This window comes from Phalangium opilio, unplaced genomic scaffold (assembly GCF_054372755.1).
Source record: "Phalangium opilio isolate 3A_F unplaced genomic scaffold, DU_Popi_V2 ptg000043l_1, whole genome shotgun sequence".
Lineage (NCBI taxonomy): Eukaryota > Metazoa > Arthropoda > Arachnida > Opiliones > Phalangiidae > Phalangium > Phalangium opilio.
Window position 1 is genome coordinate 835349 of NW_028324167.1, and position 72089 is coordinate 907437.

The window sequence follows — 72089 nt, forward strand, 5'->3', positions numbered from 1 at the left end:
TTTTTAAGCCAGATTGGCGTGTACAGCTAATTAAGCCAGATTAGCGATTACAGCTAATTCAGCTAGATTAGCGATTACAGCTGATTAAGCTAGTTTAGCGATTACAGCTAATTAAGCTAGATTAGCGAATACAGCTAATTAAGCTAGATTAGCGAATACAGCTAACTAAGCTAGTTTAGCGATTACAGCTAATTAAGCTAGATTAGCGCTTGTAGCTAATTAAGCCAGATTAGTGATTACAGCTAATAAAGCTAGATTAGCTATTACAGCTGATTAAGCTAGATTAGCGATTACAGCTAATTAAGCTAGATTAGCGATTACAGCTAACTAAGCCAGATTAGCGATTACAGCTAATTAAGCCAGATTAGCGATTACAGCTAACTAAGCCAAATTAGCGATTACAGCTAACTAAGCCAGATTAGCGATTACTGCTAATTAAGCCAGATTAGCAATTACAGCTAATTAAGCCAGATTGACGTTTACAGCTAATTAAGCCAGATTGACGTTTACAGCTTTTTAAGCCAGATTGGCGTTTACAGCTAATTAAGCCAGATTAGCGATTACAGCTAATTAAGCCAGATTAGCGATTACAGCTAATTAAGCCAGATTAGCGATTACAGCTAATTAAGCCAGATTAGCGATTACAGCTAATTAAGCCAGATTAGCGATTACAGCTAATTAAGCCAGATTAGCGATTACAGCTAATTATGCCAGATTAGCGATTACAGCTAATTATGACAGATTAGCGATTACAGCTAATTAAGCCAGATTAGCGATTACAGCTAACTAAGCCAGATTAGCGATTACAGCTAACTAAGCCAGATTAGCGATTACAGCTAACTAAGCCAGATTAGCGATTACAGCTAATTAAGCCAGATTAGCGATTACAGCTAATTAAGCTAGATTAGCGAATACAGCTAATTAAGCTAGATTAGCGAATACAGCTAATTAAGCCAGATTAGCGATTACAGCTAATTAAGCCAGATTGACGTTTACAGCTAATTAAGCCATATTGACGTTTACAGCTTTTTAAGCCAGATTGGCGTGTACAGCTAATTAAGCCAGATTAGCGATTACAGCTAATTCAGCTAGATTAGCGATTACAGCTGATTAAGCTAGTTTAGCGATTACAGCTAATTAAGCTAGATTAGCGAATACAGCTAATTAAGCTAGATTAGCGAATACAGCTAATTAAGCTAGTTTAGCGATTACAGCTAATTAAGCTAGATTAGCGCTTGTAGCTAATTAAGCCAGATTAGTGATTACAGCTAATAAAGCTAGATTAGCTATTACAGCTGATTAAGCTAGATTAGCGATTACAGCTAATTAAGCTAGATTAGCGATTACAGCTAACTAAGCCAGATTAGCGATTACAGCTAACTAAGCCAGATTAGCGATTACAGCTAACTAAGCCAGATTAGCGATTACAGCTAATTAAGCCAGATTAGCGATTACAGATAATTAAGCTAGATTAGCGATTACAGCTAAGCCAGATTAGCGATTTCAGCTAATTAAGCCAGATTAGCGATTATATCTAATTAAGCCAGAATAGCGATTACAGCTAGTTAAGCTAGTTTAGCGATTACAGCTAATTAAGCTAGTTTAGCGATTACAGCTAATTAAGCTAGTTTAGCGTTTACAGTTAATTAAGCTAGTTTAGCGATTACAGCTAATTAAGCTATATTAGCGATCGATTACAGTGAATTAAACCAGATTGGCGATTACAGCTAATTGAGCTAGATTAGCAAATACAGCTGTTGTAAATTAGAGATAATACCGGTTGTGTTTTTTATCTATAACCAGATTGTATTTTCTTTACTTGTGTTTTTTATGCATCGCGGTCATTCTTGTAATCTTTATTTTTTATCGCGATGCACTTAACTATATAACCGGATAACATTCCGATAACGTTTGTCAGTTCAGTGTATTGTTCCCGGATATTAATATTAATGTTTTAATTAAATTAATAAAGAGTTTATCACCAGTTAAACCCAGAGTCGTTCTTGCGTCAAACAACAACAGGTTATGGGCCCAGCACTCTTCCACTGCGCAAAGGTTTAGAAGTCATAAGAAGTTCGGGAAGATTATCCTTTAAGGTGCGGAGTCAGAAGAAGAATGGCCGGAAATCACCTGGGACGAGTCGAGACGTTAACGAAAGATAATTATGATACCTGGAAAATGCAAGTGGAAGCCCTGCTTCAAAAGAACGGCCTCTGGGAGTACGTAGATGGAACTTCAACGAGGCCAACTCCGGTGCTGGGAACGGAAGGAAACGCCCAGGCGGTCGCTACCTGGGACAGTAATGATCGGAAGGCAAGAGCGGACCTAATCTTGTCGATCAGTCCGTCGGAGTTGAAGCAAGTAAAGAATTGCACCACCTCACGGGAACTGTGGCAGAAGCTCGAATCCATCTACCAGTCCAGTGGACCTGCCCGGAAAGCCACGCTGCTGAAGAAACTGACCCTCAAGGAAATGAAGGAGGGAGAAGATGTCCGGGATCACGTCCGAGAATTCTTCGACGCAGTAGACAAGTTGGCTGACATGGGAGTAGATATAAACGACGACCTACTGGCCATTATGTTGTTATATAGTCTAACAGAATCGTACGAGAACTTCCGGTGCGCAATAGAGTCCAGGGATACGTTACCTGATCCGGAAGCCTTGAAAATAAAGATCCTGGAGGAATCGGACGCCAAGCAATCTAGGGAAGACGAACCCGTGCAGAATGCGATGATGGGCAGTAACCACTTTTCCCGGAAAACTGCAGAAAGGGGTAGAGGAAGAAACTTACGTGGACGAGGAAGCACGACCTTTAAGTACAAGTGTCATGGATGCAGGAAACCCGGCCACAAGGTAGTCGATTGCCCCGACAGAGACAATGGTTCAGAAAGAAAAACCAGAAAGAAGGAAAACGCCCATCATGTACTGGCAGAAAATTTGGCCGAGGAAGAATTCGCATTGCACCTGAAGGCTGATCACGATTCCTGGTGCCTGGACAGCGGAGCCACCTCACATATGAGTTCCAACAGAGATCGCTTCAACGTTTACGAAGTGACCACGAAATCTTTAAACCTGGCCACTGCAGAGTCAACGAAGATACGAGGTGTTGGCGAAGTAAAAGTACACGCAACGAATGGCAGCGACAATCGAATTCTTCGCCTGGAACGAGCCCTTCATGTCCCGGATTTAAGAACAAATCTCCTATCCATTGCCAAGATGACAGAGAAAGGACGTGAGGTCACATTCAAGAAGTCGCAAGCCTGGATTAAAACGGCAACCGGGGAAGTGATTGCAGTTGCTGACAGAGTTGGAGACCTTTATTTCCTGAGAAAGGCTGAAGAAACGGTCCATGCAGTGCAAGCGGAAATAAAGCCTAGAAGCAACCTGGAAAACTGGCATTTCCTACTCGGTCACTTGATCGAGAGAAGTTTAAAGGAAATGGCCCGGAAGAATTTGGCTACGGGACTCAACATTGAAAAAGATGGGAGCCTGGGAATCTGCCAAATCTGTATCAAAGGAAAGCAATCGAAAGAGCCGTTCCCGAAAACCGAAGATAGCCGAACCTCACATGTCCTGGAAATAGTACACTCTGACGTATGCGGGCCGATGAGAGTAACGTCGATGAGTGGAGCCAAGTACATCGTCGTTTTCACTGATGATTATTCCCGGTGGAGTGAAGTTGCTTTTTAAAACACAAGAGCGAAGTGTTGAAAGCCTTCAAAGAATTCAAGCATCGAGCTGAAGTGGAAACCGGGAGAAAAATCAAGACATTGCAGCCCGACAACGGTACCGAATACTGCAACAATGAATTCGACAGATTCCTGAAAGACTCTGGGATAAAAAGAAGGCTCACCGTACCATACACCCCGGAACAGAATGGCATTGCCGAAAGAAAGAACAGAACACTCCTAGATATGGCCCGATGTATGATGATACAAGCGCAACTTCCACCATCATTCTGGGCAGAAGCGATGGCCACGGCTAGCTACATTCGAAACCGTTGTCCTTCCCGGAGCATAAATGGAGAAGTACCATTTACCAGATGGACCGGAAAGAAGCCATCCCTGCAACATTTGAAGATTTTCGGCGACAAAGCTTTGCTGTTGGACGAAAATAAAAGGAAGGGGAAGTTTGCAGCCAGAAGCAAAGAATGCGTTTTCATCGGCTATTCTCAAGTCTCGAAAGCCTATCGACTCTGGGTTCCGTCTGAGAAGCAAATTTACCGAAGTCGAAATGTCAAGTTCCTGGGAGAATTTAATAAACAAGGCGGATATGATGATTTCGTCACTCCAGAAGTCAACCTGAAATACGGAAGCAAAGCTAAAGGCGAAATCGAAGTCCCGGCCACTACACACGCTGCAAAACAGCCAGGCGGAGAAGAACTCAAAGAAGTCAAAGATGAAATCCCGGAAGAATCTAATGCCCAGGAAAACGACGACGTCTTTGAAGAACCCTCAGAAACCCTCGTTCTGAAGAAAGGTCCTGGAAGACCGAAGAAAATAAGAACTGGAGTACCCGGACGACCGAAGAAATCATTCAACATGATTCCGAGCGTCTCAGAAGAGTCCACTGAAGAGGCTACTGACGAGCAAGAAACCCTGTCCGATGAGTCAGCAAACCTAGCCATCTTATCAGATCCTTTGTCCATGAAGCAAGCCCTGGCTTCTCCGTACGCGAACGATTGGAGGAAAGCAGTAACGGAAGAGTTCGTTTCGCTTATCAAGTGCGAAACCTGGGACATCGTTGATTGTCCGGAAAACCAAAAGGTCCTTGGAAATCGTCTCGTCTTCCGAACGAAGTACTTACCCAGCGGAGAAGTAGAGAAAAGGAAAGCCAGGCTCGTAGCGAAAGGTTTTGCCCAGAGACCAGGGATCGACTACCAAGAGACGTTCGCACCCGTCATTAGATCCAGCTCTATAAGACTGCTCATGGCCCTTGCTGTGGAAATCGGTTTGGAAGTCCACCAAATGGATGTCGTCACGGCCTATCTTAATGGCGAACTCGAGGAGGAAATATATATGGTCGTCCCGGAAGGATTAACAGAATCCCTCGAAGAAATCGTCAAGTCAACCCGGTTCGACAAGTCAATCGTTGCCAGAGCAAAGAAATGGACCAGCGACCTGGAAGAAGAGGGACATAAAGTCTGTCGTATCAAGAAATCCCTCTACGGCTTAAAACAATCGGGCCGCCAATGGTACAAGAAGTTACATCAAAGACTTTTGGAAATTGGACTGACACCATTGAAGAGCGACCCCTGCTTATACGTTTTAAGAGTCGCGGAAGATGTTATGATCATTGGAGTCTACGTCGACGACCTGATCCTTGCAAGCAACAACCCGGAATGGATGACTGATGTAAAGCTTGAACTTGGGAGAAAATTCGATATGAAGGACCTGGGGCCAATCCATCATTGTCTCGGAATGGAATTTCACCAAGATCTAAAACAAAATACCATCCGGATTTCCCAAGCGAAATATGCAGAAACGGTCCTGAAACGTTTCAACATGCAAGACTCCAAAGCAATAGCGACTCCAATGGATGCCAACAACAAGTTGCAAAGTCCAGAACACCCAGTAGCAGAAGAGATCAGTCGTATCCCGTATCAATCTCTGGTCGGCTCTCTCATGTACCTGGTAGTGTCATCACGACCGGATATGGCGTATTCAGTCAGCGCATTGAGCCAGTTCAACACAAGTTATGACGAAACTCATTGGATTGCCGGGAAAAGAGTTCTGAGATACCTGAAGGGAACTCTTCATCATGGGTTGCTTTATCGGAAGACCGGATTGCCAATCCAAGGTTTCGTTGATGCAGACTATGGAGGCTGTCCGAAAGATAGGAAGTCATATACTGGATATGTCTTCAAACTAGCCGGCGCTGCAGTATCCTGGGAAGCCCGGAAACAGCGAACTGTTGCCTTGTCCAGTACAGAAGCAGAATATATGGCAATGTCCGACGCAACCAAAGAAGCCATATATCTCAAGGGACTTCTCAACGAACTTGGAGTATCAGTTCAAGCGATCGAGCTGTACAACGACAACCAGGGTGCCCAGAAACTCGTTCAGAATCCTGTTTTCCATGCCAGAACGAAGCACATTGACATCCGGCACCACTTCATTCGAGACACCTACGACCAGGGACATATAGCCTTGCGGTATCTACCAACAGAGGAAATGCCAGCTGACATCTGTACAAAGAGCCTGTTCCGTCCGAAACATCTCCTCTGCGTCAAAGCCCTTGGACTGGAAATAATTGAATGACCACCCCCTGGATTGAAGATTGAAACCACCGATATTAAGAGGGACTGTTGTAAATTAGAGATAATACCGGTTGTGTTTTTTATCTATAACCAGATTGTATTTTCTATACTTGTGTTTTTTATGCATCGCGGTCATTCTTGTAATCTTTATTTTTTATCGCGATGCACTTAACTATATAACCGGATAACATTCCGATAACGTTTGTCAGTTCAGTGTATTGTTCCCGGATATTAATATGAATGTTTTAATTAAATTAATAAAGAGTTTATCACCAGTTAAACCCAGAGTCGTTCTTGCGTCAAACAACAACAACAGCGAATTAAGCTAGATTAGCGATTACAGCTAATTAAGACATATTAGCGATTACAGCTAATTAAGCCAGATGAGCGATTACAGCTAATTAAGCCAGATTAGCGATTACAGCTAATTAAGCCAGATTAGCGATTACAGCTAATTAAGCTATTTTAGCGATTACAGCTAATAACGCTAGTTTAGTGCTTATAGCTAATTAAGCTTGATTACCGAACACTGGTAATTAAGCTAGATTTCCGAACACTGGTAATTAAGCTAGATTACCGAACACTGGTAATTAAGCTTGATTACCGAACACTGGTAATTAAGCTTGATTACCGAACACTGGTAATTAAGCTTGATTACCGAACACTGGTAATTAAGCTTGATTACCGAACACAGGTAATTAAGCTAGATTATCGAACACAGGTAATTAAGCTAGATTATCGAACACAGGTAATTAAGCTAGATTACCGAACACAGGTAATTAAGCTAGATTACCGAACAGAGGTAATTAAGCTATATTACCCATCACAGATAATTAACCTAGGTAGGTATGACATGTGACGGTACACAACTATATGACATGTGTCGGTGCGCAACTATATGACATGTGTCGGTGCACAACTATATGACATGTGTCGGTGCACAACTATATGACATGTGTCGGTGCACAACTATATGACATGTGTCGGTGCACAACTATATGACATGTGTCGGTGCACAACTATATGACATGAGTTGGTGCATAACTCTATGACATGAGTTGGTGCATAACTCTATGACATGCGTTGGTGCACAACTCTATGACATGCGTTGGTGCACAACTCTATGACATGCGTTGGTGCACAACTCTATGACATGTGTTGGTGCACATGTCTTCGGTATATGTTAAGTTAAATGAGTCTGTAAACAGGTCTGCGGAATCTTTTTGTGCACAGGTCTAAAAAATATTTTTGTGCACAGGTCTAAAAATCGTTGTGTGTACAGGTCAACGGATTCTTTTTGAGCATAGGTCTACAGAATATTTTTGGGTACAGGTCCATTTTTTTGGTAAAACTACGGCTTCCTCTATGATTTATGTGTGAAAATGACGGTAAAGCAGTTTTATTTTCACTGGGCGTCGATTAGTCAAGCAGTCTCAATTGACAGTTATATAATTGATTTATTTTAGTTCAAACGCGTTAACTAATGCATGCGCATTATACAATTTTAATTAATATTAAGACTGAAGTAACAGATATTAATAAAAACTGTCATTGTAGACAAAGACGCGAAAAATAAAAGATAAGTGTAGAACATGAATTGTCTGAAGTACAGATATTCAAATTTTCTCTTTTGAAGACATGATTATAAAACATCAATTATTTTAAAAAATTCTTATCTTAGTTTTTTTCACCAAAATATCATTTGTCCAAAAATATTTTTCAACATTATTTACACAAGTATTTTGCTCTCAATATTAGATCTAGAAAAAAAAAGTAACAACAAGAATTTTTTAAGGGATAATAGGGTAATTTTCCACTAACATTTGTTTTTATGTGGTTCAAATACTCGATAATCTTAATAATCGAGCATTTAAATTTTTACATTTTAAAATCGGAAATATTGGGAGGCGGAAAATAACCTAGGCAGTTTGGCTGTGATGTAGTTATTAATTTCGAAAAGATCTGTAGATTTGTCGTGATCTGTGGAAGTTATACAAGTCAATTTTTAAGAATCGAAAATATTTAAATTAACTAATATGTTTTGTTAAATTTTCATACGGTTTTAATTTTATCAGCTATAAACGATTTTCTGTCTATTTATTCTCTTTGCAGGGCCTAATACTCAGCCTCACTCTAAATTTTTGAGAGAAAATAAAATGAAAACGCTTACGATTTTTAAAATAATGCTCATGAATCATGATAAAATATTTTTACTTAAGTAATTTTAGTGAAGAATTTTTAAAAATAATTGATGTTTTATAATCATGTCTTTAAAAGAGAAAATTTGAATATCTGTTACTTCAGACAATTCATGTTCTACACTTATCTTTTATTTTTCGCGTCTTTGTCTACAATGACAGTTTTTATTAATAGTCTTATGTTTTACTAGATCAATAGGCCTTTTCGAATAATACGAAAGAAACTCTGGGTAAAAGCAATGACGTGGAATATACCAACTAGACCGAGCGTTGCATGCTTCAAATTTACGAAAAGTCAAGCTCACTTTTGCTTTTATGAATATGACGTAATGTAGAACAATGACGTCACTGACGGTTGACAAGGAGCCGCAAAGTCTATTATTTCATTGCCGGCGCGCGCGCGGTTTTTTCAAATCAGTGACGTCATTGTTCTACATTACGACATATACATAAAAACGAAATTGAGCTTCACCTTGATCCTATTCAGCGCTCGCTCTAGGGGTATTATTTTCCAAAATCATTGGGTAAAAGGTCCGAAGGCAGCAGTTCCGCGAGTCAGTTCAGGGACCCTATTCTGTAACTTTCTCCAACCAAACCGTAACGTTTTCGGTTCCGGTAAAGTTTCCAGTTCTCGGTTTCCCCGTAGAGTTTTGGAAACGACTTGAAATTCCCTTGTAAAATCAACGACCCCGCAACACGGGCCTTATATTTTCTAAAAGTGAAGGTCACTTTTAATTTTATGGATATGACGTAATCCGGAACATTTTGATACGTGACCATACGAAGCCTCTTAAATTCCCTCGAGAGATCTTGAAATCGTCACGTCTGTATGTGTGTGTGTGTCCGTTTTTTGAGTTTCTAATATTGTATAATATATAGTATATAATACAATTAATATTAACATTAATAATTAACGAATGGTAACAAATGTTAACAAATGAGGACAAATGTAAACAAATGAGGACAAATGTGAACCAATGAGGACAAATGTGAACCAATGAGGACAAATGTGAACAAATGTGAACAAATGAGAACAAATGAGGACAAATGAGGACAAATGTGAACTAATGAGGACAAATATGAACAAATGAGGACAAATGTGAACAAATGAGGACAAATGTGAACAAATGAGGACAATTGTGAACAAATGAGGACAAATGTGAACAAATGAGGACAAATGAGAACAAATAAGGACAAATGTGAACAACTGTGAACAAATGAGGACAAATGTGAACAAATGAGGACAAATGGGAACAAATGAGAACAAATGTGAACATATGAGGATAAATGTGAACAATTGAGGACAAATGTGAACAAATGAGAACAAATGAGGACAAACGTGACCAAATGAGGACAAATGTGAACAAATGAGGACAAAAGTTGTAAATTTATAAACAATATTGTTCTATGTTAGCAACTTTCGTTGTAACGTATGCTAATAATATCAAATTATTTCAGCCCTTGAAATGAATGAGAGAGAACTTATTAATTCGAAATAAATCAAATCCAGCTTGAACAAAATTTATAATAACTTCACGGACTCGAACCAACCATCCTTCATTTATTTATAATTGGCGCGTTATACTCGACAATAGCATGATATATGAAAATCTTATTTGTAAACATGGAACATTCATTCACATCACATTAGGTTTGGCAGGTCATACAAATTACACAAACCATCGCGTGCAGCACTTGCCTACAAAAATTATTCATACAATTTTCTATTCGCATCTGTTTAGCCATAGACCAGGTAATAGCGAAGTAAAATTGAGTTTCGATAAAAATTTACGTTAAACTAATCCAAATGCTTGACGCAAGAAAATCCCAAGAACAACAGAAGTCAAAAGTCTACTGTCTATCACTAAGAAATGAATTGCGTTAAGCGTTGCCTATAAACGACAGTAAAGGCCCGTTCGCAAAGGTGCTTTTAGCTCAAGCTGATTGCTCAGAGAGCAGGCGGATTTCGCTCTCGGCGTCTTCCATGACTGTTCTCAAAAGAGCTTACGCGGGTTTCATACGGGCGTAGGCTGGTAGCAGAGGCTGATTTTCGAAGTCAGCCTCGATCTATCGCTGCTAGATATATAGGTGATCAGCGTTATTTTTGTCGCCTCCTAAAACGCAAAGAAGCGAACTTTTCGTGCCTGCGCGGGTAATATGTCTCTAAAATAAAAAAGAAGCGGAAAAGGATTTAAAAGCTGAACAGAGAACGAAATATATTGATAATTTTGGTTTAGCTTGTTTTTCCTTTTTAACAATAAAGGCAAAACTTAAGCTCGATTTTCATCTTCTCACAATTCCCATTTAAATCTTATATTTTTGAACATGTCCTGTAGTATCCTATAATTTCATAAAAGGTCCTAAAATATCCGATATTTTTGACTATGTCGACGTTTTCCTATGGTTTAGCCTCAAATTTATCAATAATTAGCTCTTTTATCTTGATCACATTTGACTAGTCACCGAAATTGCGGAGCTTTGTTTGCTTGGTCAATTTTTTTTTAAATTATATTTTAATAAAGTTCCTCTTTTCAAAGTATAGTATTTTTTCCTATGAGATTTTTCTACATAATTTATGCCAAAATAATTCTATATATAAGCATTTTTATTCCAATATTTGCCTATAAAAAGTTTTTAAAACACAGTTTTCTCCTATAAAATCCTATTTTTCATGTAAGGAATTTATAAGTTTATGGCTGCGCTCCCAGTGTTCGTCATCTATTTTCTTGACGCCAGTGATTAGATTCAAGAATCAGCGCAACCAAACCAGCGTTTATGTGAACGAGTTCGTGGAAGCTGAAGCTGACGGCGTAAAGCAGACGCTTATCAAGTAAATTGGAAGCGGGAACTGCATTCTGTTCTATCAGCAATCAGCTTGAGCAAAAAGTGCCTTTGCGAACGGGCCTTAACACACTCAAAAAACAAAGCATGTTTTTAGAAATTTTCCAGTTAAATTTTATGCCGATGAAAAAGACCTTCAAACGCTTCAACGTACAGATTGTTAATTGACCTAAAATTTTTAAACTTTTCAACGTTATTTTGCATTTGAAAGTTGATTTACCTACATAAATAGACCGTGTATAATAGTCCATGAGACAGAGGAAATTCGAGTATCAATCGGGGGACCAGAAATGTTTATGATTTTTAGTTAGGGGGTCACGTGCGGATGGTGAAAACGCGTGATAGCAATCTCGGTCGCCCAGCTATACAAGATGGCGGACGATCCAAGATGGCGTCGCGCGCCTTTCTTTAAACGGCTATTACGTTTGACCTATTGATCCGATTACAATGAACCTAATTTTATTCGATAAATTATACATATTGCTAAATATTTTTTCTTGCGTGTTATTTTTGTTAAACCAGCGGTTTGCCGTCAAATTTTAAAAACGACATATTACATAATTATTTTAATCGATTTCTGCAACGCGGCGTCCTTAATATTCACTATTAATTTTTTTCTGGAGTACGGTGTGTTAAAATGGTTTTCTAGCTTTCATATGATCTAAATTATGAACGGTTATTAAAGATCCGTAACAATTTATCAGCAATTTAATATAGAGGTAAATTGTTTTTTCCACAAATTCTTCAGAAATCAACAAAATAACCTATAATTCAACATGGGAGGTCTCAAACATACTTCAATTAGTAATCAGTTTTTGCATTGAAATGGAATTCTATTTCGTACTGAATAGGTCCTTAATCCTTATACGTGCAGATAAATTAGTTCAAGTATTAAAAGCTTTTAAGTCCCTTTATTCTCTATACACTGTAAAAAAGGGGTTCTTTGAGGGTTTTCAATAGCACTCTTACGTTCTAGTTGGAACGCTACAGGTTCCCAGACGTGGATGAAGGTTCACAGTAGAACAGGAAGGTTCTTAGCAGATCGTATCTAATTAAAAGGGTTCTTGTAATAACGTGTGGGGTTTTAATAGATCCTTGAAGGTTCTTGAAAGAACATTCGGGTTCTTGAAAGATCCTTGAACGTTCTTGAAAGAACATTTGGGTTCTTGCGAGAGCCTTCACGGTTCTTGAGAGAACATTCAGGTTCTCGATAGATCCTTGAGGGTTCGTGAAAGAACATTTCGGTTCTTGATAGATCCTTGGGGGTTCATGAAAAAATACGGGTTCTTGAAAGATCCTTAAAGGTTCGTGAAAGAACACTGTTTGAAAAAAAGGTGTTTCATGGGTGGTTTTTAGAGTGTTTTGTAACTGGGATGGTACTTTCTGCGTAAAAACGTGCTAGTTGACTCTTTTTAGGTATTTTTTAAAGGAAATGGCGATTCACTGGTACTTAGAAACACCTTTAGGTTTTATTAACTCTTCCAGGTGTGCTTTAATCTGCAGGGTGTTTTTGTTTCAGTTGGAAGGTGTTCTATCAATGGGTGCTTAGAAAAACGGCACGGTGTTAATTGACCCTTATTGAAATGTTTATAAACGGAAATATAAGCCGCGTTTACACGAGCTTGCACAACCGTTGCCAACGCATTGGACACGATTACACAACCGTTTTTAACCGAATCAATTCCGAATCGCATTGTTGTTTAACTTAAATCTGTTTGAATGGTGGGGATTAACACCTTTGGGCTTTACTTAACACTTTTTTCCTCATATGGTGTGTTTTTAAGTTAAAGGTTTTTCAATATGAACTTAGATCGTGAAGGGTGAAGAGAGAAATCATCTATTAATTCTACCTGCATAGTGAAGCATTCTAAAAATATAACAAAGATTTTAATAATCAAAATTAATTTATAATTCTTCGGACTACCTTATACTAAATATATGAAGGAACTCATATTTTTTTTTTCATTTTTAAGTCATTGAGAAATAATTCTCGGAGAGTTCAATATGCTGGAATGTCTTCAAATTAGAGGAATTCATAAAATTACTTGAATTTTCCCTTAACACAGGTTTTTACCTCTCCGAGTGACGATGACGTCACGAAGAGGTATAACACTGGACGTGTCTGTGTGTGTGTCTGTCTATCACCGCGTTCGCAGTTGGCAAATCAGAGCAACCGTGTTCGCAATTTCCGAACCGCGTTCGCAGTTAACAGAAATTGGGAAAATTCTACTTCATTACGGTATCTCCACACTTGTCTTCCGTATGGTATATACCACATACACGCAAATCTGTACTTATTGGCTTCTGACAACACCATTGGTCTTCTGTGTACACCACATACACGCCAATCTGGAACCTTAGCTTCTACTACATTATAATCGTTGGGGTTAAGATGTACGCGCGATCGGCTACGGTTACGAGAAACGTTTAGCCTCCCAATGGCAAGGCTTCCACCAAATGCTAACGCAATTGCTCTCATTTTTATCATTTGTGAATGAATCGCTTTATATACCCTTAATTTCCAAAAATTGTGAAAACGCTATACGCTAGAAGTCAAACGTCAACAATAGCTATGTTTAAATTCATTTTAAGAATAATGTTTCTTAAAACGGCTTAACTAGAATTAAGGTAAAATACTGACGATTAAAAAAATTAATATCAGTTAATATTTATTTAATTATTTAAGATAATCTTCTTTTCTTTGGAACGGCACAAGTGAAAGTTTATATAGAACGTGTAATGAAGATTGCATATGAATAGAAACACAAGGTTAATATAAAGCGAGTAGGATGAATAGATCTCTTGCAAAATCATAACATTTTCTTATTGCTGAATATTAAATGAAAATATGTTAAATATGTTTCAGCATTACGATTCCTTTAGTAGTTTTGTAGCTACAAAGCTCTGTTTCATTTCAATATTCCAAGAAATGATTTTATATTAATATATCAAATTTGGTGTTTACTCTTTAATTCAGCTTTACTACATTTATATATAGCGTAAACTTATACTTCATGGTGAAGTGTTTTTAAAGAGTCACCAAGAGAGAAAAATTGAATATCATTGTCATGATTGCAACCTAACACTGTTAAAATGAGAACCTCTATGAGGTGGTCATATGCTATAGGGAGAGGGCGTTTGTCAGGGAGGGAAAAAACATCCGACGTCATTTTATACCTCTACTTACGGGAGCGTTTGTAGGCGCGATGCTGAAATTCCCCCGTTAGGGGGATGGAATCGAGGTAAGAGATATAAGCCTATGACGTTGCAAGAATGGGTTTGCCCTCTCCCAATAATATATTTCCAACGGATTTGAAACAAACGAGGGTTCTGAGTCCAAATAAATCAGGTTCAGATTTGAACTAAACCGGAGTCAGATTCGAGCTACACGGGTTCTGGGTTGACTGCAACACGGTTCTTAGGCTAACTCGACAGGGTTCAGAGTCAAACTCGACAGGATTCAGAGGCAAACCCGATAGGGTTCAGAGTCGAACTACACAGCGTTCTGATTATAACTAAACAGGGTTCTGGGTCGAACTAAACCGGGTTCTGGGTTTAACGCAATACAATTCTTAGCCGTACGAAGCGGGGTTCAGAGTCGAACTCAACACGGTTCTCAGTCAAACTACACATGGTTCCGATTACAACTGAACAAGGTTCTGATGCACACGCCACATGAATCAGGGAGGAACCTAATACGGTTCCAAAAGAAACTAACTTGGTTCAAAGAAAAACCCCAGCTCGGATCGTAGATGAACTCCTTAGGGCTTTATAGAGAACTCATATCAAAGAGTTCTTTGTAGATCAAAAAAGGGTTTAAAATAGGGGACAAGCGTTAAGAACCCTTTTCTCGGCCAAGTAGAACCTTTTTTTCTTAGAGTGTACATATGTGCATAATAAAAAATTAATCGTCATCGCTTTCATCAGAGTCTTCATTAGGTAGAGTGTACAAAGGTTCTTTTATCTCCATATTAGAGCATTCTTGAAGTTTGCATGCGGCTGTGCATTTCAGCTTGTTTAAAATGCAAGCGCAGTCTAGGGGACGACAATTTCTAGTGCAGTTGCAAGCCATAAAATTTAATACAGCTTCCGGAGCTTGGAGGACAACCATCCAATTTATTTCTAGTTGTACCTTGTCGTTAAGTTTCCATGCATGGCCTGCAGCCGGGTCTGGTATATCGGGAGAGCCAATTAAACTTCGCTGCCAAATTGCAACTTGATAATTAGCGCGTAACGTGTGCTGGTGAAGGGTGTCTTTGCAAGGAGGTATTTGTTCCGATTCAATGTTTCCATTTTTGGCGCGGAACATTTGATATCGTAAAGCGTTAACATGAACGAACTTGGTTTTGGAGCAGTAAATTAGGCAAGTTAACGCTTCAATTGAGGCCATGTGCGTTTCAGTAAGCTCCCACTTTAAACCAAGATCCGATACGGCTTGCCTGATACTTGCATCTTGTGATATGCACTTGAACGCTTTGAGCTTTCCTTGACCTGAGAGGGCGCTCACTGTGTCACAACCAGTCCAGGTAAGAAGAGCGTCGCACGTATCTGATACTAAAGCTGCAGCAACTTTTCCTACGTCAACGATTCTTACTTTATCCTTCGTGCCTCTCCTAACATAAATGTTACTTGAAATTTTGGAACTGAACGCTAGGCATAAAATGAGGACGTCAGTGTCGTCTGATGCTATTATAATGGTCGGGTAGTTCTTCTCTGCGTGTTTTGCGTGAAAAATTAATCTTGTGTCTGCTTCATCTTGGTTTGACTCCAAGAGAGTGATGTGTTATTGTTAAAGGGAGTATATAAGGCAATTCAAATTTTGGGGCCAAAAACGTAACTAGCGCCAATTTACCCTATTTAATAAACCTGTAGTTAAAATGTGGTAATTTGGTGATCCACCCTATATTTTGGTCTTTACACTCACTTTAAGTTTCGAAACCTCCCTATAGAATTTAACACCAACCCGTAAATGGACGACGATGGGGTCAATTTTATTACTTTTATTACTCGGAACTAGAGATGTGAAATTACCGTAATTTTTAAAAATGGTAGTTTACCGGGTAAATTACCGATTAAAATTTTGGAATAACAAAAATTACCGTAATTTATGGTATTTTATACTTTCACTGCCTTATTACCGCGGTAATTTACGTAATTTTCCGGTAAATTACCGTTTTAAAATTACGGTAAGATATAAATCGGTAATTTACGCGGTATTTGGTAAATTATCGGTAATTTACTGTCCTACTCGGAACCATGATAACCCCTGCGTACTGAGAACTTTAGCCCTCAAGCTATTGGATAAAACTTTATTGTATGTATAAGATACTCTAAACAAAAGCTAAATTCAAAGTAAAACATTGAACTAAGACAAACTTGAAAAAGCTGCAATAACGCGAGTGACGGCACTTCCCTTTTAACTTCAAAAAAGAGCTTATAAATTGTAATGTATATTTCATAATCGTTCAAAATTTAAATCATGTGAAAGCTTGAAGACCATTGTATTTCACCGTACTCCAGACAAAAATTAATAGTGAATATTAAGCACGTCGCGTTGCAGAAATCGATTAAAATAATGATGTAAAATGTATTTTTTAAATTTGACGGCAAATCGCTGGTTTTAAAAAATAACTCACTCACAAGACAAAATATTTAGCCATATATATATAATCTATCGAATAAAATTAGTTTCATTGTAATCGGATCAATAGGTCAAACGTAATAGGCGTTTAAAGAAAGACGCGCGACGTCATCTTGGATCGGCCGCCATCTTGTATAGCTGGGCGACCGAGATTGCTATCACGCGTTTTCACCATCCCCATGTGACCCCCTAACTAGAAAACATAAATATTTCTGGTCCCCCGAGTTGATACTCAAAAGTAATTTTTTGGCGCCTGGCTCACGGACTATAACATCACCGTTTTCAACGCTTAGAAATCTATCAAGAGTTCGACTGATTTGTCTCTCGTTGTCGTTTATAGCTAATTCGCTGTCACTTCTGACATGGTATACAGCGTAAACAAAAACCCTAAAAATTTCGAGATTTGAAAAAAATACATTAGCAATTGAAGAATTCAACGAACAGGTGCGCTTTACGTCCAATATCTCTTAAATCTTCATTTTCATGACGCTTTAACAATATCAAATAATTGAGCCATTTTTCGAAGAAGGCAATTTCTTCCATTTACAAAAATTTCCTAACGTTAAATTGTGAAATTGGTATGCAACTTTAATTTCACAGTGCGTGTGATTTGGGAATGTTTTGTATCCAAAATTTATGACGGCTGCTCTTTACCAGGATTTTATAATAAATGCGTAAAATTTCACGTTACCATCGCTAATTATAAAAAGGTAAACAACTGCTGGGTATTTAAAATTTCCCTTACCAAAGGGGATTAAATGGTGGGGATCAAGATACATCTCTACTGTAGGTACGAGGTATTTGAATTACTCACTACGTGGTGCGCTAAATATTTTCCGAAAGAAACTTTCGATCACTGTTTTAACCGTACGGACGTTCAACGGACGGTCAATTTTTGTCTCACATTATATAAACAAATATGTCATCGACTTCTAAGAAACATCAGAAATTTGTTAGTGAACCAATGGACAACAAACCTGTACACGCTATACCCGGTATAGGTCCTGCAATTCGTCACCGCTTAGAAAAGCATGGTTTTGAAAAGGTGAGCATTTAAAAAAATTGTGAATTAACACAATGAAAGTTTCTGTTTCAGGCTTACATGGTTTTCGGACAATATCTTTTGCTAAAAAAATCGAAGGAACTTTTCACAGACTGGATAAAAGATATCGGTGGCGCTAATTCAAAACATTCCACTGACTGTTACAACGCCTTGAGCGATTATGCAATGGCTTTTCTATAAGCCTTTCAAATTTAATAATGCCTTCAACGAGTTTAAGAATTTTACGTATTGAAATATAAGTGTTTTAAATATTTTAAATGTCAAAAATTAACGAATATATAATTTTTAGGTGTAGTATAAAAACTGAAATGTTGAGTTCACTTCTAGAAATTTAACTGTTTAGCTTTAGTGGGAATAAAGAGTGAAACATATGCAATCATCTTATGTAATCTTACACATTGCCTGTATAGCATTTCCCCATCGGATGACAAAAATACATAGCAAAAGGCCAGAGGTCTTGCAAATTTTCAACAGATAAAATATCTATTTTTACTACGTTTATGTTTAGTAACCAAAGGTAGTTTTATCTGGAAGTTTATAAAAGATTAAATACGCCGTTAACTTATGTTATTATAAACACTGCCTAATTAACCTTTTTTTAGTTTTCGCCTAACCAAAACAAAGGCTAATTATTCTTCGTTCAATTATTTTATCTGCAAATTGTTCATTATTAAAATTACCATATTTGAACTTATTTCGCTTTTCAATATGAAACCAAACCTAAATGAAGATGTGATATTCTTTAAATATTCTTAAGCCATTATTTTGCTTTAGACAAATAGAAGGTTAGAGATATTTGTTCACATACTGGATCTGCAATTTTCAAAGGATAAAAAGTCATCTTATGTAATAATGAGTGCATTGATAAGTCATTATATCGCCTGAGGCAAACCAAACCTAGATATTCGTTCACATACAATAGAGGTCTCCTTGTGTACATGTTATGAATCCTCTATCTACATTCAAACCGAAACTAATAGATATTTCGCATAAAACATTTGCAATTTTGAACCGATAAAAATGAAATCTTTTCTTATCTTATGTAACGTGCTTTAGATATTAGTTCGCCTAATACGAGTCGAAACTTTTGAATTGAAAATATGCAGGTGACTTATCTAATACGGAATTTTGCATTTATTTAGTATCTTTCTTATGTTATCAAGAGATTGCACTAACTAGCTATTATTTCCCTAAGAAGCTAAGAAATATGCGTTCCCATAATCGATCTACAATTTTTAAACCGATAAATATTTTATCTAATGTTATCATGATAGCCAAGTGCTTAGCTTCGTTGAATGTAAACACCACCAATCATCGGGTTCCCCGTTTCCGTCAGCGCAGTTCAAGTGAACCAATGTAAAATTTTCGTTATTTGTTGAATGAGTCGCACTGAAGTAAAGGCGAACCGTTCTCTATTCCTGCTTCTAAAATTACATGAATCCCATAGTCGTAATACCTATTACACCTGAAAATATAGCAGAAGTGGTCCTTTCTAGTAAAAGGTGTCGCGAAACCCTAGTAAAATGAGCCATGCGATTGAATTTTAAAGTAAGCCCACAAGAAAGACCATAAACTAATTCCAATTTCGTCTTAACGCCACCTGGTTATAACGATGTACGTAAGTATGAATTAATCAGAGTTTCCCCGCCAAAATCAAGGTGTTAAGACTGCGAAGCTGTGGCTGTTTCATTTCTTTGGGCGTATATTTCACTTCTCCTAGTGAACGCGTTGGTGGGCGCAATTCTCAATTATTCACATAAAATTTTTTCATCTCCACATTCATTGGTCCGATGTCTTAAAGAATTGTTAAAGTCGTCTATTTCGAAAGTTGTTATTTTAGACAGAGAAAATGGATTTCTATTTTTCATGCTTGGCATTAACCGAGGTTACAAAATCCAATCTGCCACACAATTATTGGTTATTACGAAGACTACGGCCTTTCAAGCAAGCATTTTACAATTACTGGTGGAATTTTACCGTTTCTTTGTAACAATAAATTGCTCTCTGAAGAATAACACCGACACGGAACATTCAAATCGCTATTGGTTAGCAAAACGCAAGGCCATGAGTTGCAAATATCCTGCGTTTAGCCAATGAATAAGCATGAAAACTGTAACGGTAACACTTGCCGACAAATAGTAATAACTTGCTTTTAGATATTAATAGGTTAGGTCATAGCAATATTAAATAGAAAAAGTCCAAAACATCGCGTGAAATACTTGGCGACAAAAAAGCAAACATACATAATTTATTTAGCGTTAGGTTCGCTATAGGGATATAATATAATATAATATGAACATATCTTAAATTCTTTTCGATTTACAATAGTGATGATTTTTCAATTAAATTTCGCCTTTCATGTGAATAGTCAGTATGTCATTAGTGTAAAGAACCTTTCAGCATCGAAGACATCTTGAGTTAGTACGGCTAACAAGAATCGACGGTTAATAGGAATTTTACATGCATCGCGCCCTCTATAGAAATCGCAATTTTTGTAATAAATTCATAACATCAAAACGTGCCAAACTAGATCCTTTAAAAATTGCCTTTTTTATAGGTTGAAAAAAGGCACAAAATATTTGAAAATTTGCTTTCAAACCTGAAAAAACTTTTTAAATAGTTGCGAAATGTAGTGGAAATATATTTTCACAACCATTTATTTCAATTGAGCCTGACTCAAACAGAAAATCGATTGAAATATATGGGTGCACGAGCGCAAAACCAGTCAAATTTATTCGTCTTATCTAAAAAATTTGCTCAAATAAGTTTTATTAAACCCTTTCTGGAGTGTAAATGAACACCTGTAATGGTGTCAAATTTGGACCCATATAAACTACTTTTAAAGGAGTTAAAGCACACCGCATTTTCTTAGAGTGTATTACAGCAACCAGTATAAATCTACCCTAATGGACAGTCTGTTAAAAACAGCTAGTCGTCTTATATAAATAACAAGTTGCATCTTAACCAACAGAGCTTAATGTTTTTAATAAAGGTTAGGAGTGCTTTTAGTTTAACAGCAAAAAGCGTCTTAATCAAAATTAGCTCCGGGATTTAAAACTGTTCCAAGAGCTGTTATTTTTATACAGCAACACTATTTTTTTAGTGTGCCATAAGCGGTTTGAAACAGTATGATGTTTTTTTATTTTCACAGCAAACCACGTTTTAATCCACAGTGCTTAGTGAGTTTAAAACCACATATTTTGCTGTTACTTTTACAGCAACGCACATTTTATGCAACTGTGATTTATAGGTATTAAAACATCATATAGTGCTGCTTTTTCCATTGACCCCTACAATATAATCAACGGTAAAGACTGTCTTCGAAACAACCTCTGCAGCTGTTATTTTAAAAGCTGCGAACGCCCCTGAATACACGAACAGTTAATACTTAAAACTGTTAGTTCCACTGTTTAGAAAAAAAGTACGGTTGAAGGTATCAAAAACAGGGAGGACGCGCTATTAAATTAACATCATCTTGATGGCATACGGTATTGCCATTACCATAGTGTTTATTTTACAGCATTTTTATTCTGTGTTTATTCCCTACGTGACGAAAAGTAATGTTGATCCTTTCTTTATCTTTTCTTAAATGGCTGACCTTGCCATAAGAATATTGAGAATATTCTGAATTTGAACAGACGTAAAACGCTTTTCTGGGCAATTTTACATCATCGTATAAGTTTTCTAGTTCCTTTTTTGAGTTCATGGAAATTTAAGTCCGGAATGAAGTTTTCCACATACTCCACAACCGCTCCATGTTTTAAATTGTGCACCCCTGGTTTTAATTTGTCTGTAATGTGAAATTATTAGTTCAGTTTAAAAACCATGTTTTTGAAGATCGTGCGAAAGTTAATTTTTTTTCACGCACAAATTGTTAAAGGAAGGGTGAAAAGGAAAATGAAGTTATCTGTATTCACACGTTAACAATAAAATGAAAACAAATTTGGCACGTTCGAGGTTGCGGAATATCCTTGGAAGATCTTTTTTCCTCTCTGGGCGGAGCTGCATTAAATTATTGAACTTGTAAAATTAACAGGTAAACATTAAATTAAAATTAAATTTGACACGTACGAGGTCGCGGAATTGCATTGAAATTGATGTCCTCTCTGGGCGGAGCTGTATTGAATTATGAATCTTGTATGATTAACACATAAGCAATAAAATAAAAACAAATTTGACACGAGTAGATAGAAAGTGTTGCTTTGAGGTCATGGCGTCAGCCAGTGCCAGATGGCACATGATCTGGCACCAATAAATATGGCGTCAATGAATCAGACATGGCGTCCACCGCATTTTTCCTCTTATGGCGCCAGTGAGTCAAACATTTTTCCCCCAATATTGTTGCGGCGTACATGACGTGTCCTCCTATGGCGTCAGTGAATCAATCATGGCGTCAATGTTAGGCATAAGCGTCATATTCGGCAACGTGGTAAATAACCCTTGTCATACACGCGTATTCAAATTTAATACTTTTTCATTTACCCAAATCTTGGGAGTTATTTATATTCAAATATAATACTATATAACTAAATATATAAGCATATTCCAAATTTTAGGAGTTATTTCAACTTAACATCCGAATTTAATACTTCTAAATATAAACTTTAGAAATTATTTCAACTTAAACTCTTTATTGATAGGCCTATTTCAAGGATAGGAAATGTAAATAATGAGGTCGGTGACCGTGAATAGAGAAACTCATATGGTAAATAAACGGCCTATGTCAATAATTAGAAATCATGATAAGCGCTTGTAGAAAGCGGTTAATGTCAACAAGGGATGATAGTTCGCATTGCAATGTTTGTTTATGCTACGAAACTTGTAAATAAACAAACTAGATTGAAACTTGGTGTGAATTTCCATTCCAGGGTTCGACTTCCTACCAACGGCGCTTTATTAGTCCGGTATAAAAAAATCTTCAAATATGGCTTGAATCAAGTTTAAGGAGGAGGTTTTTTTTTAAATATTTATCTAATTTATTATTCATTTAACTTAATTATGTATATTATTATCACGCTAATTAAATGTTTTTTGATTTAAAATCTGATTGTAATAATAAGCCTAGAGTAACCTAGCATAAGCCTATCTTTCAGAAACTACTATAGCATAAGCCTACCAGGATCTACCATAGCATAAGCCTACAATAGCATAAGCCTATCCCTACAGGTACCAGCCACGTGACGTCATCAAAAATTAGCCGTGACGTCATCAAGAAAACCACCACCAGGTGGCTCAATAATTCAAATTTCCCGCCAACACCATCACGTGACGTCATAAATTCCCTCCCTATTCCCCCTACCACCATTACGTGACGTCATCAATCCCCCCATTCCCCCCCTAAAGGGTGAAGGTATAGAACCAAAATTTTTACCCCCCATGAAAGGGGGGAAAGAAGGGGTGGTAAAAGTTTGGGTTCTATACCGTCACCCCTACTCTCTAAAGCATGTTGTTAGTAGGTACTCTCGGCGGGCGGGGCGTTATCTACTCTCGGCGGGCGGGGCGTTATCTACTGTCTTTTAACAGCTATAGGCGCGTTACGCGCGCATAAGGCTTTTAAATTTTCCGGTTCCGAAATGACGTAATTCCGTTTTCGGATGTCGCGATTGCCAAATCGCTCTGAAAAAATCATTCAGGATTTTCCCCTGATGTCCCACTTATTGTTATTATCCGCTTATGGCATTAGTCATTAGGGGTTCAAGATGAGGCAGCGTTTTCATTCCCTTGACCTCTCAGTTGGTCGAAAACATACAAAAGAAATCAGGTTATTCAATGTTAAATTTTTAGCAGTCAAGACAGTGAAGACCTTGTGCTTATCTATGGTAAAATTGCTTTAAGGTCAATCAAAAGCGAACCTGGGAAGAGGGAGAGTTTGGTATTCTACAGGGCCGGTAGGCCCTTGTAGATATTATATAAAAAAGGACTTGGTTTGCCCAAGCCTGAAAAACAAAACGATAAGAGTTTTTTCCAGTTGACTGAAGCGCGGATATTTTATTTTTCTATATAATTTTAAAGACAATCCGTATTTTACTACTCTTTAGAATTTAATTCAATCTCCTGATTTTACTGCTAATGGATTTATTTCCTATAAATTAATTGAAATAAAAAATTACTTATCTCAGATATTTCATGATAAAATTTTACGAAAATGGAATTGTTGAAAAATCTGAGATAAGTAATTTTTTTTTCAATTAATTTATAGGAAATAAATCCATTAGCAGTAAAATCAGGAGATTGAATTAAATTCTAAAGAGTAGTAAAATACGGATTGTCTTTAAAATTATATAGAAAAATAAAATATCCGCGCTTCAGTCAACTGGAAAAAACTCTTATCGTTTTGTTTTTCAGGCTTGGGCAAACCAAGTCCTTTTTTATATAATATCTGTTCCTTCAGTCTGCATTTGTATTAATCTATTATAAAACAATTTTTTGCCTGAAATGCGAAATTTTTCACATAGAGGACGAGGTTAAAAATGGTCTTTCACTTCTACTAGTTCTTATAAGATACGGCTCACAATTCGTTTTAGAACCCGAGCTTTATAGTCAACTTCAAAACCAACATCCTGCCACGATTTTTAAACTATCAAATCCGTATCTTTTACAGTCCACTCTACGATTACAATTATCCATGACATTGCGTTCACTGCCCTTGTACGTTTACAGTGAGTAGCACCGTGGCCAGTTATTTTAATTGAAATACCTAGGCCACAGGTCCAGTTTTAAAAAAATCCTTATTTCCAACACTGATCCATCTATCCTTATGCCTTACTGAAGGCTACAGTGAAATATCCATGAAGCGTAAGCTTCTATTATAAATCCATGGCCTAAGTAAGGCAACTTAAGCCTTGGTCGAAACTAACATCTAAAATATAAATTAAAAAGGTATCTTAAGTATAGAATTTCAACCGAGACAGATAATTAAACGAAAAATAGACCCGCCAGAGAAATTTTTAATAAATATAGTGTTATATTTATTGAAAAATATCAAGTTAAAGTTTCAAGGCGGTGAAATGGCAAATTAGCGTCGTCTACTGTAGAGTAATGAACAATTAGCGTCGTCTGCTGTAGAATAATTTTTTGAGGTACTTACATTTTTAATTAAATTAACATACTTAGACTTAATTAATTTTGATGAAACTTGAAAAAGGCACACCTTGAATAGTTACTTGTTAATTTGAAAGTATTCCGAAACGTAACTTCGCTTTAGTTTTTAAATGATTCGATGTACAGGAGCACCAAAAACCCCATGTTATTCCTATGGGAAAATCGGCGAAAATCTGTGAATTTTCATTTAACATTACGGGAGGGTGTGGGATCTTATCTAGAAGGGCCTACCGGCCCTCTAGAATGACTTGATACTCTTTTGTAACGTTAAAGCAAAATTCACATGCTTTTACCATTTTTCCTATGGAGATTAACATGGGGTTTTTCGTGATATTTAGCCACCTCTAACTGAAAAACTAGAGCGAAGTTACTTTTCGGAATACTCTTAATTTAACAATTATGTATTCAAGGTGTGCTATCGGCTAGTTTAATTTAAATCAATTAACTCTAAGTATGTTAATTTTAGTTAATTCTGAAGTACGTCAAAATTACTTTTGAGTCAGACTATCTAGCAGTAGACGCTGACAGATTACTTTACTATTTCATCCGAGCTTGAGCACCTTTATATGTATTTTCTAATTAACTGTAGCACCCTTAATAAGAAATAGGTCGTTATCAGGTCGAATTTTCGTCTAGAAAAGTAATTCAGGTAAATAATTACAGTTAACAGAGGTTTTTATATCATTTAAAGTAAGTTTTTGAACGTTCTTTACGGCCAAGGCTTAAGTTGTATTTTAGTTTGTCTATGTAATATAGTATTTATATAGTCTTTCCCCTTTCAAGATAAAAAAAGCTCATTTCCAGCTCTGTATTCCAAAAATACGCAGTCTGCTTCGTTTCCTGCTACAAACAAATATATGAGGACTGAGGTATACAGGGTTTCATTATTTGTTAATCTCACCAAAATGCTACTAATTGTGAAGGTGTGTGATATATTTCCTTAAACTAAACCAATGTAGAGGAATTTCCATGTTTACATCAGCACAGATTCTCTCAACGTAACCACGTTGGAAACGGAGAGTTACGTATGAGGTATACTTGGATGGACCCTAAAAGGCACACCTTTCACAACAGGACACTTTTCACAACGCCTTAAAATACCTATTTCGCATCGCCTTTCAAAAGTTGTTTTTATCAGACTACTAATTTCCGCAAATACAAAGAATTAACATAAGCACAGCCCGTACACACTGATTTTAATGAAATCAACAAAAATATGAAGGAACGAATTTATTTTACTAAAATCCAAAAAAAAACATTATAGGCCTATTCCTAGAAAGACCGAAGCTTAGCGTAAGTTTTGCGGTAGGCTGCGGTAGCTGGAAATCCGCTGCCGCGCCGGCACACCTTCTTTTCACAACCGGTACGGGAGGGACTCGTTTCCCCGTCGACTCGAAGGCGGCGTGCCAAGGCTTAGCAAAAGGCACACCTTTTCAGCTTCGAGAATCTAACGCCAGGTAGCGCCCTCATTTCACTTTGACCAATGGGGTAATCCAGCCACTCTCAAGCGCCAAATTTAAATCGTTCAAAGTCATTTTTCAATGTAAAGGAAACAAAAACTAATATTTCTCGCTTATTTTACTCTTCACGTCGTTCTTGTACTATCCCATCACACCTGTCTTTTCTTTCACAACATCTTCCGATACTAGCACACCTTTTTCATTTACTCCCAGCAAACCTATACTTTCTTTCACAACCCCTTCCGATAGCATACCTGGCACACTTTTTCTTAAACTATTCCAGATCACCTGTCTATTCTTTCACAACCTCTTCCGATACTAGAACACATTTTTCATTTACTCCCAGGACACCTATACTTTCTTTCACAACCTCTTCCGATACTAGCACACCTTTTTCATTTACTCCCAGCACACCTATACTTTCTTTCACAACCCCTTCCGATAGCACACCTGGCACACTTTTTCTTATACTATTCCAGATCACCTGTCTATTCTATCACAACCCCTTCCGATACTAGCACACACTTTTTTCATTTACTCCCAGCACACCTATACTTTCTTTCACAACCTCTTCCGTTACTAGAACACATTTTTCATTTACTCCCAGGACACCTATACTTGCTTTCACAACCTCTTCCGATACTAGCACACCTTTTTCATTTACTCCCAGCACACCTATACTTTCTTTCACAACCCCTTACGATAGCACACCTGGTACACTTTTTCTTATACTATTCCAGATCCCCTGTCTATTCTTTCACAACCTCTTCCGATACTAGCACACCTTTTTCATTTACTCCCAGCACAACTATACTTTCTTTCACAACCTTTTCCGATACTAGCACACCTTTTTCATTTACTCCCAGCACAACTATACTTTCTTTCACAACCCTTTCCGATAGCACACCTGGCACACTTTTTCTTAAACTATTCCAGAGCACCTGTCTATTCTTTCACAACTTCCTCCTATACTAGCATCCATATCTCATACACTCCCAGCACACCTGTCTACTTTTTCACAAGCCGGCAAAACTCCAATCCCTCCGGCGAAAAACTCTCTCCTTTCCCGGTAAAGTAATCTTCCAAAGGCGGAGGCTTAGCTTAAGTTTTGCGACAGCTGGAAAATCCGCGCCGGCACACCTTCTTTTCACAACGGCCTGAACTTGAAGCTAGCACACCTCGATCTTACACTATCGAAGGATCCCAATGCCGGCAAAACATCCCATTCACAATGGGTAAAACTTGCACACCTTTCCCTTAGCCGGTACCCATCCCTATGAAAAAGGCCAGGCTTCGCGTAAGCGACGGGCTTGTTATAAGTGTGCGCCGCGCACACCTACTTTCACAACGGCCACGCACCATAAGCAATTTCCCCTTGGAATACCCGTGGAACACCGAGGCTTATTAAAACACTAAACGGCACACCTTTTCAGCTTCGAGAATCTAACGCAAGGTAGCGCGCTCATTTCACTTTGACCAATGGGGTTATCCAGCCACTCTCAAGCGCCAAATTTAAATCGTTCAAACTCATTTTTCAATGTAAAGGAAACAAAAACTAATATTTCTCGCTTATTTTACACTTCACGTCGTTCTTGTACTATCCCATCACACCTGTCTTTTCTTTCACAACCCTTTCCGATACTAGCACACCTTTTTCATTTACTCCCAGCACACCTATACTTTCTTTCACAACCCCTTACGATAGCACACCTGGTACACTTTTTCTTATACTATTCCAGATCCCCTGTCTATTCTTTCACAACCTCTTCCGATACTAGCACACCTTTTTCATTTACTCCCAGCACACCTATACTTTCTTTCACAACCCCTTCCGATACTAGCACACCTTTTTCATTTACTCCCAGCACACTTATACTTTCTTTCACAACCCTTTCCGATAGCACACCTGGCACACTTTTTCTTAAACTATTCCAGAACACCTGTCTATTCTTTCACAACTTCCTCCTATACTAGCACCCCTATCTCATACACTCCCAGCACACCTGTCTACTTTTTCACAAGCCGGCAAATCTCCTATCCCTCCGGCGAAAAACTCTCCCCTTTCCCGGTAAAGTAATCCTCCAAAGGCGGAGGCTTAGCTTAAGTTTTGCGACAGCTGGAAAATCCGCGCCGGCACACCTTCTTTTCACAACGGCCTGAACTTGAAGCTAGCACACCTCGATCCCATTGCCGGCAAACATCCCATTCACAACTGGTAAAACTTGCACACCTTTCCCTTAGCCGGTACCCATCCCTATGAAAAGGCCAGGCTTCGCGTAAGCGACGGGCTTGTTATAAGTGTGCGCCGCGCACACCTACTTTCACAACGGCCACGCACCATAAGCAATTTCCCCTTGGAATACCCGTGGAACACCGAGGCTTAGCAAAACACAAAACGGCACACCTTTTCAGCTTCGAGAATCTAACACAAGGTAGCGCCCTCATTTCACTTTGACCAATGGGGTAATCCAGCCACTCTCAAGCGCCAAATTTAAATCGTTCAAAGTCATTTTTCTATGTAAAAAAGCCTAAATTTAAGATTCCTAAATATCACAACAGACCAATCTTCGTTTTTCACACCTTTCTTCAAAATCCTAACACACCATTCTTATAATAAGCCAGAACACATCTTTTTGTTTATGAAATTGATATAAATAATTAAAAGTAACAAAGTACATAAGAACAATTTTAGTTTTTATTTTTCATTAAGTATTTTGAAAACAGAAAACTAAGCAACTGGTTAACCTTCTTGTCTTTACCAGAACTGAAGAACGAGGCAAAATTTAACTGAAAACATAAATTGGAAAGAAATTAAAGTTACCTGAAATACTGGTGAGTGGTGACCCAAGTATATCTGAAATAGTGGTGAGTGGTGACCGAACTATACCTCAAATACTGGTGAGTGGTGTCCCACCTATACTTCAAATTATTCCTGGAGAATTATTCACCACTAAAGTAAAGCTCAAACCCTTTGGGACTGAGTTCTATAATTGAAAAATATCTTATTATGATCTATAGTCTTTTACACCCTTAGAAAGGGTCAAAAAAAGTAGTATACGCCCATTGGTATTTTTAATCGAACAGTTACGCCTATAATATTTTTCTGTGGCCTTCTAAGGATGGAAACGACTATAGATTGTTTATTTCTTTTCTTTTTTTGCAATCCGTACAATGGTAATAATTTTTTTTGGCATTTTTGCGAAGTTTTTGGCATGACAAATGAAACCAATTTCTACACACAACACAAAGTATTTGTTTCTCCGCTTTGTTACTTGAGACGCAATTTTTTGGTCCAAAGCCACATATCGTGAAATTTGGGTTTACGTATTTCTCCATCAATTTGGAAGTTTGTTCTTCTGTCTCCTGTAAAAGAAATTGGAGGTCATTTCTTAAATCAGCTATAATTTTCAATGATTTCAAAACTAGACAAATTTTTCTCTGATTATCGTAGGTTCTAGATTTTAGATCAAATTGTGTGTTATCACTGATTGACTTTGACTTGATGTAAACTACCCATTTTCTACCTTCCTACTTATTTTTCGGAATTTTACTTTTAGTAGCAGTTAAAACAGACTTAAAGTAATACATCAAAAATGAACAGCTGTCATCTGGCCATTGCTTTGGTTAATGACCACTCTCTCATTTCCAATTTAACTCCTGCATCTTCAAATGCCATCATTGCAAAGGCTAATAATGTTTTGAAATGCCATTGCAGTTCAGGTGTTTTCATGACAAAACCATCCAAAATAAAAATTTTTCTTTCATTTAAACAAATCAATCCAAGTAGCCAATGCGTGTTTAAAATACCAGTGCAGCGTGGCAAAATAGTGGCCAAAATATCTTTATTTCCAGCCTCATTTCTGTGTAGAAATGCCAGTACTTCAGAAATAACTTGAGATTTATGTATTTCTTGCTCATTATTGTGTATAGTTTTTACCACTTTGAACAGTTTTGAAAATGTTCCGTGACTTATGACTAGAACATTATTGAAAAATCCCAAACGATCAACCAAAGTTTGCATTGCACACTGGATAAAACCAGGCTTCCCAGAACAACCACTTCGAACTATTTCCATATCCTCGTAACCTTTTGCGTTTACTTCTTTTATTTTGGAGGCATTATATTCGAAATCCCATTCTTGAACAATGTCTGATTTTTCCTGGTTGAACGTTTTAACTTTTTTGGCTTTAAAAACGGTTTCTGTGTCCCTTTTTCGATTGCAGGTCTTTTCTACACCAGTAGCCTGTAATGTTATGGAATTGCCTTTTGGTTCAGGTACTTCTTTGATGCTAGTGCAGATTTTATGTAAGTCACCTTGGTCATCGGGTATTTTTACGTTTGATATGACCAGCCGTGTTAAACATTTTTCATCCTGTTCTATAGCAATAGCCAGTAATGGTACGGATTTGCATTTCGACTCTGGTACTGAAGGTAACTCTTTGATGCTTGGGTCTATTTTTTGTACGCCACCTTCGCCTTCAGGTATTTTTACATTTGATTTGTGAACCCGTGTTGCAGATTCTTCGTCGATAAGATTATTTTCAAATTCAGAGTCATGAAATTCGTTTCCTCCATGAAATGTAATATTTCCCTGATTCCTACTAATCGCCACATCCATTTCATCATCGAAATCAATATCTTTAAAATTTTTAGATCTGGCCTTTTTATTTCGAAGAATTTCATTGGCCTTTTCAGTTCCTTTTTTCACTGCTGCAATATGGTAACAATGGCGCGACTTGCATGAACACTTATTTTTATCTATTTCTACTAATGAAAATTTTGAGTTTATTTTCTTGCATAGATGATTCTCAATGACATGTACCTTGTGGTGGGGGTCATAGCCAATGACGTTAGTTTTCGTAGCCTCAAAACCACTAGCTTTCGTGTTGAAGGTGCAGGTGCCCCGTTTAACATTGCGGACAATTTCATGCGGATTGCCAAATTCAACACATGACAAAACTATTTGTAATTTTGACATAATTTTCTTCTCATTTAAGTTTTCATAGATATTGTTAAATTCCCTTAAAATGCTGATTTGTATGAGATACAACGATAAAATTAATTCGTCTGGTTTCAAATTTTGCACAATGTTTCTATCAGTAAGTTGATTGCTGTAACAAGGGCTTATGTCAGTGTTTGATGACACATCATTAACATATTTTGGGCCATACCTAATATTCTTTTTGGTAAAGGGGCAGTTTCTTGATATGGCATCAGTAATTCTCTGTTCGTCGTATGTATTTATAATAATATTTCTTCCACATTTTTTAAATTGAAGCATAGGAAAAACACAATGCTTCCAAAAAAAAATTCAGTATCTGAACTTGAGTTTTCATGTAATAGAAATAAAATAGGAAATTTAGTCATCTCTGGTAATTCTGAGTTTGTGAGACCAACCTCAGAGACACGAAATCCAACAATTTGAAAAGAGGTATTGTATGAGAGTTCAGCTTTTTTACTTTTTTTTTTGGCAGAAGATTTTAAGACTCTCTGAGCTAAGGTTATTGCTTCAGGCGCGCCAAAAATTACAAAAACCTCGTCATGTGACATGAATCTTAGTATTACTTTGCTTAAGTGACCCTTTTTCAATATACCTATACTCTTGTAAAAGCTAGGACAGTTTCCAAATTTGGCTTGGATTCTCTGGACATGATATTTCTAAAAGCTCCTTTTTTTCAGGTGGTTCCTGTTTCATAGAATCTGCAATAACATGCGAATTTTTAGCTGTAGTTTTGCATATCCTTTTAAATTCCTTTGTTTTTCTTGATTTTGATTGTAATACCTTATCTTCGCCTTGATACTGAATCAGTATTGCATTGTCATTTAAAGCAATACTGTCACGCAAGTAATATGATACTTTTTTAAAACCACTTGTCACCTTTACAGAGTGATCAATTCTTATGTAATGGTATGTTTGTATAACTGAAAGTTTTTTTCGTTTGTTGTTATATGTGGCTTTCCAAAGATAACCATCCATGTATACAGCGGAAAGATTTCTTTTAGGAACAAAAAAGGCAAAAATATCTCCATTTTATATTTCTGTATCTATTGGAATACTACCATTAAATACTGGGCCCGAGAACTTGCTTTCTTCAATCTCTCTTAATATAGCCTCAGCTTTTTCTAATGACAATAGCTCATCAATATTTTCCAAAAATGGGCGTGTAATGCCCTGTAATTTATGAGGCTGATTAACATTCTCTGAGGGGATGTCCGAGCTTCTGCTGTTATAACTTTCAACATTGCAGGTGTTAATGGAACATTCATTTTGACCTTTGGCGATGAATGTTTTTGAATGTTTAGTAGGGCTAAAAAGTGATTTATTATCAGGACTAAAAGAGGTTGAATCTGATTCATGCTCAAAATCAAAATGGCTAAACTCAGATTCTGATGATTCTTCATTCGAAACAGAAAAAATATGCTCATGTGTTGTATCAGAAAAAGAATTTCCACAACCAAAAAATAAACCTTCACAATCAGATGACAATTCATCATTTGAGAGAAAGGGAATACTTATATCTCCCTTTTCATTAGGTTTTGAAGTTAACTCGTCTTTATAGATCGAGCCATTAGTTACATTTTCATTAGGTTTCGAAGTTAACTCGTCTTTATTGATCGAGCCATTAGTTGCCATTTCATTAGGTTTAGAAGTTAACTCGTCTTTATAGATCGAGCCGATAGTTGCCATTTCACATGGTTTTGAAGTTGACTCGTCTTTATAGATCGAGCCGATAGCTGCCATTTCATATGGTTTTGAAGCTGACTCGTCTTTATAGATCGAGGCATCAGTTGCAATTTCAATGTTTTTATCAACTTTTGAAGGTGAATGGTCTTCAGTTGTGTTTGAATTCGAATTGGATTTAACGTAACTCCGACTTAATTTACTTAGTCTCTTCTCCCTTCGCTTCATGATGGAAAAAATACCTAGATTTCTAACAATCACTCAAAAAATCACACTTTCGTCAAAGCAGATGCAACGCTTCCAAATGACAATGTCAACAGTCAAATCCGAATCAGGAAATCTACAACACAGGAAATCTTATCTGTTAGACAACAAAGCAGTAGAGATTTAACATCATCTTTCCATTGCAGTCCCGGACTCCCGGACGTTCGGTTTAGAGTTAGACCATGGCCCTCTCCATCAGTCTGGGAAATAAGGATATTTTTTAAACTAGTCCTTGGGACCAGTGACCCCCCTAGTCCCCGAAATAATTAACTGGTCTCAGGACTGGTCCCAGCCTTTGTTCTCCTATAGATTTCCAATTAATAAACTGGTCCTGAGGACCAGTAACCCCCACTTTTGAATTAAAAAACTAGTCCAAGCAATTAATAAACTGGTTTAGGACCAGTGGACGTGTGCTATTTCTAAGTCTGGTCCAAATACCAATCGGCGGGAAATACAAAGTATACGAAAATGAATCCCTAGTTCCCTATGGTGACGGTTGGTCTTCAAGCAATATCCATTGTCCTATTCATTCGAATAAGTTGAAATATTTACGTAACAAATATACTACGAAGGTTTCAAACTTTTAAAAGTGGAAATAACAATTTATTTCATAATGTCATTAATTGGTTCAGAGGTAACACTCAAAATATCCTTGGATATACTGGCAAAAATCTCCTGAAAGAATGGCGTTTTAATCTCTGCTATTTTAGGCCTACTAAAAATAGATTTTAAAGATTCCGAATGGCTTAAATTTAACTTTTATAATATAAAAAAGTAGCCATTTAGAAACATCATTGTTGCCACTTTCCAGTATGAAACTTATGACGTCACTGCGCCCTCTCGTTGAAGTTTTTTTTTAACCATAAGTGTATGGTAACCCTAGTAAGAGATGGGGCGGTTCGCTCCCTTTATCCAGCCAAAGGAATGAAAAGTAGTCTTCCTCAGGCTTTTTACATAAAGATCCACACTTCACAGGATGCATGTTACATGGGTTTTTGTCTTAAGTTCCCTTAACCATAATGAACTATAAATTCTGTTCCAATAGACCTATTCTGTAAATATTTGAGAAATCAACGCACAGGGGCTGGGTCGACATAAGAGGTCCGCCATGAGACAACGCCCAGACGGGGCCCGCGTTCGCTACACGCGGGAGCCTAGAGGGAAGGTACTTCTAAAGCTGGTCCCGCCCCTGTGGAGTTTGCTTCTCCCATGGCATTACAGGCATTGTTAGAGTAGGAAATTTATAGATAATTAAAAAAATCACAAGTTTTTATATCATAAAAAATAAAATTTTATTTTGCATTTATAATCGAATTACAATGATACAATTTAATTTCATAAGGGACGCACGCATAAATAGTTTGCCTTACCAACTTACCATTCAGAGGAACGCCCATTTCTGTTTTTGAAATGTACCTTACAATTCAGAATGATTCAAGAGTCGGGAATGATCGTGGCACCCTCCTGTGAGTGAAACTTCTGGGCGATGGGAATGGCTCGTTTCTCCCAAACTTCAAAATGTAACTACGATAGGGTAGGATAGGTGAGTTTTGGTTCGGTCCCCTTAATGGCCGAACGACAGTCTCTAGCCACAGCTATCCTGTTCTTTCGCTAATGTTGAGTAGCTTCGAGCAGTTCAATGGGATTGCTAGCCCCCTAAAAATAATACCAGGGTCTAATGTATTTGATTAATTTTAGGTTTTAATTAATTGATGGTGTGTCCTTTAACCACTTACTAGTTTCTTCTTCGGTTTTAAGGCTTAAAAGTTTTAATTCCGTCTTTCCTTTGATAAGCTTCAAAATATATTCTCTCACTTTTGATAAATTGTGATTTTCTAGATCCCCAAATTTCATTTGGTGAAACACACGCAATTGTTCAAATTCCTCATTACTTGTCTTAGACAAGAGACGTAACGCCCACTTTCTACCAGAAAGGCTGTCATTCGGCATTTCAGTTTTTGTTCCTTTCAAAATGCCTAATATGTAATATACTATAAATAAACCACAGTCATTTGTCCATGACTTCTCATCCGAAGGCGAGGACAATTGAACTGGACAGTCTGTACTAGCCCCTAATAACCAGTCATCGACTTCCAGCTTTTCGCCACGGCGGTCGAATGCCAGCATTAATAAAACCAATATGCATTTGAAATGGTGACGCAACTCATAAGGTTTTTGAAGCATACTATCCAAAATAAATATTTTCTTTTCTTTTAGATACACTAATCCCAGCAGCCAGTGATTTACTTTTCCAAGTGGTGTGTTTGGTAGCAAAATTGCCCACACTTCCTTTTTCAAAGCCTCAGCTTCTTGAAGACATGATGAAAGTTTCAATGTAATATTGTTAAAATAATCTTTTTTTTATTGGTGCAAGCGTTACTCAAGGCACCAACCAAAGATATGAAAGTCACACTATCTAATACGAATACTCGTTTCTCTAGCTTCAACGTTTTAACCAAAATCCCAATACATATTTCAATTACTTTATCATAAATCTCTTCTCCCAACTTCAGGCTCATTGTGTATCTATTTCTCTCAAAATGTTTTTCATTACATAGATCCCCTTTACTGAATTCCAGCCCTTCTTTATCGGCAACTTCCAATTCAATATTAAGTTCTTCGTTTGTGTCGATATCCCCGTCAAGCTTTACCCTTTTGGAGACCTTTTCAAGTGAATTGTCTTCAATTTCACGCCTATTTCGTTTTGTTGAACCACTTAAAGGCGAATTTTTGTGGTTTTCATGGTTGTCTTTTGGGAAATTCATTGACGGTTCATCATCTGTAGAAAAATTAATACGCAAACTTTTGTCCGACAGATTTATCTTTCCCTGCTTCAGAGGAGTGGAGTGCAGTATTGTTTTATTTATAGCGTTTATAGAATCAGGAGCATCAGTACAAGTGTAGTCAAAATCTATAGCCCTTGGTTTTTTTCGTCCACTTTTTGTGGCGCCTTTCATGAGCTTGGTGAGACTACTGTTTAATAATTTTTTTGAGGAGTGCGCACCCACGCCCATTGTTTTAGCTACCGCTAAAACATGATAACATTCTTCAATTTGGCAAGTGCACTTCATGTTTTTGATTAAATTAAAAGTCTGACCAGAGGCCTCGTCAAAGGGTTCTTTTACAACATATACTTGAGTATTTGGTTCAAAAGAGACGAGTTTGTTTTCAGCACATAAAGAAGCCACAAATTCTCTTGTGTTACTGTAACAATCTTCTACCTGAGACCGAAGCATTGTGGCACGAACTTCTTCAATGCAATTTTCTGCGCTTTTCAATTGTGCTTCATTAATAGAGATAAGCAAATCCAAGTCAACCGCCGACCCTTTTAAATGATAGTCGCCACGTCCACGGTAGCATCTATTGAATTCGAGCAAATAATCCATTTGCATCTGATGCAGCAAAAGAATGAGATGATCTTCATTTTGTTCTTTGTTTCCGATTTCAGCTTTTAACTGGCTGTTAAAAGCTTCTGAAAGATTATTTGTTGGCATTTTATTTTGGAACGCAGCAAACTGATGAGTTTTCGCTTTTATAGCACCTCTTTTCAAGTCATTTTTAATGTTTACGTTAATGTATTTCAGAAATTCTTGCGACCATGATTTAGAAAAGTTTTCATATAGGATTTCAAATTCTTCCTCGGTTCTCGCCTTTATAATATCGCAACTTTTTTTAGGAAAAAATCAATGTTACGGTGGATATGATTTTGACAAAATCTAACATTCATCTTTGCTTGAGGGCAACTTGATGAAATTGCGTTAATTAGACCTTTCTCTCGGTCAGTAACTATGGGAACATTTCGTCCCCACGCATCAAATTCAATCAAACGAGCCAGATACTTCCAAAATATTTTATGAACCTCCTTGTACCGTTTTTCGTGTAACAAATAAAAAACAGGGAATACTGGATCACCTTCAATAAATGTATTACGCATTACAATGGCCGAAATATAAAAGTTCCCCATATCATATGTCGTGTCATACGAAATTAGCTGTTCTAGTGTTGCATCTTCGTAAGAAGCCTTAAATAATTTTATGGCAAGTGAAACTGCTTCGGGTGAACCCAAAATTACGTAAACTGGATCACAAATTGAAATACACCGAATAAAAAATTTTAACGGGCCATTTTTGAGAAATAGCGTATTTAATCTTGGGTCATTTGTAATTTTTTTCCTTTTGTCAATATTATATTTGAAATTTTGTGCTTGTTTCCTATTTCTAGCGCAAATGTCCTCTACATCTTCGTATTTTACTGCTATCTCAGGGTCTTTAGGGGATTTTGTGCTGTACTTTTCAGAAGTTTCACGTTTAACTTCTCGGGTAAGCTTTTTTGGGCTTCATATCATAAGTGACCTTTTCTTTCAACATTTTCTTTACAGAAGAAATTGTTGGGGCGAATATTCTGCTGTGCACCTTGGAATTACCATGAGGTTTTGGTTTCCATAAATTTTCATCTCCAATATACTGGACAATAATAGGAACACAACTGCTGTCTTTGTTATTTTCTAGTTTGAAAATTATCTTTTTAAAACCACTCGTACATGTCCCGTTTTCGGTCTTAAGATAAAAATATTCCTTCAGTATTGAATTAGAGATTGATTTCTTAGTTTTTTTCCATAGTACTCGGTAATTGTTGATGTCATTCATTTTGCACTTCAGCACCGCAGAAAGCATAAATTTCGCCTCCTCTTACATTATTGTTAATTGGCAGTGGGGTGGTTATTATTTTTCCACGAAATTCATTACTTTTAATTTTACAAAGTAATTTCTTTGCCTTTATGTTAGTCAAGGTCTTAGATATGTTGCTTTCAAAAGCTAGGCTCTGTGAATTTGATTCTTTCATCCTTTCTAGACTTTTTGGTTGATTTGACTGCTTCAGAAAGGGTTTCCTTGAGAATTCAAGATTTACCAATCGACTGTCAGCACTGTTTGAATCACCTTTGTTAGATGACTTTGATTTTACATCTGGTTTGCGATTAATATCAATTTTATCAAAATCAGGAAAATGTTTCTCTGTATCACTGTTTTCATTGGATCTTGGACCCAAAATTTTGCGAGAATTTCAGTTCTTCTTAGAATCATTTGAAATTTCTTCAAAGTCGCCTTTCTCGGTCGACATGGGATGTTCTTCAAAGTCGCCTTTTTCGGTCGACATGGGATTTTCTTCAAAGTCGCCTTTTTCGGTCGACATGGGATTTTCTTCAAAGTCGCCTTTTTCAGTCGACTTGGGTTTTTCTTCAAAGTCGCCTTTTTCGGTCGACTTGGGTTGTTCTTCAAAGTCGCCTTCTTCGGTCGACTTGGGTTGTTCTTCAAAGTCGCCTTTTTCGGTCGACTTGGGTTGTTCTTCAAAGTCGCCTTTCTCGGTCGACTTGAGTTGCTCATTGGCTTTCAATGTTGTATGAATATTTCACAATCAGAAATCATTTTGGGATCGCTTTCTTCACTCAATGTCAGTGCCGTTTCTCCAGTATAATCGTTTTCAATTGAAATACCATAGAATTCCATATCCCTTAGAAACTCAGAGGCTTCCTCACCAGTACAATAATGTTGCAAAAAATAATTAAAAGCATCAATGCGCGGCATTCCTTTATTACAACTTTGAATCATTCCAATATAATTATTTATATATCTTCTCCAATCAGTTTGCTGTTTTTGCAGCATCCTTTTCAAGTTCTCCACGATCCTTCCTATGCTGTAATCTGTAATCTTCACTAGTGTGAACTGGACTTTTTATTACTAATTCGTTACGTTGTATGTTTTCTAATACGGGAATTCTTTCATTTGTTTCTAAATATTTATTGAATTTTTTCATAGCGTTTTCATAATCTATATGATTTTTCTTTTCTACTAAATCCAATGTATCTTTATCTAAGTAATGGTACCCTTCAAAATTAACAGTATTTCTAATATCATTTTTATTTACAGCCCCCTTTCGCCCATCATCATAAACAATAACAAAACCTAACTGAACTACTCTTTTAAGAGGCAGTCTAAGTGACTTAAGTATTAGATGTATTGTTGACTTACGACTCTCGCTAGTTAAAATTTCGATGTCGATATCATCGCTAATTACTCTGCTAGGGCGAGTGGCATAATTGTGATCATACAATTGTGGGTCGTTATGTACATCACTGTCAACATTGTTTTGCAAGTCATCCTCATTTTTGACAAGTTGACCAGTTTGAAATGGTTTCACAGCATCTAAAGGATTGTGAGACTCAAAATTCTTACCTGAAGAGTCCATCTCCACTTCTTGTAAAATTATATAAACGGTAATAATAATTACAAGTGATATTAATCGTTCCACTATTTTTTGCCAAGCAAAACTAAGCTCAAAGGATTTTCCAAGCCTGATACTCGTTGCCTACAAACACTAAGTAGTACAAGTAAAGGCCCGTTCACACGACACTCTTTTTCTCGCTACGCTCGCCGTGCTGAGCTCATCAGATTTTCTGGCTTCACCAGCCTCTAGTAAATGCACTGTTCACACAATTTTGGCCGTGTGAACAGTACTTTTTCTAGAGGCTGGTGAAGCCAGAAAATCTGATGAGCTCAGCACAGCAAGCGTAGCGAGAAAAAAAGTGTCGTCTGAACGGGCCTTAACAAAAGTAAACACATGTACAACAGTCTGGGAAATAAGGATATTTTTTAAGTCAATATTAATTTCCACTCCATGTATATAGACTCCTAGCCTTGACTGGTTCTCATTCTTGCCTTCCTTGGTACAACCACAGCCCACTCTATCACGCTTTGCCTTCACACGCTATAAAAGCCCCTCCAAGTTGTAACGGCTTCTATAGCCCGTGAAGCAAAAGCGAGATCGAGTGGGCTGTGCGTCAACGAAATACTCCCTCAACGTTTTAATAGGATTAGTAAAAATAAATTTGGGATAGGGTCACTGGTCCAAAAAACCAGTTTAATCAAAAACGAAAAAAACCCCGTTTAATATTGTAGATGCTTGGGGTCACTGGTGCCGAGGACTAGTTGGACTAGTTTCAAAAAAAATCCTTATTTCCAAGACTGATCACGACACAGTGAATGTGGTATGTATACTCCTTGGTGGTTTGCGAAAGTATATTCCCGCTCTTTTGTCGTTTTTCGCTCATTCCTTCTCCTGTCACTCCACGAGTCCACGTGCCAAGTCGTGCTTACTGCTTATGAGAACAAAGACAGTCAGCCTGTCAGTTTCTGCCAACAGCAAAGTCGCACAAGAGTCGAGCGTTAAAGTGTCATTGTTTAAAAAGGCTTCAAACATTTGGGCGTAAGTACGCGTAGATATTTATTTATGTAATTATAATTTATTAAATTACTTTTCGATATAGTGGGAGCATAAATAACCTTTGTTACATTGAAAGAACTTGGTTGCATTGGTGACGCCATTTTGTTGAAACTGAAACTAAAGGACGTGCATGGACTCTGGAGACCCACATCCCTTATGGTTTGATAATACAATTTTATGTGTTAAATTTTTAAGGATTTCCTATCATTTAATCACTATTCAATTTTTTAGAATGAGAATGTTCCCCATATGATAACTTGCTTTCCCATTATTTTTGTGTTTCTATATTGGAAATTAATAAATATTATGGGAACAGTTCCTTATTAGGATAGGCCAGGTTAGATGATGTTAGAGTTTGTTAAGATTGGCTGTTAGCATAAGTTCATAAGATATGATCCATAAGTGTGTCACTTCCTATACTTTATAATGCATTTGTTTTAATGAGAGCTACTTTGAAAAAGACGCGAAAATAGACTACAGGAGGTTTTGCAGTCCATCTCCCTATTTTGTCTGTACTATGCCTTTGAAAGCACCTCACTAGGCGTTGCTTTACGAGAACCTATGACGTTTAACTACGTCACTCCACGACAATCTCTCAGTAAGGAGTGGAAAAATTATGGAACATATCTTATAAACTTATGATGTTAGGCACGCCACAGGTCAAAGAGGGAGTTTTCAAGAATAGCTCCGGGTGACGGTTTTTAAAAAAACATTTTCCTTCTGAAAGGGAAAATTGCAACAAAATTATGGTGCAAAAATATTTTGGGGCAAACAAACAATTATTAAGGAAGATAGAGCTAGTTTTAATTTTAATTGCCCTGGGAAGAAGAGGGCAAAATTTATGCTATAAAAATGTCGTCTACTTATTTTCGGCCAAACCAAACCATACTTAACCTTACCTAACCTAACCAAACCAAACCAAACCAAAGCATACCTAACCAAACCAAAGCATACCTAACCAAACCAAACCATACCTAACAAAACCAAAGCATACCTAACCAAACCAAACCATACCTAACAAAACCAAACCATACCTAACCAAACCAAACCATACCTAACCAAACCAAACCAAACCTAACCTAACCGAACCTAGCCAAAAATAAGCAGACGACAATTTTTTTATAGCTTCAATTGTGCCGTTTTCTGTCCAGGGCAATTAAAATTAAAACTAGCTGTATCTTCCTTAATAATTATTTGCCACCATAATTTTTGTCGCATTTTTCTCTTTCAGAAGAAAAAACAAATTTTTAAATACTTAAAAGGTGATGTAAAATTGTACAAAAAGTATGAATTGTATTCTTCAAATTTTGAGGAAACCCTGTAAGTTTGGTTTGGTTAGGTTATGTTTGGTTGTAAATGGTTTGATTATGAAACTGGCCGTAATTTTATTTGTATTGGTAGATGAAACTGTGGACTTTATTTTTAAATTTTGGCAAACGAATTTTAGCCATTTTTCTGTACGGAATTACCTTCATTTTGTTACAATTAAAATTTGTTTTATTTACAGATTTTCTTCTTTTTGCGATTTTAGGCAATTTTTAAGGATATTAAATCTATTTGCAAATATATATGAAATGTCAAATAGAATGAGTTCAAAATATGGTAAAGTATTACATGTTTATTTTTTTGTGGGGGCGGGGGATTCATGATATATGTAGATAATTTTAAATTATGAACTGCAATACATTTTTTTGGTCACCTTAGGAAATGAAGTAGAAACTGTGGCCAGGCCAACAAGGGCAAAAAATTATCACGATCCAAATTCAAGTTATCGCAACGAAAATAGATCCGAGACTTATCATGACAAAAAGAGATATGACAATAGATATGAGCCTTATCCCCTTCGAAGGAGTGGTAAGACATATTTCAACAATAACGTGACCTTGTTTTAATATACCAGGCCTTGATCAAGTTCATCTGCATTAGAAACGCTGAATTATAGAAAAGCAAAGCGTGCCTCCGTTTATGTCCCTTGAAAGTGACTTTCCTGCTGCACAGCAACATAATCTTGACAAAGGCTTAGTTTTAACTGGGCCTGCCCTTCCCCCTTAGTGAAAGAGAAAGGCCCCCCCAAATCGGTTTTTGCGTTTGCCAAGGTCATTGGTGTCTAGAATATTAGGCAGCAAAGCGTACTTGGGGCGCCAATGGAGACGCGCTGTGCTTTAAGCGCAGATGCTCTTAACTTTAACAGAATTTATTTATGTTACTTTTGTAGGCCTGTATACAAATAAAATAATTGGTTTTATATTTATAGATCACAGACGTGGTATAGATCACAGACATGGATCTGAATTACAAGGTCAGGGTACTTCAAATTTAGACTAAATTAGGTTTAATGTGCCTTGCTTATTTTATGTCAATGAGTAATTTGAGTAGAGAGGGGAGACGACATGGTATATCTCTCCCTCTACGCATGGTTTTGTAATAAAGAATTCTATACACAAGCTTAGAGATAGAAGGGAGTGATGTTGCTATATGTAGCACTAAAACTACTCTATACCGCACGTTAGGAAAGATATGTTTTTTCTGTGCCTGTGTTTATTTGAGCTTTTATGCCTGTTGACTGAGATGAACTTTACATAGCACAAAGTATTTCTAATTATATTCGGAACCATGTTTTAAGGATATGTTTTATTTCTCATAGATGAAAGACATACACCTCAACGACAACCTCAACGACAAGAATCTGATGTTATGAGTAAATATTTTGCATCTCTTTATAAATTTTACTCCCTTCGAAAGCTTTTGGGTATAAGATGTGGATCATACACGGGTTAGCTTTGGTCAAGTTTAGTTTAGGTTTTCTTGAGTTTAGGGAGGGGCTCCTTGGCAGCATGTACCATCTTTTTCTCTTTCTGGTTAACATTGAAGAGCAATAGGAAATAGAAAATAAATGTAATATTCTACTGGGTGCTCTGACAAAAAGACTCCATCATCACCTGTTCATCATTATTGAGAGATTACTTTCAAAGCTTGTTACTTCCAAAAACATTGAGCCAATTAGGAATCAAAGCAACCCTCACCTACCCTATCATAGTTTGGCTTTGAACTTTGGAAGAAACGAGCCAATCCCAAGTAACAGTAGTCAAAATTTAAACTTTATCAAATTCTTTTGGATTATTACAGAAAATGAATTTTATGGTTACACATTAATTGGAGACCTTCAACTCTTGTACGCCCAAGTGGAATATAAGAACGTCAAACTTATGATCGGTAATAAATTTTTGGTTTCACTTTTCCTTTTCTAAAATTGTAAATATTTTATTATTTACATAGATAATAGAACTTATGAAGCCACGACGTCTTGCAAATCGAATGCAACCATAAAATCCATTATACGTTTTCTTCCCAAGGTCAACAAAAAGAACGTTATTATTTGGACAGGAACAAACAACCTGTTTTCATTGGTAAGTGTCAATGTGCTCATTAAAGGGGCGGGTCAGGCGGTGTAACAATCTGAGTAAACCACAATATTACTCAGATAGAGTTCAGCGTTGCGGGTGGATAAAAACAGATTTCCGTCAGCCACTTTAAGTTACCTATGTAACAATTATGAAATTAAGGTTTCTGAAATGTTATGATAGTTTATAAAATTGGTAAGGGGTTTTATTTATGATAATGTGTAGATAATTTTTTTACAAGGATTAGAAAGGTATATCTCTAAAAAATGTTGTTGCCAGTTCTGTTTCTTTTCTTATATGTTTTTGATCAATTGATCATGTTAGAATGTGTTTACTATGAAACATCTCATTTCAATATTTCAGTTAACATTACCTCGTGAAAGGCTGAAACCAGAGGAAATAGTTACACGTCTGATGTCAGACTTCATGGATTTAGAATTCCAACTACGAAAGAAAGGCATGAGTGGGATTGTGTTGACGCCACTTTTCCCTTATTATCTTGACAAAAACCAGAGAATTAATTAAATAAAATTAGAAGAGGAAATGGAAAACCTGTTCAATGTGAACCGTATGTATCTCTGATATTTATTCATCTACTGAGAGTAATCGAAAACCATAAAAACATTAGCTGAATTGCTGGAGTTCCAGTTACAGATGTCAATAGGGAGCTAACAATTCTGCCATTCAAACGTCACACCTTAGACCAATAAACACGGTCACACCATTCTACCCCTTACTGGGGTTGCTATCCCACTGGCCAGTTGGAAACGGTTTTCCATGAGGAAATATACGCCAAACAGATAGGGAGCGCCATGATGTGAAACACCTTTGCCCCTTGGCCAACTGTTAGCTCTCTATTGGCAAACCATCTTATAATATGATCAATTAAAAATTTCCATAACATTGGGTATTCATGAGGCATGGCGAAGTGGTTGAAGATGTGGAAGGAGCTTGTATCATATGTCTTTGTTGACAACAAGACGCCCAAAGCGTAGCGCGCTTACTGCAGTACCCGCCTACTTCCACAACACAGTTCCTTATACAGTGGAAGCGGGGAGAATTGAATTCCCAGTGTTACATATATTTTTTCTTGATATGATATAATTGCATTGTTACAATATTTTCAATATATATTGTTTCAATTGGCTTCGATTACAGTTTTGAAACTGAGTGAAATCGTCAGTCCAAATCACGTAAAGAAGTATGTCTGGGGCTTATAAATATTTGAATCTACTGATGCTGATTTCATTTTCCTTGTACAGAAGTCCCCCATATAACTTTGCGGCTGATTATTGTATCAATGAAAGTGGATGGAAAAGAATTGAAAAGGCAATTGAAAAGACAATCATAAAAACTCTCCCCAAATTTGAGAAGTTTGAAGAACCTTTTAAAGTAAGTGAGGATTTATAATATTTCAAAATTAGGGTGTACATTTGCTTTAAAAGATGTTACTTCTATAATATTGAGTATCCTGAAGTTAGTTAAAGCAAAGCGCGTTCCAGTGGATCCCCTTCAAGGTGACTTTTCTACTGAATTAGTGGGAGAGATTTATTAGAGCACTAGCCTTTGCCAAGCTAAACGTAGAGCTCAGTAGGAAAATAGGGGATCGACTATGCTTTAAGACACTGCTTCTCAAACTGTGTTCTGTAGACCAGTACCGGTCCGCGAACATGAAACTGGCTGGTTGAAAATATATTGTTTAAAAAAATACCGGTCCACAATGTTAAAAAGTTTGAGAAGCGCTGCTTTAAGGATCAATCAAAATTTCCCTTTTCACCAGTAGCGCGGGGTCAGAAAGGGGAGTGGCGATGATGTTGCCAGTCCGTGTTTTGTCGCCATTGGTTTTTACTTAGCTGTTACCCATTCGAGTTTACAGTGTTGAATTACCATTTTTAAAAGTATTAATTGAAGTTCCAAGGTGAAATTATATCGAATTCAATTGAGGTAGATATTGAAATTCTATACACCAAATTGGGTGCCAAGGCTTACGAGCGGGTATACTGTTACCAGGAATTCAATTCTGTAAGCACTTTCGGCATCTGCCGAGGCTTAGTGAGTTATAGCGGCGCCTACTATTAATAATTCACCGTTTCATCGTAAACACTGTTTCTTAACGTCGTTTTTTTTTTCTACTCTTAAATTTCAATAGAACTTTTCCCACATGTCCATCATAATTTAGTTTACACGGTAACTTGCAACTGCGCATGCGCGGCTGTTCGTGTGAAACAGTCTGGGAAATAAGGACCAGTGACCCCCCTAGTGTCCTAAATAATAAACTGGTCTCCGGAGTGGTCCCAGCCTTTGTTCTCCAATCGATTTGCAATTAATAAACTGGTCCCGAGGACCAGTAACCCCAACTTTTTGAATTAAAAAACTGGCCCAAGCAATTAATAAACTGTTTTGGACCAGAGGAAGTGTGCTGCTATTTCCCAGACTGGTGTGAAAATGTCTATTGTAATTTCTAATTTACTTTCCTCTTTTTTTCAAGTTTTTTGTAAAGGAAAACAGAAACATAACGCTAATAATGTAATTTAAAAAGTTTAAATCTATGATATTTATAAATATATGTTCAGACACAAACAGAAATGACGTTGAGTGACAGATTTGCAAGATTGCCAAAGCAAGAAATTGACAAACACCCAGATAACGAAATGAAGTAAAATAGTTCGAGAATCGCCATAACAATTGAGGAACTGAGTCGGCAGATTATCGTAAGTTTTTGTGTTTGTTAAAGAAATTTGTAATTTAAAAAAGGGAAATGAAATCTCCTTTTTTTTATATCTATATATTGAAAACCGTTGATGCTGAATTATTTACTTTTAGCGCTGTGCAATTATGTCAAAAAAAAGGATGAATCACCAGGCAACATAAAGGTTGTAGTTTCGCCAGAAAAGGGACTTTCGCAGGAAAAGGGACTTTCGCAAGAAAAGGGACTTTCGCAAGAAAAGGGACTTTCGCAAGAAAAGGGAGATTCGCAACAAAAGGGAGATTCGCAACAAAAGGGAGATTCGCAAAAAAAGGGAGCGTCAGAAGGAAAAGGAGTGTCACGGGAGTGGCATGAGGAAGTAGTGGAGGATGAGAACGTAGAATTAGATGTGGAGGATGGTGACATATCATCAGAAGACATGGAACTAACACCCCACCAAGAGGATAAAATTATCAATTAAAGTTGCAAGAATTAAAAAAAAAAGTTATTTTTAAACAAGCGGTTTAAAAACATTTTGCTCTATTTTCTAAATTAATGAAAGAGGATAAAGTCGTGATTTTTATGAAAGGAATTCCTACAAAGTGAGGATTTAGTAAAACTCTTATTGGAATTCTTAGTGAAGTAAAGTGATTAATTATTATATTGCATTTATTTAAGTGTAATATTAATTTCCAATTTTTATTTACTTTATGTTCCATATAGTACCTTTGATATTTGGAAGATGAAGAAGTGAGGCAGGAACTAAAAATATTCTCAAATTGGCCCACTTATCCACAAATTTATGTTAATGCCGACTTAATTGGGGGTTTGGATATCATTAAAGTAAACTTTTAAAATATAATTACAATAACAAAATTAATATTTCATAACCTTTTTTTCAGGAATTAAAAGAAGCTGGTGAATTAGATGACACGTTAAAAGGGGATTAAATTAATTAACCTTGAAATTACCTCTCAAATCTTTATCTTTGTATTTTGTTTATTTAATTAATTATTTTGCTAAAATTAAATTCTGATACAAAAATTCAATAAAATTTCACACCACTCAAATTTTTGTTGTTTAATTTCAACCTCTGGAGTATTTAATTAGTTTTAAAGGGATACTTGATTGGGCATTAAAAAAATACATTTTCCAATAGGGATAAAGGGACAAAGGGGTGAAAATATCCCCTCCATTAAACGTCATGCCTCTGCTTAGCCAATAAGATACATTCCACCACAAGCCTTCCACCCTGTAATGTTTGCCCCGTCATTTTGGTGGAAAAGGGAGGGAGCCACATTAAAATCAACCCTCTGGGCCAATGAAGGAACTTGCTGCCATCTAAATAACCAAACTTAATTGGATCGCTTGGAAATTAAGAGATTCCAATTGACTATTCAATTTTGTTTATAGAAACGCTGGGTGATACTGAACTCAGGGGTTCTTTAAAATTATCAATAAAATATGCAACTCTTAATTCATTTAAAATCATTTGAAGACATTTTCTTATCGGTAAAAATCATTACATTTTTATTTTCACCGTCCGGATGACACTTAGTATTTTATTATTAAATAATTTAATTTTTCATGTGCATGTCCAAAGAAATAGATGAATATATGATATTTTTGCAAAAAAAATTTTATAGTATTGTGTGTAAATTTAATTCGCTAGTATGGAAACAGGTTTTGAAAGAATAGGCAGGTGTGCTGGGAATAGAAAAAAAGGTGTGCTAGTATAGAAAGAGGTTGTAAGCGAGAAACATTAATTTTTGGTTCCTTTACATTGAAAAATGACTTTGAACGATTTAAATTTGGCGCTTGAGAGTGGCTGGACTACCCCATTGGTCTAAGTGAAATGAACGCGCTACCTGGCGTTAGATTCTCGAAGCTGAAAAGGTGTGCCGTTTAGTGTTTTGCTAAGCCTCGGTGTTCCACGGGTATTCCAAGCGAAAATTGCTTATGGTGCGTGGCCGTTGTGAAAGTAGGTGTGCGCGGCGCGCACTCATAACAAGCGCGTCGCTTACGAGAAGCCTGGCCTATTCATAGGGATGGGTACCGGCTAAGGGCTTGCTCAAGTTCAGGCCGTTGTGAAAAGTAGGTGTGCCGGCGCGGATTTTCCAGCTGTCGCAAAACTTAAGCTGGAGGATTACTTTACCGGGAAAGGAGAGAGTTTTTCGCCGGAGTGATAGGAGTTTTGCCGGCTTGTGAAAAAGTAGACAGGTGTGCTGGGAGTGCATGAGATTGGGGCGCTAGTATAGGAAGAAGTTGTGAAAGAATAGACAGGTGTTCTGGAATAGTATAAGAAAAAGGTGTGCCAGGTGTGCACTGCTACAAGAAAGAGGTTGTGAAAGAAAAGACAGGTGTGCTGGCAGAAAATGAAAAAGGTGTGCTAGTATCGGAAGGGGTTGTGAAAGAAAGTATAGGTGTGCTGGGAGTAAATGAAAAAGGTGTGCTAGTATCGGAAGGGGTTGTGAAAGAAAAGACAGGTGTGCTGGGAGTAAATGTAAAAGGTGTGCTAGTAACGGAAGGGGTTGTGAAAGAAAAGACAGGTGTGCTGGGAGTAAATGTAAAAGGTGTGCTAGTATCGGAAGGGGTTGTGAAAGAAAAGACAGGTGTGCTGGGAGTAAATGTAAAAGGTGTGCTAGTATCGGAAGGGGTTGTGAAAGAAAAGACAGATGTGCTGGGAGTAAATGTAAAAGGTGTGCTAGTATCGGAAGGGGTTGTGAAAGAAAGTATAGGTGTGCTGGGAGTAAATGAAAAAGGTGTGCTAGTATCGGAAGGGGTTGTGAAAGAAAGTATAGTTGTGCTGGGAGTAAATGAAAAAGGTGTGCTAGTATCGGAAGGGGTTGTGAAAGAAAAGACAGGTGTGCTGGGAGTAAATGTAAAAGGTGTGCTAGTATCGGAAGGGGTTGTGAAAGAAAAGACAGGTGTGCTGGGAGTAAATGTAAAAGGTGTGCTAGTATCGGAAGGGGTTGTGAAAGAAAGTATAGTTGTGCTGGGAGTAAATGAAAAAGGTGTGCTAGTATCGGAAGGGGTTGTGAAAGAAAAGACAGGTGTGCTGGGAGTAAATGTAAAAGGTGTGCTAGTATCGGAAGGGGTTGTGAAAGAAAAGACAGGTGTGCTGGGAGTAAATGTAAAAGGTGTGCTAGTATCGGAAGGGGTTGTGAAAGAAAAGACAGGTGTGCTGGGAGTAAATGAAAAAGGTGTGCTAGTATCGGAAGAGGTTGTGAAAGAAAAGACAGGTGTGCTGGGAGTAAATGTAAAAGGTGTGCTAGTATCGGAAGGGGTTGTGAAAGAAAAGACAGGTGTGCTGGGAGTAAATGTAAAAGGTGTGCTAGTATCGGAAGGGGTTGTGAAAGAAAAGACAGGTGTGCTGGGAGTAAATGTAAAAGGTGTGCTAGTATCGGAAGGGGTTGTGAAAGAAAAGACAGGTGTGCTGGGAGTAAATGAAAAAGGTGTGCTAGTATCGGAAGGGGTTGTGAAAGAAAGTATAGGTGTGCTGGGAGTAAATGAAAAAGGTGTGCTAGTATCGGAAGGGGTTGTGAAAGAAAAGACAGGTGTGCTGGGAGTAAATGTAAAAGGTGTGCTAGTATCGGAAGGGGTTGTGAAAGAAAAGACAGGTGTGCTGGGAGTAAATGAAAAAGGTGTGCTAGTATCGGAAGAGGTTGTGAAATAAAGTATAGGTGTGCTGGGAGTAAATGAAAAAGGTGTGCTAGTATCGGAAGGGGTTGTGAAAGAAAGTATAGTTGTGCTGGGAGTAAATGAAAAAGGTGTGCTAGTATCGGAAGGGGTTGTGAAAGAAAAGACAGGTGTGCTGGGAGTAAATGTAAAAGGTGTGCTAGTATCGGAAGGGGTTGTGAAAGAAAAGACAGGTGTGCTGGGAGTAAATGTAAAAGGTGTGCTAGTATCGGAAGGGGTTGTGAAAGAAAAGACAGGTGTGCTGGGAGTAAATGAAAAAGGTGTGCTAGTATCGGAAGAGGTTGTGAAAGAAAAGACAGGTGTGCTGGGAGTAAATGTAAAAGGTGTGCTAGTATCGGAAGGGGTTGTGAAAGAAAAGACAGGTGTGCTGGGAGTAAATGTAAAAGGTGTGCTAGTATCGGAAGGGGTTGTGAAAGAAAAGACAGGTGTGCTGGGAGTAAATGTAAAAGGTGTGCTAGTATCGGAAGGGGTTGTGAAAGAAAAGACAGGTGTGCTGGGAGTAAATGAAAAAGGTGTGCTAGTATCGGAAGGGGTTGTGAAAGAAAGTATAGGTGTGCTGGGAGTAAATGAAAAAGGTGTGCTAGTATCGGAAGGGGTTGTGAAGAAAAGACAGGTGTGCTGGGAGTAAATGTAAAAGGTGTGCTAGTATCGGAAGGGGTTGTGAAAGAAAAGACAGGTGTGCTGGGAGTAAATGAAAAAGGTGTGCTAGTATCGGAAGAGGTTGTGAAATAAAGTATAGGTGTGCTGGGAGTAAATGAAAAAGGTGTGCTAGTATCGGAAGGGGTTGTGAAAGAAAAGACAGGTGTGCTGGGAGTAAATGTAAAAGGTGTGCTAGTATCGGAAGGGGTTGTGAAAGAAAGTATAGTTGTGCTGGGAGTAAATGAAAAAGGTGTGCTAGTATCGGAAGGGGTTGTGAAAGAAAAGACAGGTGTGCTGGGAGTAAATGTAAAAGGTGTGCTAGTATCGGAAGGGGTTGTGAAAGAAAAGACAGGTGTGCTGGGAGTAAATGTAAAAGGTGTGCTAGTATCGGAAGGGGTTGTGAAAGAAAAGACAGGTGTGCTGGGAGTAAATGAAAAAGGTGTGCTAGTATCGGAAGAGGTTGTGAAAGAAAAGACAGGTGTGCTGGGAGTAAATGTAAAAGGTGTGCTAGTATCGGAAGGGGTTGTGAAAGAAAAGACAGGTGTGCTGGGAGTAAATGTAAAAGGTGTGCTAGTATCGGAAGGGGTTGTGAAAGAAAAGACAGGTGTGCTGGGAGTAAATGAAAAAGGTGTGCTAGTATCGGAAGGGGTTGTGAAAGAAAGTATAGGTGTGCTGGGAGTAAATGAAAAAGGTGTGCTAGTATCGGAAGGGGTTGTGAAAGAAAAGACAGGTGTGCTGGGAGTAAATGTAAAAGGTGTGCTAGTATCGGAAGGGGTTGTGAAAGAAAAGACAGGTGTGCTGGGAGTAAATGAAAAAGGTGTGCTAGTATCGGAAGAGGTTGTGAAATAAAGTATAGGTGTGCTGGGAGTAAATGAAAAAGGTGTGCTAGTATCGGAAGGGGTTGTGAAAGAAAGTATAGTTGTGCTGGGAGTAAATGAAAAAGGTGTGCTAGTATCGGAAGGGGTTGTGAAAGAAAAGACAGGTGTGCTGGGAGTAAATGTAAAAGGTGTGCTAGTATCGGAAGGGGTTGTGAAAGAAAAGACAGGTGTGCTGGGAGTAAATGTAAAAGGTGTGCTAGTATCGGAAGGGGTTGTGAAAGAAAAGACAGGTGTGCTGGGAGTAAATGAAAAAGGTGTGCTAGTATCGGAAGAGGTTGTGAAAGAAAAGACAGGTGTGCTGGGAGTAAATGTAAAAGGTGTGCTAGTATCGGAAGGGGTTGTGAAAGAAAAGACAGGTGTGCTGGGAGTAAATGTAAAAGGTGTGCTAGTATCGGAAGGGGTTGTGAAAGAAAAGACAGGTGTGCTGGGAGTAAATGTAAAAGGTGTGCTAGTATCGGAAGGGGTTGTGAAAGAAAAGACAGGTGTGCTGGGAGTAAATGAAAAAGGTGTGCTAGTATCGGAAGGGGTTGTGAAAGAAAGTATAGGTGTGCTGGGAGTAAATGAAAAAGGTGTGCTAGTATCGGAAGGGGTTGTGAAAGAAAAGACAGGTGTGCTGGGAGTAAATGTAAAAGGTGTGCTAGTATCGGAAGGGGTTGTGAAAGAAAAGACAGGTGTGCTGGGAGTAAATGAAAAAGGTGTGCTAGTATCGGAAGAGGTTGTGAAATAAAGTATAGGTGTGCTGGGAGTAAATGAAAAAGGTGTGCTAGTATCGGAAGGGGTTGTGAAATAAAGTATAGGTGTGCTGGGAGTAAATGAAAAAGGTGTGCTAGTATCGGAAGGGGTTGTGAAAGAAAGTATAGTTGTGCTGGGAGTAAATGAAAAAGGTGTGCTAGTATCGGAAGGGGTTGTGAAAGAAAAGACAGGTGTGCTGGGAGTAAATGTAAAAGGTGTGCTAGTATCGGAAGGGGTTGTGAAAGAAAAGACAGGTGTGCTGGGAGTAAATGTAAAAGGTGTGCTAGTATCGGAAGGGGTTGTGAAAGAAAAGACAGGTGTGCTGGGAGTAAATGAAAAAGGTGTGCTAGTATCGGAAGAGGTTGTGAAAGAAAAGACAGGTGTGCTGGGAGTAAATGTAAAAGGTGTGCTAGTATCGGAAGGGGTTGTGAAAGAAAAGACAGGTGTGCTGGGAGTAAATGTAAAAGGTGTGCTAGTATCGGAAGGGGTTGTGAAAGAAAAGACAGGTGTGCTGGGAGTAAATGTAAAAGGTGTGCTAGTATCGGAAGGGGTTGTGAAAGAAAAGACAGGTGTGCTGGGAGTAAATGAAAAAGGTGTGCTAGTATCGGAAGGGGTTGTGAAAGAAAGTATAGGTGTGCTGGGAGTAAATGTAAAAGGTGTGCTAGTATCGGAAGGGGTTGTGAAAGAAAAGACAGGTGTGCTGGGAGTAAATGAAAAAGGTGTGCTAGTATCGGAAGAGGTTGTGAAATAAAGTATAGGTGTGCTGGGAGTAAATGAAAAAGGTGTGCTAGTATCGGAAGGGGTTGTGAAAGAAAAGACAGGTATGCTGAAAAAGTACAAGAACGACGTGAAGCGTAAATAAGCGAGAAATATTAGTTTTTGGTTCCTTTACATTGAAAAATGACTTTGAACGATTTAAATTTGGCGCTTGAGAGTGGCTGGATTACCCCATTGGTCTAAGTGAAATGAACGCGCTACCTGGCGTTAGATTCTCGAAGCTGAAAAGGTGTGCCTTTTGCTAAGCCTTGGCACGTCGACGGGAGTCGACGGGGAAACGAGTCCCTCCCGTACCGGTTGTGAAAAGAAGGTGTGCCGGCGCGGCCGCGCATTCCAGCTACCGCAGCCTACCGCGAAACTTACGCTAAACTTCGGTCTTTCTACGAATATGATTTTTTTTTGGATTTTTGTAAAATAAATTCGTTCCTTCATGTTTTTGTTGATTTCATTAAATCAAACCAGCTGTGTTGGTTGACTTACTTCAGTGCTTACTTTAATGCTTATGTTAATTCTATGTATTTGCGGGAATTAGCAGTGTGATAAAAAAATCACTAAAACGTTTTTAGTATGTTCGGGGGGGACGTTTTGCATTGTGATAAAATACGACTTTAGAAAGGCGATGCGAAATAGGTATTTTTAGGCGTTGTGAAAAGTGTGCTGTTGTGAAAGGTGTGCCTTTTAGGGTCCATCGTATACTTGGTTTCATTATTTGTTAATGGTTTAGAAATCAACGGTAGTGTTTTCACCCTGTGAAGAATTCAACTTCAAAATATTACAGGAAAGATCACAAAATGTTCAATGTGTTTTCCTACGGCAGTTAAAAGAGTGGTGTATAGGTTACTGGTTAGCGCAGTTCACTCAACATTCTCATTTGAGGACAGGTATACGCGGTATCATTATTTGTTAATCTCACTAAAATGCTACTAATTCTGAAGGTGTGTGATATAATTCCTTAAAACTAAACCAATGTAGAGGACCAGATTATTCGTTAAAACAATTTTGGTCCTATTGAATCAGTTATACTGTGATGTTACGTTATCATTTTATAAACTATTTGTTACCAACAGTGGATTGTTTAATTCATAAGTAACAGTGGTGCTGGTTAATCCAGGAGGACAGTGTCGTTATATAATTTAATTAGTCAAATAATTTTCATGTTTACATCACAGATTCTCTCAACGTAACCACGTTAGAAACGGAGGGTTACGTTGTTTGCTATTTCCACAGTCCACGTTGCCGTTTGTTTATTGGTTTAAATTGCTATGAATTGTATAGGTATTTGATTTAATTACTGGTATTCAAGCTAAACTATAGAATAACATCATTCATTAACATATTGTGTAGATAATCTTTACGTTTCCACAAACATAGCACAGGATATGATAAAAATTGAACGCAATATGTTGGAAATAATCAAAAACTCCTCTAAGCATTAGAATTAAGGTGAATTAATTGTTGAAAGTCATTTTATAAGCTTAATGAGCACTGACGACAAGTTAATTTCAACGTAATTAAGTATAATTAACGTGAAATTAAACCCCAAATATACATTTTTTTGGATGAAAACTCATAACTCTTAAATGATGTTCTTGATTAAGACTGTATCTACCCAAGCCGTTAGTAAAGCCCCATGTTTTCTCTTTCACACTTAAGCTAATTAAAATTATCTCCAAAGTACCTTAATAGGCGCGAAATTCAAAAGTTTAGCGTAAAATGAGAATCGAAAACTCCACTAAAAATTGCAATTAAGGTGATGCAAACATTTTTAAACTCATTTTATAACCTAAATGTACACTGCCAAAACACAATTCTACTTTAATTTTAACTCAATTTAATATAATTACCATGAAATTAAACCAAAATATACATTTTTGGATAAAAGCTCAAATATCTTTTAAATAAACTGTTTAATTATGATTAAAACTACCCAAGCCATTGGTAAAGCCCAATATTTTCTATTTCACACTTAAATTAATTTAAACTATCTTTAAAGTACATTAATTGCCGCGAAATTCAAAAGTTTAGGGTACCATAATGATGAATATATGGCAAAAATATTAAACTGCACAAAACATTACAATTTGGGTAAAAAATTCAAGTAAATTTTAAGCTTAATCCACTCTCACGAACCACGCTCAAATTAAGATTAAAACATCACAAGTTTTTCGTACAGCCACAGTAGTTTCCTATTTCACTTTCAAATTAATTTAAATGATCATTAAAATATATCAAAAGCGCATACATTAAAATTTTAGGGTTATTGGTAAAGTTAATATTTTATTGAAACATGTATTGTAAACAAAATCCACACTAGATAAACAAGAGAAGCCGTTAAATTAAACTCAATCAAGTATAATTGATATGAAAGATTAGTGTTTTGGGTAAATTCATGGATACCTTATAATTAAACTAACAAATTAAAATTAAAACTACACTTATCTAAATCTTTCACCCACCCACCACTTTCCTGTTTAATTCTTACGATTAATTAAATTGTCATTTAAAAGCATTTTTCCCATTTTGAAAAGAGAGCCATTGAAAAGGAGCGATATTTAAAAGTTTTCTGGCAAAATAGTGATTGTTCCGTAAGAGCCAACAGTCATGCCTCTAAAGTTTGCAGTTAGGGAGAATTTCTTGTTCAAATTCGTTTAATAAACTGAAATAACACTAGTAAAAGAAGATAAGCCGTTAATTTCAACTTAATAACCATATTTAACGTGAAATTAATCGAAAACCATACGTTTTTTGGGTAACTATAGATAGCCCTGAACTGAAATAATAAAATAAGATCAAACTACGCGAGTTGTTCTTTCAGCCTAAATGATTTCCTATTTAACACTAAAATACATTAATAGGCTCCAAAAACAAAATTTTAGGGTAAGGAATGTGTCACAATGAAACTTTTCCATTTAAATTTTAATATATTATTAACATAGTTCGCAAAATCACCAGCAACAATTTAATCTGGCAACATTCAATGTAATAATGTTTGGAATTTGGGCCTCAAATTACAACCTCTAATCTGTTTGGTACACATCAACGTCAACTTTAATGATTACCATTGTGGTGCAGGCACTCTTCATCTGCCCATGTCTTACAATAACTTTTCAAGCAACGAACTCAGGACGCAGGAAGTCCAATTAAATGCCTTCGGAGATTTTCTTATCGGTTCCACAGACAACTCGGACCTTCTTCAAAGTTATTCCCAAAGAAACCTTTATGTTTTCCTTATTTTGTCCAAAGTTTAAGGTTAGGGGTGTTTAAAAATTGGCCAACCATTATAACAATGGTTTTTTTACAGTATTTGTGCCTTTTTAACAGACGTATTGTTACAATTGTAACACTACAGACCTTATGGGACCAGCAATACCGCAACACTGTTCCGAAAAACCAAGATGGTAATTGTTTGGACCTATCGGGTCAGGACATTGGAGGACCAAACATACCGTGGTGTCACGTGTCGAACGTTAAAGCGACCTTCACCACTATACACCATGACCTGCTCAAGCTGGCCATCTTTGAAAACTTTGAGGAACTTCCAATCTCTTTAGATATACAGGGTCTTTCATTGTCGCGGCTAAGTAGTAGAATTACAGTAAATAGTCTCGTTTCCTAGCAAAATGCCAACCTATTCTAACCAGGACAAATTGGACAGCACGTTTATTTTGGGTGAAGGTCGCGGTAACGTTCAACTAAAGGCAGTGCTTTATGCCGAACGGTCTCCACACCTACAACATTCGGGTGCGAGCACCTTCGTGACTTCGGTAGTGCAAGATCGTGAACGTAGAAGAGACTGTATAGTCTGTAATGAGGATAGAGTCTTTGACGTCGTAGATAGTTTTGAAGCCAATCTCATGCTAGTAGTAGAGCGGTGGAACATGAAGTTGCACTAAACCATTCTACTGTTCGTGCCAGTATGCAAGGGCATTACTACCGGCATAATCATATCCCCCTACATCAAGCCTTAACGGCAATACCATTAGTCTTACCATGCGTCATGAGTTTAGTGGTTGCAAATGTAATGTAAGACACGGACAATCCTCTGGAAGAGTGCCTCAACCACAATGGTAGACACTTTGAATATTTACGTTGAGTTGTTTACCAAACAGTTTAGAGGTTGCAATTTGAGAAACAGGTTCTAAGAGACTAAGACTAATCGTAGGACTGTGCTTTAATATATTTTGTTGCATTCAGGCATACAACAAAACATGAATTCTAAACATTTATTTACACCCTGTATAATTTAGTATGACATCTCCCGTTGGCAGTATTGGGGGTTTTACATAAAGGAAGCTGTTGGTCTGATCTCGACAACACTGTATATGTATACACTGTACGAAACAAATATTTTTCTTCCATATTTCAAATACCGTCGTTTTTAAACTTCTTTCATAAATAAAGTACAACATTATTTGCTTATCGAAATCAATGTTTTTGAATATAAGTTAAATGTAATTAACGATACTTAAGTACTTATTTAAGCAATTAGAAATAGATCAACCCCAAATGTATGACGGTAAAGCAAAAATAAAATTATTCAAATTTTAATTACAATAAGACTGAAGTGACAGATATTATAAAAAACGGCTTGGTTTGGACCAAGGCCGAAAAAACAAACGATATGTGTGAGGTTTATCATTTGACTGAAGTTCAGATATTGCAATTGTTTTAGTTATTTTTTTCCATTTAATCCTTAATCAATATTAAATTCAATTAAATGATTTTACTGTTAATCGATCCATTACCTCTAAATCAATTGAAAAAATTACATATCTACGCTTTTTCAAGAACAATTACATTTTCCGAAAACATTTTATCATGAAATTAATTATTTTGAAGGGATTTCGTGTCGTTGATCACAAACTTGTAAGCACCTTGACGGACATAGTTTTAATTGTTGCTGGCTTAATAAATTTTCAAGTTTACACCAAAAAAGTTTAAATCTGTAGTAAGTTACTGAGAAGACTGATGTTAGAGAAAATATGATAAAGAACTGTTTTTCTCAAACTAATTTATAAACTAATGTCGTCTTCTTGAGACAAAGCAACAATGTTTATCCTGTGTGGTTTCGTTTAGTAGGTGGCTCTCTGTAGCACAGGAAAAATATGATATCGGTATAAATATAACCAGCAGTAAGATAACGGACTAGAATTCAAGTGCCCTAGCATTGGTAATAGAGCCTAGCACTAGTGAACAAATTTGACGATTTTATGCCGCTTCCATCGCCAAGTGAAGAGTTTGGTTACCTCTTTACTTCTAGTCCCTTATCTTACTTCTGATATAACCAAAGGAAAGGGTAAAGATTATATAAAAAGAAATACTTCTCAGTACCAATGACTTGTTATATTCATTTCATGCGGAAATAATATAGGTATACACATTATTCATTACCAGTTATGCGAAGGTCACACTTTACCCGCCCCCCTTCCTCAATTTTCCCATTATAAAAAATTTTAAAAGCACCAGTGGTTCAAGTGTATGGGTCATCTGAGCCGTCGCAACACACTCAGCCAATAATACCATATAGTTCGAAACCTTTTCACATTAGTGACTCTCCAGACTTGCCCGCCAACCTTAATAACCTAAACTATAAAACATTCGTGTAAATGAATGATTATGGTTGTGGCTTGTCACTCGCTAGCGCCTGAAGGACCGATCACTCAGTGTAATTTGTGTACATTTGTAAGTGAGTAGACCATTTTAGAAATTACATACAGAGAAACTAAAACTCAAGGGTGATGCCGCCATTGGGGCCTTCTCTCTCTCGCCTAGAAGCACCGCTATAGGCAGAGCGAGTTGACTAGCCTCCGGCCTCTTGTGAACTTTGGCACCGTCTGGCGGTGACCCTTGGTGCGAGGGAGAATACACCCCAATGGTGGCCTCGCCCCTGTGTGTTTTCCGAAATGGTCTTTAAGCGTGCTAAAATGATTACGCGTAATACGTAACCGGTGTACAAGTAGCGCCAACAATGTAGAAAGGGGTGGTTACGTTTCAAATGAAGACTGAGTTATGACCAAGAAATTCTAAAGCACGGAGAGGGAAATTGCAGTGAAATCTTTTCTTCATAGAGGCGACAATAGAAATGTAGCATTTCGATTAAATTTTTACATTTTTCTTTCAAATTATGTCAAAGTTCGCTTGCTCTTTTTAGAAAGTCAATAGAACATTTCAAATATTCAATGTTGACACCTCAACACGTACTCCCTTCAAAATAATTAATTTCATGATCAAATGTTTTCGGAAAATGTAATTGTTCTTGAAAAAGCGTAGATATGTAATTTTTTCAATTAATTTAGATGGAATGGATCGATTAACAGTAAAATCATTTGATTGAATTTAATATTGATTAAGGATTAAATGGATAAAAATAACTAAAACAAATGCAATATCTGAACTTCAGTCAAATGATAAACCTCACACATATCGTTTGTTTTTTCGGCCTTGGTCCAAACCAAGACGTTTTTTTTATAATACTAATTAGAGCTCGGCATTATCCATCCGTTATCCGTAAATTGGTGAATAATCGATTATTAATAGATAAATGTTGTGGACATAATTAGATTTAATATACAACTTCTGTTGATAATTCTGGATTTTGGATAAAATAACGTGGATAATGGATAGATAATGCCGAGCTCTAATACTTTTACCTTCAACAATACGAAACAATGCTCAAGATATAAACGCTGTAATCAAAATGCGCTGAAACGAGAAATGGCTATAATGGCAAACGCGTTTATGAAAAAGCCGTTTTCGACAATGCTGTTTTGATAACATGCCCAATCGATAACATACCGTTTTGGAGCAGGCCAAAGAAAAACGCTTTTAAAAACTAATGTCGCGATTAACACCAAAAATGGCAGGAGTGTTCTACACATAATGGTTAACATTCATGTTAATTTACAGCAATTGAGATATTCATCGCCATAATATTTGGCGTCAAAATTGAAATATACCTATAGCAATTTGAATTCGAGTTCGAGTTTTGTATACTTTATTGGACACATTATCCAAATGAACTAGAATATAGCCAGAATTTTGGAGATATAATCATTCCCATTAAATCAGCTTTTTTTAAATCATTCTACAATTTCAATAGACTTCGTCTAAGAACATTAGTGAAACCTAAACTAGCAGTTGTATAATAATATGAGTAGAAGTATATGCTTGCGCTGATAGTTTAATGGTTTTTGCCTATGGATGAAGAAAGGGGGCTATAAAACCTATTGGAGGAATCCATAAGGTGGTACTAGACATCCAACAGAAACTTATAGCCCCTTATGTCATATACGCAAAGAAGAGTTAGTCTACGAGCCATGGCGATTAGTTAATTGCTCGTATCATCTTTAATATTGTAAATAGTTACAGGTGATTTGAAATATCCATTACTTAACAGAATATTTCGAATGAAATAGGAAAAAAGCAATTCTTTTAACCTCAAAGGGAAATTCTATTTTTAAATCCACGAATTCCACTATTTTTTTCATGCATCATTCGCCCGTGGGGGCTAAATCCTAATTCGTACATTAGATTGAACGTTTCTGCCTAAGTCAAATCTCAGATTAAAAGCCCACTGGATAGGAAAGCGAAAAGGGAGGCATGTATGGATAGGGCATCGGCATCTCTAGCGCCCCTATCGTCGAAAATTGAAAAAACGTTACCCCAAATGGAAAAACCATTGTCTAGACTAAGCCCGCAGCGACGCCAGGTCTGTTTGGGGTAACAAAGTTCAACTTTTTGCCGACTGAGGGCGCTATATTGCGATGTTTTTTGAAAACGGCCGGTTTTGCTTAGCTTTCCTATCCAGGGGTTATTAATATGAGGATTTTAACTTCCCTCGAAACAACTAAGCCTAATTTAATAATTATACTTTAAAAGATATGCACGATAACCATGATGGTATCGTATAATTAGAGTCCAATAGAGAAACGAAGGTCGGGGGGTCGTATCGGAAGTTATCGGAATCGGTCTGCTGACGTATATATATCAATCTTGCTGACGTATATCCAAGTTGACGTATATATTTCAAAACTGACGTATATCAAAGTTGACGTATATATATATTAAAGCTGACGCATATAAAAGTTGACGTATATATATCAAAGCTGACGTATATCAAAGTTGAAGTATATGTATCAAAGCTGACGTATATCAAAGTTGACGTATATGTATCAAAGTTGACGTATATATATCAAAGTTGACGTATATCAAAGTTGACGTATATATATCGAAGCTGACGTATGTCAAAGCTGACGTATATATGTCAAAGCTGACGTATATCAAAGCTGGCGTATATCAAAGTTGACAAATATATCAATGTTGACGTATATATATCAACATTGACGTATATATATCAACCTTGACGTATATATATCAACCTTGACGTATATATATCAACCTTGACGTATATATATCAACCTTGACGTATATATATCAATCTTGACGTATATATATCAATCTTGACGTATATATATCCATCTTGACGTATATATATATCAATCTTGACGTATATATATCCATCTTGACGTATATATATATCAATCTTGACGTATATATATCAATCTTGACGTATATATATCAAAGCTGACGTATATCAAAGTTGACGTACATATATCAAAGCTGACGTATATATATCAAAGCTGACGTATATATATCAAAGCTGACGTATATATATCAAAGCTGACGTATATATATCAAAGCTGACGTATATATATCAAAGTTGACGTATATATATCAAAGTTGACGTATATATATCAAAGTTGACGTATATATATCAAAGTTGACGTATATATATCAAAGCTGACGTATATATATAAAAGCTGACTTATATATATCAAAGCTGACGTATATATATCAATGTTGACGTATATATATCAATGTTGACGTATATATAACAATGTTGACGTATATATATCAGATTGCATATTCTGAATTATGTCCGACATGGCGCCCCATAACCGCGTACATTTGAAATAGTTTTTCCTTGGTTTTGGAACTGAATAATATTTTATGCCTTGACTACGGGACTCATCTGACGTGTTGTAGGTTTTAAAACTTTTGTACACACAATATTTTCCCATTTTCACTTTAAAAATGTGTTGGAAAAACTTTCAATCAAAGACAGATGACGACCTCTCCAAACCCAAAACTAAGCCTTTTTTCTATTTTATCATTATATTTCCAAACCGCGGCACTAGATGGCGCGAGTGGCAAGAGGTTTGGTTTCTATGGTAACGTAGAACCCATTTCACCTGCCACCGCATCGCCAGCATCCATTTCGCCCGCCATCGCATCGCCAACATCTTCGCCTGCCGCCGCATCGACAACACCATTTCGCCTCCCACTGCATCGCCAACATCTTCTCCGGCCGCCACCGCATTGCCAACACTCATTTCGCCTGCCAACGGATCGCCAACACCCATTTCACCTGCCACCGGATCGCCAACACCCATTTCACCTGCCTCCGGATCGCCAACATCTTCCCCGCCCGCCACCGCATCGCCACCACCCATTTCGACTGCCACCGCATCGCCAGCACCCATTTCGACTGCCACCGCATCGCCAACACCAATTTTGCCTGCCACCGCATCGCCAACGTGTTCTTCGTCCGCCACCGCATCACCAGCGCCCACTTCGCCTGCCACCGGATAGCCAGCACCCATTTTGCCTGCCACCGGATCGCCAACATCCGGAATATTGTATTCGCGTCACTAAACCACCTCAAAACTAACTAGTCGAGTAGCAGTTATAAAAGGAGAAGCCGTCACTAAACCGACTTATAATATTTAGTCCGTTTAGTGACGCTCATCTTTTCTAACTCCTGCTTGATTTGTCAGTTTTCAGTTCGTTGAGTGATGCTATACAATATTCCGACTGTAATTTGACAAGTGAGGTTTTGGTTGGATTGAAGGTCGCTGGTTTCTTCTAAGAGAGCACATTGACTACTCAATGGCTTGGACTTGAAGTACTGTGGACCGACAGTCAGATAACTCCACTGGGCCCTTTTATCAGATTTGTTGTCAGCCCGACTCGATTGATTTCTGCTGCTGGGTATGGTTAAAAGAAACATCGAGTCTCCATATGGCGGGTTTCCTCCATAGCTACCTTTCATACTCTAAGCTGTGATTCGCAACCAGTTTATACTACCGATTTCTCTGAGGCGAAACAAGTGGCGTACGCTGCGCTTCAAACCTCATTTTTAGAGAAGTGTCTCAAAATATTTTAATTGTTTTTCTTTAAAACGATATAACGCACAATGATGTGAATAACTAACGAAGAAAATGTATAATATTAACTTAATATTTAATATAATCTTGATTTTCGTCTCAAAGTTAATAGAGAAAGAGTAATAGACCCTTTCGATATAATTAAGAGGGAAATGCAAGGCGCTAAAATTTTGCCTTCCGTATCACTTTTTGACGCCGGCGCTATAACCGTTATGAATCATGGGAATGCTCAGAGACGGCAGTGTATCAACTCCTAATATTTCCCAATACAGAGGGTTGTCTACATCGAAAAGATTTCAAGTCGGTGTAGTGACGCGCCCCATAAATACCATGCAGAAAATACATTTAGTCGGTTTAGTCTAGAGAACAATCGTATAAAAATGCCATAAGCTGCTGATAATTTGCTCTTTCTGATTTAAGAGATTTTATTCTAACTACCCATCTGTAAAAAACATAAAATGAAAAATTTCATGAAATGTGTATTTTTAATATTAAACGCATACTCGGAGTCTCGGCTTTTTCTCTGCCTTAACTCCCGTGAGATCCCGGGTGGGTAGGTTACCCACCATACCCACAGCATCCGCCGGCCCTGATAACACAGACTGAAAAAATGTTAATCCCGCACTGTTGATTTTATTTCTAACTTTTCTGACGAAGTTTGCGTCGACAAGAAGTTATATTTTTCTTCTAAGTTTTAAATTTTAATAACGATTAAGTTTTTGCTGTGAAAAAGTTCTTTTTTATTTTTTGTTGTCCCTTCTAAATGGGTCCCTTCTTAGTGGGCTACTCGATACAGGTTTTTTACAAGTATAGTGATATAAAGAAAGCTTTTCTCTATTTATACAAATTTATCGACTAGAAATCGGATTTATTTTGAGCCAATTAGGAGACTGGGATGGAGGAACAAGACCCTACAGTTTGTGTCAATGGCGCCGCAGGTTTTTAGGGTTTTTGGTGCTCTTGTCCTTTCATCCTTCCCAGAACTCCTCCGTGACCGCGTCGATTTCTTTTGAGCATTGAAAGGCTTCGAGGGGCTTTTGGGTAACTTTTCCTTGTCGCTTCCGATTACAAAATAGGTCAAAGCCCTTCATGGTTTACATGTATTTTATAGTTTAGTACAATCGAATTGAATGCTTTTAATATGATTACATTTTGAATAGTTAGCAATTATGTGTTATATTTAAATGGTGTTAAGATTTTACATTTTATTCTAGTTTATTTTTACAGTTTTAATAATTAATTACACACTTTGATTTTTTACGCTATATAATTCTACACCATCCAGCATTGAACTTCGGTATTCTCAAGGATTTGTACTAGTTACTGACTCGATTAGGAACGAAACAAATAAAAACATGTCGGACCGCGGACGGCCTCTTCCGAATACGCGTGGTCGAAAATGACGTCACGACTCTAGCTTATTGCTGATTCGCTCACGCAAAGCGTTAACGTTGAACGCGGCCGAAAAAATAGAAAGCGAATATCGTCATACTCAACGTAATTTCTGTCCAGCTTAACTATGTTTTTATTTTTCGGTTGTCGCTTGACGTCGGGCGAAAAGTCGTTATTTACGCCTAGTCAGAACCATTCTTTATCATACTAGTAATTCGCGTTATATACATGAGCAAACGAAAGAAAAGAAATTTTGGGAAGTACACACAAGTATGATTTCACTGGGGCTTATTTCTTAGTGTAAATAAACTGTGTCATAGTGTAAATAAACTGTGTCAAAGTGCCCAAACTCTATGGCGAAAGCAAGACGTTTCATGTTTAAAAGCTTGTCGCAAATTTTCTATTGAAGGGAATTTAATATAGTACATACTTTTATTGAAGGCATTTGGCATTTTTTCACTCTTTTGCGGTGATTTTTTTGTGAAATGTTCAGTAAATCAAACATCGTTGACCACAGGCGTGCTTGGACCGACGCCTTCCAATTCAGTCCCATTTGATGGACAACTATAATCTGTATCTTTCGGTTAATTATTTATTCTATTTGGTCAACCTTTTCTAAACTACTGAAAATTCGCCCCTTCCCCCAAAAAATCAACGGACAAAAACTTCATTAGGTTCAAAATTGTAATTTAGCGATAGCAGAAGTGCATTAAATTAGCCTAGGGAGTAACCAAAAGCGGGGTTTGGGACTAACCTCAATTGTGCAGCAATACTGAAGGACAGGCCCGTAGCCACGGGGGGCACCAGGGGACAATGCCCCGTCAAAAAATATATCCTGCCCCCTCAAATAAGATTTCGGTTTGCCCCTAAATGCCCCCTTATCAAATTAACTTTCCCCTCTAAAGAATATTTTCATTTTGGTACACAAATATTGTCTTTACCTGATACACTTTGATTTTTTAACTTGATATGTCCCTGATTCACTTGTATGTTTTAACTTCACTTTTGATATGTATCCCTGACACACTGGAATTTTTAGCTTTATGACGTTGTCCTTGATATATATAGCTGGTTTTGACATCCAGGACCAAAATATTGTAATGTCGGGGTACAGACTAACATTTTGAGCCTCAACAGCGACTTACGAAGTTGCGAGGCAAGCTTTTCCTGCCTTACTCGCGTATTTTCACTTTAACGACGAGCTATGTCACATGAAAGAAAGTGAAACTTAACTTCGCTAGCCTACGAAAAAGATTTGACCAGAAATTTAGATTTAGAATTGTTTATAAATAATTTATTTTTTTTTAACTTTTTAGAAAAAGTTTTAATTTCAAATGTTAAATGTGTCAATAATAAAATACCTTCGTAAATATTTATTGTTTGACAACTTTGATATTTATATTATTCTATAAAAAAATTGTATTTGCCATGCCCCCTCACAGAAAGATACTGCCCCCTCTGCGTAACCTTTCTGGCTACGGGCCTGCTGAAGGAGGGCGACACATTCGCCACCTCGCGAAAACTATTCTTAGTTCTCCGGTTTAGGTGCGACTCGTACCCCAAAATTTGCCCTATTGGTAGAGGAATAGATATTGGCTGAAAACAGGGTTGTTTGATTTAAATCACTGATTTAAATCATGACTTAAATCAAGCGATTTTTTTTAAAAAAATCATTTGATTAAAATCAAGTATTTATTTTTAGTTATATATTTAAAAAATGTTTTCTGAGATTCAAAGTAGTAGTTTAAGAAACTCGAGAAGAAACTTAACTAGGAAAGACCTAAAATTAAAAATAATCATTTTTTGGTATATTTCAGTTTAAGGTTTTCCCAGAATTCCGGTTTGTCTTACTGGAAAGGCTAGGAAATGAAATAGCGGTCAAGCTAGTCTTTCTATATAAGCATTTGAATAGTAACAATATCCCATAGCTGCTTAAGTGTCATGACTATTTTGCTTTTGGTTAATTTTGACTCAAAAGTTTTCAAGTTGGTAATTTACTATCTAGTAGTTCAATAAAAATCAAAAAAATCAAGTAAATCAATTAAAATAAAAAAATCAAGTAAATCAATTAAAATCAAAAAATCCGATTTAAATCAAGAAAATCAACAACCCTGGCTGAAAATGAACGCTGTATCTCTAAAGGGACCGGAAAACGCCCTATTCTAGTGCAAAACCAAAACCGAACGCTCTCTAGCATAGCATCAGGGGAAGGGATGGTGGCTGTGAATTTGAGAAGTCAAAACAATTCGTTTTTTTTATGATTCTTCATAAACCTATTAAAAATCATTTAACGACAGTGGCCGTTCCTTTTTTATTTTTTAAAACGCAAGCGTGCTATATTGAGGGGTCTTCCCCGTTTTCCGGTCCATTTAGAGATCCAGCGTTGAAGCTGAAGAAGTCGCGCCCCGCTCTCGTGAAGAAAGACTTCCAAGAGAGGAGCTCGAGATTTCTAACAGGGCTGGGAAAAGGGGGAAAAACTAACCCCCCATCCATTTAGTTTAAAGAAGTTCTTACCCCAGCAGACACGTACGTTTACCAGCTATTGTAATTGTTATTTCCTACGATAATTTAATGGACTTCCGCGATTAATTAATTTTAAGTCACGTCAACGCAAACTCGTAGATATTTTAGCAACTGTTTAAAGCTTTATATTGCCATCATTATATTTAGCGATGGGGTACATACTTCTATTATATCCCTTTGGATATGAAGGGACTTCTATTATATCCCTTTGGATATGAAGGGAAAGTATATAAATTCCAATTCAATTTAGTTCAGCTCACGCATCAGGAGTTACTTTGGAATGCTTTAAACGAAAAAAATCCCTAGGTCTGAGTTTGTATTTCTGTTTGTATGTATCATCCGGGCCTGTAGTTGGATTCATCTTCTTTACGTCACGTTCGACCAAGAGAGCAATCACACTCAACATGTACAGAACAATTAGACTGGCGAAAGCCGGAGCCAAAGTTTTTAGGTTAGAGGTCGAATTCTTGATGATTTGATCTTTGTTGCTTTCATTCTCAAGGCAAAAATTGGTCAACCATACGAATTCGCTACGAATATCATGACCAGTTTCCAGAAAAGTTTGTAATCTGTCAGTAATTAATTAACTATTTTAAGAGCTAATAAGTTAATTAGATTTTCATCAATTAGGGTATGTCTTAATTATATTTGATGTAACCATAAGGGTCTTGTTTTGGTACCTTTGAACGAATATTTCTCTGCCTTCCAAGGATGCGTTTTGCGAAAATAGATAGGAGAAGGGTTGTTCCATGAAAATCTCCCCGTAGTTGACTCCCTCTAGGTGTTTATACCAGAAACAGTGACGTCGCATTACCGTAGAATAGGCTATAAACGCTATATTTTCGTTCGCTTTGAATACTTCCTTTTCATTAAACCCAGACTCTTTCAGTTTCATAACCCTTTCCAGATAATCGTCGTAAAAATCATGGAAATATTTCTGGAAATGCGTAATATTTATGATTCGACCTTTTCTAAAGGAAAGTGTCAAAAGTGATCGGTGATCTGCATCGTAATTATTATTATTATTTGCCTGTCTTAAGAATTTTTAGTGGGATTAAAACGTCTGAAAAGAAGAGATCATGTAGAAAGGGAAAACATAATAGTAGAGAGATGCTATAATATTGTGATTTAACAGCGGAATTAATATTTCTTCTAAGACATAGTGACATACTTTCATGTAGCGTTTAATGTGAAAATCATCTTGGACGAAGACCTTCATGTTGGGCTCCTTCATTAAGTCGTCGAGAGTATAGAGTTTTGGGGATGATTGGTAAACGTGGTATGAATACACATTGGCTTTTGTTATTGACACAAATAACACGATTGTGATCCCCAGAGAACCTACGTGTTTCAATGTGAAATGACTTTCGTATTAATAAGAATATATTCAAGCCTAACATCATTCAAAAACGTTTAGGTAAAATGCAAACTCTTGCCTATTTGCTTTTTTCCTAGGGTTGTTCCCAATTGTGCTAGTTTCCAATACAAAATTTTGACAAGTAGAGCCCACAGGAGTAAAATGAGCAAAGCCTGATAATTATTTTCGGGTTTAATTTTAAGGGTCAGGTTCATCATCAAAATTTTATACCCCATAAGTGGTACTGTTAAACATTCTGGTGATTTTAACATCTTCCGGTCGAAAGTATTTCACCAAAAACGTGTAATATGTGAATTGGATTGGTGGTCCCAGTTGATAACCAGTAATGTATGCTTTATTATTATGGATATCCCACCAATAGTTAGTTAAATCATATCTCAAGTCGGTATTCTGTAAAAAAGTAAACGCCTAGAGTTTAATCGGTCGGAAATGTGCAGAAGATTATTCAATATTCAAAAATAATATTTTTTTTGTCCATACTTCGTGAAAAACTCGTAAACTCTTTAAACTCTTTTCTTACAAAGAAATGAAATTAAAATTCGAATTATACTTACGAGATTTCCAGCGTCAGGAATTAATTGAAGCTTATTACTGTAATTAATCGAAATTAAAATCAGGAAGCTTATTTAATTACTGCATGCATTTACGTTTTGAAATTGGTTAAAAATTCCGCTACAACAGAATAATATTTAGAAACAGCTTTGAAATTGAATTCGCCCGTATTTTGCATGACGAATGCCTGAAATAAATTTTTGCAAATGATAATTTTGAAACCTTACCTTATCCAGGGCCATTCTCAAGGTTACATTCGAAAATAACATATTGAATATAGTTGATTACGTTACCCGATAACGCCAAATTATTTGAGTATATTATATTACGTTATTTGATGTTCCCAGACAATTTGTTATTTAGCTTCGAAATTTGGCGAAAATGTGCGAGTTGTCATTTTCCACGGAGACGAGATCTGAAAATTTAATGTCATGGGAGTCTGTTTGTTTCGCGAAATGACGATGTAGATCGTTACTTGATTTTAAGGTGTGTCTACATTTGCCAACTTTTGGCCAAGTGTATACTCTACAGTATGCTGTAGCGTATTGAGGCACAATGTCAAAAAGCGTTAGAATTATAATGACCATTATAAAGCGCGCACGAATACGTGAGAATGTAAACTGCTATCATAGAGGATATAAAGAAGAGGAATGGACAGTTTTTGTATTCAGTTATCGTAAACGTTTTTGGAGCAACTTAAAGTACTTGGTTTCTTGGTGGTTACCTTGCTTTGTCTAAATATCACTCTCCGCCTCCACACATATACAGTTAAGTAGGTGACATTTTCAACCACTAATGATATGTATTGTACAGCGAAGCTATTGTAGCCAAATAGAAAAATCGGGATTGAATAGTAAATATTTGGCGAGATATTCCCTTTTATATTGGTAAAGGCTAAAGTGACTACTCCTCTTCTTTATATCCTCTATGCGCTATAAAGGCTCTGATTTAGCAATCTAAGTAAAAGGATACTGGCACGCTATCTGACTCCATTTCCCGTCGAATGACACGCATAGTTCAACAAAATACAAGACAATTAGCGTTGATACATATTCGATCGACGCGACTAGAACAAGTTGGGAAACCAAAATAAACCTCTCCAAGTCGAGACGCAATTAAGGGGTTTTTCTTAAATAATTAAATACATATAATTGATATTCGTTATTTTATATCTAGTTAAATCGTTTTGACAAATTTTATTCCCTAAATCATTTTAAACATAGCTAATGTTGACGTTTGAATTCAAGCGTATATCTCCTTTACAATTTTTAAAAATTTAGAGGATATAAGGTGATTGATTCTCAATAAATTAGTAGGAAACCCGTAACTACGTGAAGCTTTACATTGCCATCATTATATTTTGCGATGGGGTAAGTACTTCTATTATATCCCTTTGGATATTATGTACATTTTGCCAAAAATCTACAAACCAACAATAAAGTTTAGACCGATTGTCGAAAATATTAACTCTTCAGCCCAACCCATCGCAAAATTAGTTGTTAAAAAACTCGGTTTCCTAGCAAATAAGCACGAACATTAGCTCAACAACTCTAGAGAGTTAATTCAAGAACTCAAAAAACTAGAAATAAATAAAGACGATTTACTCGTGTCCTTCGACGTAGTTTCGCTCTTCACAAGCGTCCCGGTTAAAGACGCCATAGAAACATTACTACAGCGGCTGGTTAACATAAAGCTAAACCATTCAGAAATAACTGAAATTATCATATTAGTAGAATTATGTGTTAAAAACCCATTTTTTAAAGCAAATGGCAAGGTATACATTCAAATAGAGGGCTTAGCTATGGGATCATCCTTGAACCCATTACTGTGTGATATATATATATATGGACCAATTAGAAAGAATTGCTCTGTTAAATTCCCCATTTAAAGTTGATTTTGGTGGAGATATGTAGATGATGTACTAGCACTCTGGCGGCATGGCCAGAATAACTTACAAACATTTTTAGAATTTATCAACTCAATAGACCAAGCCATACAATTCACATTAGAAATAGAAAAAAAAGTAGATCAATGCCATTTTTAGACATTCTAATCAAAAAAGAGCTGAATAACAAGTTGAGCACCCAAGTATACAGAAAACCTTATTCAGTAGCCATGCCACCACATGCAAACTCTCAGCACCCCTAAGCCAAAAACTAACCTCCTATTTTTTTATTGACCGGGCAACAAAAATTTGCTCCAACCAAGCAAATTTTAACCATGAAATTAATTTTATCAAAGAAATAGCCAAAAATCGGGGTTTTGACAATTCTTTATTAAATAGAGACATCGACCGAATAACCCACAGGAACTTAATAGAAAAAACACTACTTTTCAAAAACGAATTTAAAACCGCTGAATACAAACAAAATCGGCAATCAGTTCAGTAAAATGAAGTTAAAACTCATTTATAAACCCT

General features: G+C 37.1%; 3 protein-coding genes across 5 annotated transcripts; 2 read left to right on the forward strand and 1 right to left on the reverse strand.

Moving 5' to 3' along the window:
- Nucleotides 1-17858: 17858 nt before the first annotated feature.
- On the forward strand, nucleotides 17859-18182 carry LOC149677277 (barrier-to-autointegration factor A-like). Its single transcript, XM_089837263.1, has 2 exons — nucleotides 17859-17984; nucleotides 18036-18182. Exons 1-2 carry the CDS (start codon nucleotides 17859-17861, stop codon nucleotides 18180-18182), a joined length of 273 nt encoding a protein of 90 aa, XP_089693389.1.
- A 16537-nt stretch (nucleotides 18183-34719) lies between these two features.
- On the reverse strand, nucleotides 34720-37164 carry LOC149677278 (uncharacterized). The gene is made up of 2 exons (XM_089837280.1): nucleotides 35246-37164; nucleotides 34720-35165 (listed from the first exon to the last, which is right to left on the reverse strand). The coding sequence occupies exon 1, from the start codon at nucleotides 37001-37003 to the stop codon at nucleotides 35840-35842; it is 1164 nt and encodes a 387-aa protein (XP_089693406.1). The 5' UTR covers nucleotides 37004-37164; the 3' UTR covers nucleotides 34720-35165; nucleotides 35246-35839.
- A 3358-nt stretch (nucleotides 37165-40522) lies between these two features.
- On the forward strand, nucleotides 40523-43707 carry LOC149677279 (uncharacterized). 3 transcript variants are annotated; one of them, XM_089837438.1, is made up of 6 exons: nucleotides 40523-40769; nucleotides 40864-40946; nucleotides 42295-42389; nucleotides 42492-42641; nucleotides 43042-43086; nucleotides 43432-43707. In XM_089837438.1, exons 3-6 carry the CDS (start codon nucleotides 42362-42364, stop codon nucleotides 43563-43565), a joined length of 357 nt encoding a protein of 118 aa, XP_089693564.1. In that variant the 5' UTR covers nucleotides 40523-40769; nucleotides 40864-40946; nucleotides 42295-42361; the 3' UTR covers nucleotides 43566-43707. The 3 variants fall into 3 exon arrangements, with proteins under 3 accessions (XP_089693564.1, XP_089693563.1, XP_089693562.1); XM_089837437.1 differs by having other exon boundaries at nucleotides 40524-40769; nucleotides 40831-40946; XM_089837436.1 differs by lacking the exons at nucleotides 40523-40769; nucleotides 40864-40946 and having other exon boundaries at nucleotides 42003-42389.
- The last annotated feature ends 28382 nt before the right edge of the window (nucleotides 43708-72089 follow it).

What these genes read in the sequence shown, in the direction of transcription:
- LOC149677279 (XM_089837436.1), top strand. Translation starts at nt 42,074, where the DNA reads ATGAATTGTATTCTTCAAATTTTGAGGAAACCCTGTAAGTTTGGTTTG. An exon ending in TAGAATGAGTTCAAAATATG is followed by an intron (nt 42,390 to 42,491) that starts GTAAAGTATTAC and finishes TGGTCACCTTAG; the next exon opens with GAAATGAAGTAGAAACTGTG. An exon ending in TTATCCCCTTCGAAGGAGTG is followed by an intron (nt 42,642 to 43,041) that starts GTAAGACATATT and finishes TTATATTTATAG; the next exon opens with ATCACAGACGTGGTATAGAT.
- LOC149677278 (XM_089837280.1), bottom strand. Translation starts at nt 37,003, where the DNA reads ATGCCAACAAATAATCTTTCAGAAGCTTTTAACAGCCAGTTAAAAGCT.
- LOC149677277 (XM_089837263.1), top strand. Translation starts at nt 17,859, where the DNA reads ATGTCATCGACTTCTAAGAAACATCAGAAATTTGTTAGTGAACCAATG. An exon ending in AAAAGCATGGTTTTGAAAAG is followed by an intron (nt 17,985 to 18,035) that starts GTGAGCATTTAA and finishes TTTCTGTTTCAG; the next exon opens with GCTTACATGGTTTTCGGACA.